Source organism: Athene cunicularia (assembly GCF_003259725.1).
Source record: "Athene cunicularia isolate RWA chromosome 4 unlocalized genomic scaffold, athCun1 chr4_part1, whole genome shotgun sequence".
Taxonomy (NCBI): Eukaryota; Metazoa; Chordata; class Aves; order Strigiformes; family Strigidae; genus Athene; species Athene cunicularia.
Genome location: NW_020799098.1, coordinates 2,266,860 through 2,338,948, shown reverse-complemented (window position 1 = coordinate 2,338,948; position 72,089 = coordinate 2,266,860). Strand labels below are relative to the sequence as shown.

General features: G+C 45.5%; 1 protein-coding gene across 1 annotated transcript; it reads right to left on the bottom strand.

Moving 5' to 3' along the window:
• Positions 1-34,174: 34,174 nt before the first annotated feature.
• DDRGK1 (DDRGK domain containing 1) lies at positions 34,175-67,822 on the bottom strand. Its single transcript, XM_026847063.1, has 8 exons — positions 67,615-67,822; positions 57,419-57,525; positions 55,358-55,459; positions 45,271-45,393; positions 43,076-43,114; positions 38,510-38,566; positions 37,060-37,108; positions 34,175-35,767 (listed from the first exon to the last, which is right to left on the bottom strand). Exons 1-8 carry the CDS (start codon positions 67,805-67,807, stop codon positions 35,595-35,597), a joined length of 843 nt encoding a protein of 280 aa, XP_026702864.1. The 5' UTR covers positions 67,808-67,822; the 3' UTR covers positions 34,175-35,594.
• Between the last annotated feature and the right edge of the window lie 4,267 nt (positions 67,823-72,089).

The window sequence follows — 72,089 nt, the reverse complement described above, 5'->3', positions numbered from 1 at the left end:
AGGAGCTGAAATGGAGGTCTTTGGGGTATCGTGCAAAGGGTGGGGTTCTGTGTCAAATCTTCCCTCCCCGAGTCCAAGGGAATTTGAAGCAGCGATGCTGAAGGAAGACTGAGAGAGACCATGCTGGTTTTGCTAGGAAAAGGGCTTTCTCCAAGTGAGAATCCAAGGGTGCAAGCCTGGAAAGATGGGCAAAACAGGCATGCTCCTGATTATCTCCTCTTCAAGTGCCACAAAAGATCTGCCTTCGGTGGAGAAACACTGGGGCTCTCACTGACAGCTTCGCTGCTGCTCTCATCCCCGCGGAAGTGAATGGAGAGATTTGTCCTAACCTCCATTCCCCTCCACAGCTCCCGGCATTTCGTTTTCTCCAAAGCAACACGCTGCCGCTAGAATCAGCTGAGATGAAACCGAGCTGGCTCCTACACACCTTGGGAGCTCAGGCAGGGTTGCTTCCCACACAGTGTCTTTCACCCAAATTAAACAGCTCTCAGCTGAGCTCTGCCATCCATCATGCCAACCCACAGGCAGAGCTCGGCTTTGGCAGCTCTCTACACCTTTGGGTTCATGTTTAGCAAGGAAAGAGTGGGGATCTTTTTTTTTTTTTTTTTTTTTTTTTTTTTTTTTTTTTTTTGTGAATGTGTTGCAAGGGGCACACAGTCAAGGAGGCTACAGGGCCATCCTTGAAATCACGCTGAAATCAGTGGGAGGCTGATAGTCGTTAAAGAGAATAAAGACCTGTGTATTGAGGGCTGTTTACAGACTGCCTGCTTTGATGTTCACTGTTCAGGGGGGCAAGCATAGATATAGAGTACCCGTTCCCTGAACATGTGTCATTGCACAAGGAGGGATCACTGGGTTTCCACAGTAAAAATTGCCTGTAGACCTTGCTACTGCCTCAAAGAAAATAACAGCTGATGTTACAAGGACTTTGTTTGCCTGGGATTGATGAAGGCACGCAGCTCTTTGTCGGTGATGTCTTGGTGTCGTTCAGCTGACCATGCCTTGGTGTCTACATCAGTGCCAGTGAGCAGCTCTCCAAGGTGCATTGGCTGTGTTGGTTGGAGCTTGGTTCAGCTGCCCGTGCCCATGTCTAATAGCACTGTAAGTGTCCTGGGGTATTTGAGGCGCCTACACAGAGCAGGTAGACATGGTGTAGGATCTCTGTTAACATCACTTATGGTGGCGGTCCTTGGCGGAGACAAAATACTGTCTGTTTTCTCCTGCAACTAAGGTACCAGCCCATATGAGTTGGCATCTGTGTTGATAAGTTTTTACGTCCATCTATTTGAGGTGGGAGACTGAGGGGGGAGCTTTGGCCATCTCAGCTGCCTGTGCCAGAGATGTCTGCACTGTTCGTGCCCACACTGACACTTGTTTCAGGTGGCAGTAGCCAGCTTTTGTATAAAACCCGCCACACAGAGGACTGATTGCTGGGGTGATTTTAGCAGTTCTCCCCTCTCGAACTCACCACATCTCTGGGTGGTAAATGAACGTCTTTCAGCTCTGCATTGCGTAGGCTTCACCCTTGGCTCACCAGATCAGCGACTTCAGCAAGGTAGAAATCTCTGGCTCTTTGCCACGGAAAAGCTTTTGGGAGAATTCATCATTAACTCACTTTCTAACTTGTTTTTCCTACCCCCTTTTGTGGGGGGTAGCCTTGGCTAACAGGTCCTCCAGCCCCTCGCTGTCTGCTTGCCGAGAACAGCCCAGGGGAGTGACCTTAGACTCAAATTGCATTAAGAAAGGTCCTCGTTAAACAAAGCTGTTCTCAGAGCCAGAGTTTACAGGCATCCTAGGCAACTGCCTTGGGCTTTTTCCAGTCCTCCAGGGAGACGCACAGTCCCCAGAAATCAATAACTTAGTTCTTTTGAAAGTCAGCAGGACTTTGGCTTGATCTAAGCCACTCTCTTCAGTGATTTCACTCTGCCGAAAGCTAACAACCGTCCCTAAATGAGAGCCCTGGACTCGAGCAGCCTGAAGAGGATCAGCCCTGACTCTCTGTCCCATCGCAAAGGGATGGCTTGTTTAATACTCACTGATCACGGCTGTGCCACCGTCCCTCTGGCCACCAGACTGCCTCGCTCCCCCCTACATGGAGCCAGGAAAGGGGAGCCAAAGCAGGTTTTGACTGAAAATACCGATTTTTTTTTTAAAGTGTAAACACCACTCTGAGGCTCTGCTGAAGCGGGAAGAATCAATCCCTTCTTTTTGCATAGGACTCAGCCCCCAAGACTCGTTTTGTTTTCAGATATTCTCCCTCATTCTCTTTAAAACCAGGATTTCTTTCTTGACTACATCACCCCAAAGGCTCCTTATTTACCATGCACCCCAATAAACACCCCAGCCCTTCCCCCTGTCTATCTTTTACCCTCCCCAAAACATCCAAAATAGCAAACACAGCTCATTTTTATATTAATTCATCTCCCAGCAAAACTTTCTACATATCTGGACTACAAGTCCCAGACTTCCCCCAGTCTTAGATTAACGGATTAGGAAGGCCTTGTTCCCCACCCTCATCCCCATCCCACATCTCTCCCAAAGGAAGATGCCATAAACCAGCAGCTGTCCTAGCACTCAGGGGAGGAAGGCTGAGGACGTCCAGCTATAATCCCTCCTCCCAGCTCAGCTCAATGCTGGGCCATGTAAAGCCCACCAAGGTTCCCTTCTAATGCTGGAGCACCACACAGCCAAAGTCAAGTCTATGTGCTCCTTCTCGTGGGCAGGAGCTGAGTTTTGAGCCCATCTTAACAAAGATGCCTAATGCCTATTCGTGTGATGAATGCATACATAATTGTACACAATATGCTTTATGAGTGAAGGCAGATGAGAGGCTGAGCCATGCATCAGCCAAAGAGCTCCACGTTCCACCAAGGGTCAATCCTGCATCCTGCTTGTGTGCCTGTGGTTCAAAGCGAACAAAGAAAAATTGAAGGAAGTTCAGGGAAGTGCCACATTTATAATGGCCTGAGAAACCTGATTCATGGCCAGAGATGTAAAGAGGTCAGTCGTTTTTTTGCAGGAGGAGGCTAAGAGGTGAGTGGGTCACAGAGTGACACCGATTCCACTGTGAAGACTTTTCTGGGGGTTCATAGCTCATCAGTGTAGCTGGGAAAAGGCACAGTAAAGGCAATGATGGGAAGATATAGCTGCCTGAATTCCCAGGTTCACCCGTTTTTCAACAGTGAGGGTGTTTTACCAGCTGGACAACTTACAATTGGATCCTCTCCCAGTCTTTAAACTGAGCCCATCTGTGTTTTTAAGGACTAAGTTTAACCCCAGAAATTATGATCCGGACAGAAAAAATTAAGTTGTTAACCACATTCTGAAAAGGTTCAGAGTAGATGCACATAACGACCCCTTGGAAAACATAATGAACCCATGCACCTTTCAGAAACAAACTCCAGGATGTTTTAAAATATGTTTGTGCTACGCCTAGCATGATGTAGCAACAGCTGAAGGTCATAGGCACTGTATAAATAGAAAGGAGATTTTATTGTGACATGTCCATCCGGAGCTGTTGCTCTTGGGTATGCCATCTGGGACAGGAGCAGGAGCCTGTGCATTCCTATTATAATAAAGAAAGAGAGATCCTTGTCCTTGCAAGGGGTGTAAGATGATATGGGGGAGGAGGGGGGTAGCGATGATGTTGTAACTTTGCTCCTAATTTTACCAGTTCTCAGAAAAAAATCAGACATGTGGTGATGACCTTTGGAATACAAAAATCCTCCTGTGGGGATTAAATCACATACCCAAGCAGAGAGAAGTATTGTTTTCACCCATAAAGAACATCTTCTAGCTGCTGGAGGGTGGCTTGACTGTGCTTCTAATTTAGGTACCTCAGTGTCCCCATCAGTAGAGGTGACAGGGGCTCTCTGATGTCCTGTAGCACGTGCTGGTAGGACTTTATACCTGGATCTGACAATGTCCCACCAAATACCTTTTCTGGAGATGGCCAAAACCCTGCTTCCTGCAATTTCTCTGTGCCAGCCGTCAGTTCTGTACACCCATTGTGTCTTCCTCATCTGTTTGGGTGATGAAGTCTTCAGGGTCTGGAGCAGTGGATGCTGCACCCTTGGTCCACGCCAGAACAGCTTCGGTAGGCTTGCCTGCAACAACCTGTGGATGTCCTGAAAGAAGAGAAGCATGGAGAGCCACGGGGGAGGAAATGCCAAAATCATTTAGTGTAAAAACCAGAAGGGATGAAACACTGCGATGCAAGAGCTTGACTCAAGGAACCTGGCTGAAGAGCCGGTGGAGGTCCTTGCTGATGCAGTGCCGTGCAATTGTTGCCGCTCCTGAAGCAACGAGTCGAGGCAGCCGTGGGGAGAAGACGAGACCTTCGCTTCCATCGCTTGGCGTCGAAGATAACTCATGGTATTTACTTAAGGAAAGCAATCTGAGAGGGACACAGGCTGTAAATCTTCAGGCGTCATTGCTGGCTGAGAGCCAGAGAGCCTCTCAGCTCTGTCTGTGCGAGGTCCCGGCTCATATAATGGCGGTATCTGATGAAGATCACACCCTGTCCCATGATGGGGTGAACCCCAGTGAGACCCAGGACTGGGTTAGGGACCAGAGAGCTCTGTGTGCTTGGTGAGGACCCTTTCTTTAGAGACTTGACCCTTGCTTGGGAGCAGATCCTCTGACGGCTGCTCAATGCTGCCTCCTCCTCCGTGATCCCACCCTCGGGAGGTCTGTTTTCACCATGAATACAGATCAATAGCAGCTCCCTGAGCCCTAACACATCCCTTTTGCAAGATACAGGTTGTCTGCCCCTCTTTGAGCAGAGAAGTGTGGATAACTCCCCAGACTACTATTGCCTGCTACTGCTGTCGGGAAGAAACTTGCTGATCCAGGTGGCATGCTAAGGAAGAGCTGGAGGTGAGGAATGTCATTGCCAGGGCAGGGTAATCAGGACCTGAAGCAGCACAGGTAGTGCTAGATGCACCCCCCCTGGGTCTTGATTCTCCCACTTCAGCACAGGCTTGCTGGGTTTATTTGTTAGTTGTCCCTAGGATTATTTTTAGCAGGTGATAAGGATGGGGTCTGCAAGTTTCATGAAGCACCTAGAGGCGACCTGTTGGAAACCCATAAGAATAAAAGAAGGAGAGTACCAGCTCTTCTCTGCATCATGTTGGAAACCCCTAAGAATAAAAGAAGGAGGGTGCCAGCTCTTCTCTGCATCATGGAGGGGTGACTGTTTCTTCCCCTCCTTGAAGGACAAGTCAGTGCGTGACATTATAACCACAGAGAGGAAAATCTTTGCTCTCCTGCTATGATTGCTGATATGGTATTGGATTGTGCGATGGGTCACACCTATTGATCACAGCAGGCTAGAAAAGAAACAACCCATAAATAACTCCTGACATCCCCAGCTGTGCCAGAAATCCTGAAAACAAAGGACTCTTGGGAAAGCTCTTGTTGGTATTTCTCTGCCCCTCTCCTCTGGAAAATGCTCGGGACAGGTTTGGTTTAAGCCAGATGACTGGGGCTCATTAAATGTTTTTGCAGGTGTTTTCTTAGCTGGGCTGAGTTATCTCATGCTTTAGACCAACCCTTCCTGGAAGAGCATAACCAGCCAGGTTGGAATGGGGCATTTCTACTGATTCTCGGCCCCATGCTGTTCCCATGCCTGCTCTTGCTAATACTGAAACTAGTATGTGGGCAGATGGTTCAGACAAGAAGGCAAAGATGACTCTCCTGTTCCTTCACCAAAGCTAGTCATTTCTTGTGCTGAATCTGGCCTTTGAATTCATGAAACTGCATGATTTTGGCAAAAAAGAACTGCGATAAATGCATGCCAGAGAGGCTAAGGCGGGATAATTTTTGGACTGTGCTTTCTTAAGGAAACTCAGCCCCAGATGGTTCCCGGGTGGAGAAGCAAAGCATAGTCCCTGCAGAGCACCAGGGACCCATCCAGAGCTTCTGCCAGGACACAGCGCTGGGAAGGATCAAGAGGCTGTAAGAGATGCTGTGGGGAGCAGCGGTACGTGTGATGCTGGGGGGGTGCAAACTACGGGAAATAGGCAGACAGATGTAGAGCGAGAGCAAGTGAGTCAGCCTCCCACCCAGCTCAGCTTGCTGCTGACCAGGGCCACGGCACGAGAGGCAGCAGCCACAATCCCCTCCATAAAGATCTTACTGATGCTCCACCGGATCCCACGTGCTCTTTGTGGACTGACCATGGTGAGGGACACGTGAGACGGGGAGACAGCCAGGCACCATGCCTCTCCTCCCCCCTGCCTCTTTCTTCCTCTCTCCCTCTCCCTTTTTCTTGTTTTTACAGGGCTGAAAAAAAAAAAAAAAGTTCCCCACATAACGATGATTCGGCCAACAGGTCAAGTCAAGCATGATAGATTTCATTTTCGAGCTGGGGTCAGGCGGTAAATTGCCTTAATGCTGCTGGCACGGAGATCACTGTGATGAGATGCTCTTGCAAATGAGGTCCCCCCGGCATCACCCAGCTGCTCAGACCTACCCTTTCCGCAGGAACAACGTATTGTTGTCGGGGGGCTGGGAGGCCTGGCCACAAGCAAAAGAGGCTTTGAGAGCAGCACCATGCTTGTAACTCATGGCCTGGGGGCATTTCCCAATTTATAAGGGGCCACAGCAACATAATTCCTTGATATATGAGTTGTCTCTGCTGCCAAAGGCTCCGCAATGTAATGTGGAGCACACTGGGTCCTGCATTTCCATGGCAGGAGGGAAAAGGCAGAAAATGACTTTGCAAGACCAAGAGAGGTCCAAAGGGAGCGAGGAGTTGCAGGTTCCTTCCAGGGAGTGGGGCTGGTGCTGAGAAAGCTCCAGGAGACACCCAGGCCCTGATATGAACCCAAGAAATAAATCCATCCCCTTGCAGGGAGATGGAAAGTCAGCCAGGGAGGGGAAGGTTTATTTAGAGAAACAACCGTGGGCTGTCTGCCCACATCAGGCTTTTAGCTGATGATCTGCACGTGCCATATTTGGGGGCGGCTGGGGGAAGGAGTCCACTATTATAAGCCTTACAGTATCTCTGCCGAATCCTGCTGAAGTCTGAGGGCCTGATGCAGCAGGATCCCACCTCCAGTGTCACCTTGTCTGACCTTGGCCAAATCAGAGACAATTCCATGACAGGTCATCCTCTCTTCTTCCAAGAGGACACCTTGGGAGCACCCAACACTGATGGGAAACACCAGCAGTTCCTGAAAAACTGGGTCCTTTGAAGGATTACCCAAGGTTTCAAACATGCCCAGAAATCCACATAAGCCCTGAGCATCTTCTGCCAGGGCAGGCAGGGAAAAGGTGGGAAAAGTCTGTGCTAAAGGGAGGGATGATCAGGAGAGGGTGGAGATGTGCAGATTCACCCACTCCTGAGGAGGTTGCAGTCTGAAACATTAATGATCCTTGGGATTAATGGTGATCTGGGCACAGAATCCATTCCCTTCACCTTATCCCTCCAGACATGGCCAGCACCTGACCGCGATGTGAATCAGCACGGGATAATCCATCTCTTTCCTTCTCCATTTCTGCCTCTGTTTAACATCCTCTGCTCCAGGGAAGGCTCTGTCCACAGTAATTAAGGTGGATAGATCTCCTGCCCAAAGGGCACTTCCCAGCTCCTTAACACAGGGAAGGACTCAAGAACATCTCTTCCTTGCCCTAGGGAAGGATGCAGAGAAAACAGTACTGTGTATCCCAGGGGATCCTGCTGCTGTGGGGTCCCAGGCATTCAAATACATGGATGGGGACATGTACGCAACATGCTCGGAGCTTTTGGTGTCCCAGGCTTAGCTGTGCTCCGGGATCAACCATATCTGTTTGCACTGGAGCAGTGGGGAAGCTTTAGTGCAAGCAAGCCTGTGCTTGCACAGGGAAAGGTCCTCTTTGTCCTCCTTATTGCAGGGTATGAGACCTTCCTCTGTGGGTTAGTTTTGTCCATCTTGTTGGAGCTCAAGTGTACTTTACCATCCCATCGAGTCGCAGCTCCTCTCAGCATCCCGCAAGTGTCTGCTAGCTGGGTTGGAGCGGGAAGGGCTGAGATGTGGGGGATGAGCGGCCATCAAAAATGAACACATGCTCAGCAGGGCTAAAAGATGCACTGCAGCAGGACTGCGAGCCGTGGGACCAGGAGCCCACCTGAGCACTGAACCGCCCCTGGACAACATAATTTTTGACACAACTCTGAAGACAATGGCCAATTCTTGCCCTTGTTCATCCCTCACCCATGCACACGCCTGGCACCTGCAAACCCCATCCCAGCTCATGCAGAAACAGGGAGTCCTGCTGTCAGAAGGATGGGGCAGGTCCAGTGCTGTGGATTCATGGCTCTGGGAGCTGCTCCTCCTTTCTCTTCTCAGCCTTGCAGCTCGAGGAGCTGGAGGAATGACACTGAAGGGCCTGTCAGGCTCTCTCTGAACCCAGCAAGATAGCCTTGAAAATACATTCGCTTCCAAAGCTAGCTTGCTACAACCTCTTCTTATATGAGAATAGAGATGCTTTTCCTACCTGGCATTTACCTGCAGGAAGTGACAAAAAATAAAGAAACCCCGCATTTGCAGTGTTTTCCCTGAAAATGCATGCTCTGGTGCAAAATCAGCCACGGAGCAGGCGGGGGTCATTCCTGCGTTCACCCCCTGGGCCCCACAGGCAGAAGCACCGTGGAAAAGCATTGCTCAGCACAGCCTTGCAACCTCCCTGCTCTGCCAGCTGCCTTGTACTACCTTCCCTTGTACTACCTTCCCCGCTCACGCTGGGCCGTTTGGCCAACGCTGCTGGTCCTCCATCCCTCTCCTCCTGCCTCCCTCCCCAAGGACTCGCTGTGATGTGCCCTGGGTAAACCTCCCAGGGACAACCTGGGGTGGAGGCGGGGGAGACCAGGGTCATTAGTGCACAGAGCAATGAAGCCAGAGGGCTTTTGCGCTTCAGCATTTAATTGAAATGGGTTTCCCATTCTCCCCCCTCCCCACCGTGCCCACCAGGTCATTCAGGCTCTGTCAAGGGCACCCGGCTAACGGTTCTCCTGGCCCGGTGCTGTGCACTCTGCATCCCTGATGAACCGCTCACATCTCTTTAATTAAATGTCAAGATATGCACGTTTGTTGGGGTTGGTTGTTGTTTTTTTGTTTTTTTTTTTTTTTTTAAGAGCCCTGTGCTCGGAAAGATTCATGGAGAGCTCAATTACTGTGTGGTGAGGAGGTGGTGATGTGGGGGGGGGGAGCTTTGCGTAGGAAAATTGCAGAGAAAACAGGGATCACAGCCACGCAGGATGGGGGCACTGCCTTAGTTTTGCCTTGGCTGTGCCCAGACCTGTGCTGCACTTCCCACCTCACCACAGCATGAAAGCTGATGAAAGCTGGGGTGTCTTCTGAATGGAGAACAAAACCCATCTCTGAGATTTTTCACACAATGAAACTGTTAAGCCCCTAGATGAGCTCAGAAAGCAGCACAATTAAAACTGATAAATGCTTCTGGCTTGCCTGCATCTGGTGGAAATACTTTGGGTTGTTTATTTGCAAGGATATAAAGAAAACCTGGCCACCTCCATGCTTGAGGTGCAGCTCCTGCATCTCCAAAGTGAGGGTCAGTCCTGGGGCGTCACCCCCAGGGGAAGCCAGACCCATCCTGCATCAGCACGGGATGCCCTAAAGGACCAAACCTGTTTCCATGCTGCCTGGCACGACCTGTCAGAGATTTGGGTAGATGCTACAAGCCTTTGTTGCTTCTCCTTACCAAGTCCTCTGAAGCCACCTCCTTTCCTCCGTGCCTTAAATATGCCCTGTAAAAGGTGCAGTGACTGATGTGGAGAGATGCCCGATGTGCTTTCTTGCAGATGAAGGGCTGGATGCCGAGCACTGATGCTCCCAAAGGAGGCATTCAGATGTTTCAGTACAATTTGTCTTCCCAAGGAGGCCTGGAGGTGAAGCAGGAGAGGAGGCAGAACAGCAGGAAGCAGCAGGAAGGGCACTTTCATCTCCTCCATCCTCCCATGGTCCAGTGCCAACCGTAAATGCACACGGCTCCTGCCCCAGGACACCACCTTGAGTCAACTTCACCTGCCCTCTGGCTTGTTGCTTCAGCTTCAGACCTGGCCAGAGTCAGCGCTGCACCTGAGAGAAGACTTTTTTAATCTTGATAAACATTCAAATCTCAACATAAACCCTGCAGTGATGACAGTGGGGTTTTGGAGTAGCCTTGGTAGGATGTGATGTATTTTTGTCAGCTTCTGGGGAGCCCACAACACAAGCCAACTTGGAAGAAAGAGAAATTTAGTGTTCCAAAAGAACCATAATTTCTCCCGGAAAGCACTTTAGCAGGTCTCCTCCGACGGCAATACGAACAGGCAAGTGACTCCATCCCCATACCGCCCCTCCATCTTCCTAGGCTACAGTGGGAGCTGGCACACTCCACATGCCCACAGACCAAAATTCAGGTGAGATGATCTCCACCAGATCCCACCCTGTCCACCCCAGCCCTCCAAGCATGGCCCAGTGATCCCAGTGTGAATTTGAAGATGGGAGATCCTGGACCATCTGTTGTGTACAGCAATGAGCATGTTCTTAACTGGATCACAGCTCCAGGGTCACAGTCGTGGTGCTTCCCACCCATCACCCTGCAATTCACTGTTTTGATGCCTGTAATGGAGTGATGCAGAAGGCAGGAGGATGGTGGAGTGGTCAGTCCCTGCACTGAAATAAGAAGAACGGTGTCTCTATTTGGACAGAAGGCCTATGGCACAAGGAAAAGGAGACTGGAGAGAAGTATGTCCAAGCTTTAGTGAAACCCTTCAAAATTTCTGTACTTTAAGATAAAAATTTCAGGTTTTAGGAACTGCTTGGGTAGGATGCCAGAAGGAGCTGGGAAGCTGACAGAACTCCCAGCACCGGTGAGTTGATCTCACCCCAGTGGAAAGCCTTGAGGTTCCCCAGCTCACCTTCACCTTCCCGAGATGCTCAACCACACATGGCCCTGATGAAGCTGCTTGTTCTCCTCGGTGTGTTCTGGGGGCCTTGGCTGTCTGGGAGGCATCACGATACGGTTCCTCTGGTGGGATCTCATTATGCGATGAGCTGAACATCTGGATTAAAATAGATCAAATAGTCACTAAATCCTAAATAAGCCTGAGAGCTCAGCAGCAGCCATATGCTTCCTACTGAGAAGCTCAAAAAAAAATCTCTCCTTGCCATTAACTCACACTACATCCAGTGTTTTATCATCCTCCAACCCAGCTCTGAGAGCAAACCTTCCTGCTCTTCCTCCCCAGCCATCCCTGCTCTGGCCATCCTCTGAACCAGTAGCTTGAGGCTGTTCTTAGGCAGGGATGTCTGAGGGCACACATCACCTCTGAGCTCTGTCAACTAGAAAATGGGTGGGCACTTACCCCACTGTGCAAAAGATGTGGTGGTAGTAATTAAAGGAATATTAATAATAGTCCAAGGGAGGCGGAGAAGAAAGAAACCCAGAGCTTTGTGTTTAGCATTCATGCTTGGCTCAGACAGGGGTTCAGCTGGCAAAAATCCTGAAGTAACACAGTAAATATTAATGTTTTGTTGCCTGTACCCTTTTGGGGTCAAGAGGAAGGTGGAGGTCTAGTGGCCTCCAAAGAGCAGCTTCTTCTTGGCTGGGGAACATGGAGGGTGGGCTGGACCCAAGAGGATGCGGGACCTGCAGAGAAGCTGCTCTTCGCTGGGTTGTCTCTGCATCGGCTTCTCCACACGGGAGAGGACAACCTGTGGCTGGTCTCAGCTCCACTGAGGCTGGGTGTAGCTGGCCCTGCCCATGCTGCGTGTGGGTGCAAGCATCACTCCAGGGAGGACTCAGGGATATAAATTTTCAACAGTGTTTTTATGGCCTGGTAACGCAGAAGATAACGTATGGCCATTGCTTTTAGGTCATGAGCCTGATTTAGCTTAGCAAGACAAAGGCTAAGGTCTTGTGAGGCCTTGGCGGACTTGTCCTGGCTGGAGCTTTTTTTAGCCAGTTTTAGCCGTAACATCGTATTGCCCAATGGTCAGATGAGCGCTGCTGGCTGTGACAAGCGCCCTGCCCAGCACTCAGGTGACAAGCATCAAGCTTTAGCTAAGCTTTTTGCAATTGCGTGGTTTCACCCTGAAAACATTCTACCAGTCAGCAAAGGTCTAAAATAAAATAAGGGATTGTTCTATAACCTGATCTGCCAACTGGTAAGACAGAAGTGCCAGCAGTGGGCTGCTTGATGAGGTATGCAAATGGCACCAGTGACCCCCAACAGCAACCCGGGCAACACTCCCACCTCAGCACCTCCAGCAAAAATCATGGGGTGCTGGTGACTTGCCATGACGACTCTGAGGAGGGGTGAGCACAGCACCAGAGGTGGTCAGAAGTCTATGTATAATAACCGTAATTGCATTATTAATGGGGGTTAGCAGTAATTGGATAATTCGGAAGCCACATGTTGGTCTCATTGCAACAAGGCTAACAAAAATGACTTGCTTTATTGCGATTTGATCGTTAATGAGACTAATGCTAAACTCCCCGCTCTGTGTATAATGTCTGCTCCGTTTTTGCCTGCTGCTAGATTTTGAGTGTAACACTTCAGAGATAATAATCTGGAAATGACATCGGCTGCTGTGCATGGAAAATCAGGACAGCCCATGACCTAGCTTGGCTGGAGAAATTCTCCCCCCTTCACTGCCTCTTTTACCCTACCAGGACCTGGTTTGAGGGAGAGGAGAATGGTGGTGGTTGAGCCATGTTGGATCAAGCATTATTTATTAATAACGAGATCAAATGGGAGCATGGAGATGTCCCACTGGTGTCCCCTTCCCTCCATCAGCCACGAGCACAGTGGCCCCAGGGCATGACCGAAGGTCAAGGATGCACATGGCAGCCCATGTGCAATAACTCATGGGGGCCAAACCCTGCTGGAGGAGGTCTAAGGGCCCACTTTAGACACACTGGTGCCTCTTGGCAGAGGGAAGAACCAGATATTCACCTCTGGGATGCACAGCCCGAAGGAACCAGCTCTCCGTTTACAGAGACATCTCCCCAGCCTGCCTCAGCTTCCTGTTTTTTTCTCAAAAAAGTGTTCCCTGCTGTGGAAGGGGCTGGTTGTGCTGTGATAGCATGGCATCCACATGTTCTTTTTTTCCTTCTGGGTGAGATCTCATGATTTTGCAGGCTGATCTCCCAATTCTTTCAGAGGGGAAATGAGAGGGCAGGAGAGGAAATGACATACCCCAGGAGGGGAACTGATAACCAAGGAGCACCCCCCAGGCTTTGTTTCAGCTGGCAAACTCCTTCCTCCCCCCTGCCTTTCTTTTTGCATCCTGGGAAAGGTCTGAATTTTGGGCCTGGGAAAGCACTGGGGGAAGGAGCAGGGTGGTGGGGGAAGGGATACTCTCCCTGCACCGCCTCCGGTCCTGTCTGCTTGTAGCAGATCCCTTCGCCGCGCAGGGTGATGGTGATGTGGAGCGACACTTGACTGTGCGGAGCGGGGAGATGGCAGCCCCCCCGCCAGCCGTTCCCCCTCCCACAGCGCCAGGGCTGAGCCAACATTGCCCAGGGAGCTGTTCCCACGGTGTCCATCAGAACCCAACTCTCCATGTCCAGCCCTCCAGCTTGGGGTGAGGCCCTTTGAGGGGTCCTGGAGATCTGGGCTGTGATGGAAGAAGTGGCAAATGGGGCCTGGTGTGGCAGAGCAAGAAAAAAGCCTCCAGTCGCTTGCTGGTGAAGAATCATCCCTTGGATGAGGCTGTTCGGTATTGGAGGGCAGGAGCATTTCTGGGACAGGGACTCGTCTGTCTTGGAGATTTGGGTGATGGGCTGGGGGAAATGTGCACAATAGCTGAGGGTGAAAGGGGCCTATTCAGCCTGGTTTCACCTCCTGGTGGCTCAAATGCAAGCAAGGCTGTCCCTTTCTCCATCCCCAGCTTCCCCTTCTCCATTCCCAGTCTTTCTCCATCCCCAGCCTCCTTTTTTCCATCCCCAGCTTCTCTTTCTCCATCCCCAGCCTCCTCTTCTCCATACCCAGCCTCCCACCTCCTTCTGCTTGCCCTGTGCTTGGGAAAATCTTGCTGTTGGCTGTCACATGCTGTGCTGCCACGGGCCTGGCTCTATAAAACCCATCCCTGCAGGCCACCGAGCTCTGTGCTATGGGGCTGAGCTCAGGACCAACACTCTGCTTCAAAGCCTGGAGCCAGGAGGAGAATGAGGGGAGGCTCCATGTCTCCCCTTCATACCCAAGTTCGGGGTGGGGGAAACCTGAAAACACCATCTGTAGAAAATAGACCTAATTTCTTACCCCTGGATCAAGAAGACACAGGGTAAGGGACATGACCTAGTTTTTGATGGCAGCATTTAATATTTCCCCTGCAAGGCAAGCCAGCCCAGCTTTCTCTCCCTCCTGCTTCTCAGCCAAGGAGCCAGGCTGGGCTGGCCCGCTGCCTTCCTAGGGCTTAAGAGCTCATCGGCATGGGATGGAGAGGAAAATGTGACTGTGCAGCCTCATCAGGCGCCCAGATGTGCTGCTGATTCATCCGCTAATTGCGTAAGCCCCGGGAGCGGGATGCGCTCACAGCCACTCGCTCCAGCAGGAGCTTCACCGGGAAGCATCTGTTTCCTACTTGTTGTGCACCAGCATGGGGGCTGCGTGGAGGGCCCACCCTCCTTAGTGGGAGCAAGAAGGACCACCCGTTGCTCAGGCTACAACATGGCCCATGGCAGAGGGCTCAGGATGGGGTACAGCACCTAAAAACCACAGCAGCAAGAGGTGAAGGACCTGGAAAAGACAACGCTGTCATGATACGGCTGGTGGGAACCAGGTGAGCAGGTCCAGACCACTCAGGAAAGGCAACCAAAGGTGTCCAAACCAGTCCTCCCATCTCCCTGTTCAAAACCCAGAGGGGTATTTTGCCAACTGGAGTGATCCAGTGGCCCTCATGAAGGGACGAGGGACAAATCTCTATGGGATGCTTCATGCACTTGTTCACGTAATCATGTGGATATAATGTGATTATTCCTTCCTAGATGTTTAGCATCACAAAGGGAAGAGCTGCCACCAAGCTGAGCCCTTGGAGCCACAGCTGTGAGGCTGGTCTGGGGGAAAAAGGGTCAGAAACTGGGGTAGAGAGGCTGCAGCATGGTTGATGGCATTACAAATATCCTGTGTCAGCCCACTGCTGTCCCCCCAGCTCCTGACCGTGCCTGTGTCAGGAGTAAATCAGACTGCCAAGTGCATGTGAGAGGTCCTGTGTTTCCTTGCCACAGTCCAGGCATCACAAAGATCAAAGAAGCTTTTTAAAATTTTCTTTAAAGGACTCACTTGCCTGGGCCTGAGATCTTGAGCTCCCCTCGGTTCACTCCATGCCTTGTCAAACAGGGAGACACCGCACATGGGGAGACTTGGGCAGCTCCTGGCACAGTGTTTCCAGATGTGGGGATCAACCTGAACCACCGTGATGTTGTGCGAAGGCTTACCAACCCATCCGTTCCCCCAAGTCCATGAAAAGGAGTGTGGGGCACTGTTAATTTAACTGGCATTGCCTGGATGTGAAATATTCTCCCAGCAGGAAATAGGTTGGGCCCCTTTTGGGGTAGATGCAAAGCCCAGATACTGCTTGTGCTCCAGGGCACATGAAAATTAATTTGCTTTCCAGTAAGGACACAGGCATCAACAAAAAAGACCAGGATAGTCTTCTGCTAGGGCTACAAATTCATCTTGTGAAGAGGTTTCAGCAAGACCCCAAAATTCCTGCTCTGGCTTAGCAAGAGGAAATCTTAAGCAATAGCTGTGATTTCTGTAGGTGGGGATTTCAGCAGAAAAGTTGTGTGTGCGCATCTGTTGAGTGTGTTTGCACGTATATAAGGCAACAGTGGTTTTAGAGGACAACATCACACAAAATAAGAACAGCATACGTTACTCTTTATAAAAATATCACTAGCAAGATGAGAATATTGGAGTGCTATATATTAGAAAACAGCCGTGACCTTGTAAAGGACTTCACCGCTGTCCCCTCTGCACACATTCTCACACTCAGCCTGAGCTGACACGAACCTCTGTTTGCAATTTTGGGCTTTTGGACTTTGTAGGCTGGTGTTTCTGAGGATGAGCAAAACCTTGGACAACCCTTTGAGGAGGCAACCTGGCCATGTCCTGGACAGCAGGTTCCAAATTAGAGACACCATGCAGGGAAGAAGCCACGCAAATGTTGAATCTGGACGTTGCAAGAGGGAAAAAAAAGCCCTTCACTGTTGGAGGTGATGGGTGCGCAGGTGGAGAAGGGGGTGCTGGAGCCGGCTGCGTCCTGCTGGGGTGCTGGAGGGAGGGAGGAGGTTTTTTCTTAGGCAAGGGGAGTGAAGGAAATTGCTCAGTGAGTCATCCAGGACCCAGAGCGGTGTCTGGCTAAGCTGGGGGTTTAGCACGATTATAAGCGGCTTTAGGAGCAGCGTACGCGGGAGTAGCACACACAAAAAAGTCAGGAAGGAAAAACAAACAGTGTCAGTGGTTATATAAGGGATCAGAGAGTCGCTGAGGTGTCAGCCGGCTGCCACGTGCTTCCTGAGGTCTTCCATCGCCCCAGTAACGCACGGATGGTCTTTTGGGTCATCCTTATCACATCTCATCAAGAATTTTGGGGAAATATTTGGAGAGGAGTGAAAGAAGGTTCAAAGATATGTGATAGCTCCTGTTGGAGGGATGACAGAGGAGGATTTGAATGAAGCTACAAAATTAAGAGTGTCTGGAGAGTAGACAAGGGACAACTCCTTAATGGCCCCTCTATCAGAACACCAGGGCTGGGGATCAAATGAACCACCAAGTGACCCAAGTGTAGGGCAGGTTCGAACAGAAAAGGCAGCTGCTCCCCATCACACCTACATTTAAACGAGGGAATTATTGCTGCAGGGTGTTGCAAATACAAAACGTTTACATGGATCCCAAAACCTCAGCACCTGTTCATCCCCAAAAGGCTCTTCCAGCCGAAGATCCCACCTCTCCCTTAGGAATTCTTTCAATTTGAAGTTGTTGGAGGCTGGGAGGGAATTGCCCCACGTTGGCTTGATTTGTTGTTTATTTTCCTCTTCCCTGCTCTGAGGCAGGATGTTGTGCTATACAGACCATTAGCTGGATGCTCCATAGGGTGGATGGTCTACAGGATGAACAGGCCATCTGTCTGTCCCAGTTTGTCCACTCTTGTGTTGTAGGACGCACATGGTCACATATCTAGCTGCTGTATTGAGATTTAAGCCCTTTTTCGGGTAAAGGTCCCCCAAGATCTTCTCCACTCCAGTGTCCAGGAGAGCCACACACCCAGGTAATCCTCAGCTGCTCTTCCCAGCCAAGAGCATTATCCATGGATCTCCTGGATTTAGAGGAGGAATAGAGAGAGAGTCCTGGGAGAGGACTGGCTCAAGGTCATCCCAGAGACTGGGTGCAGGGCTTGGGGCAGCACGGTCCCTCCCTAGCAATGCACCCATGAGGCACCAGGTCCTTCAAGGCTGGAGCCTGGAGAGAAGTGGCAGGTCAACCCAAGCACAGCCACAGCAAATACCGATGCGATGTTAAAGTTCACTGAAGGGAGCCAGAACAACATGTGCTGCAGCCTGTCTCGCAGAGACCCGCTCCAAGAAAGACGCCCTGAGCCTGCCCTCTGTGCTTACTGCTTTTTTTTTTTTTTCTTCCCTATTTCTATTTAAAAGATTAATTCCTCTGGCTGGAAAGTTTGTGCAAGCCTCAGCCACGGCTGTTGCATCACACCGCTGTTTCATTTGGCCAGCAAAGCAGAACAGCAACAAGCATCCTGACTTCATCTGGATTGCTTGCCTCGCAGTGACACCCATAAATAGAAGTGGGTTGGAGAGAGGTGGGGAGATCTGTGTGGAAACCCATCACAGCTGGACCAGAAAACACCTCTGATTTCCTTGTGCCGGGTCCACCCCTGGCCTGCAAGTGCTGCCTCTCATTCAGAGAGTAGGTTAATTATAGAGAGGTGTGATAAATACAAGCTGAGATATGTTTTCTTTGCCCTCTGGCTCACAAATCTTCCTTCCTGAAAGGGAAACACATGATCCCATGAGTTCAGCAGGTCTGGCACCAAGAAATCAGGCAGCCAGCACCTTTTATAGGAGGGGGAGAGCACAGACTTGACCGTCCACGGTCAGTAGAGAGCCTGCAGGGCCATGAGGATAGAAAATCGATTGCAATGTTTTAGATGTAAGAGGTTACCTTAGTTTCCCCTTCGGGCCCATCACAGCAGAGGGAAGGTTGTCCTGGGAAGGTCTCTTCACCATGTCAGGGTAAGCATTTGTCACATCCTGATGTGCTCTGCTCTGTGTCTCAGTTTGCCCTGCTCCGGGATAGGGCAGAGATACGCAGTGTGTGCTGAAAAATCTGCAAACACAGCTTGGATGGAAAGTGATGGAGTTTGCTCCACAAGAAGAAGAAAAATAAATCCTTGGGAGGAGATGTTTGCTTTCCACATGGAGTTTCAGTTTGCCATTAAAGCAGAGCCAAAAAAGCCTCTTTCAGGCCATGAAGAAAGATTTCCACTTCAGCTAAACAGAAAGGTTTGTGTCCTAAAGCTTCCTAAGACCTCCTGTTACTGTTGATGTCCTCTAACATCTCCTTCCAGGGGCCATCCAGCCATGCCCAGGGGCCCAGGGAGACCAGGAACCAGCAGAACAAATTGCCCTTTAACAATGGGGTAAACATAATAACGAGACAATAATCCCTTAAAGATGCTAAAAGACCTGCTCGGCTAATTATGTTCTGCAGGTGGCCACTTTGCCTTCAGTGGCTGCTCCTGTCTTGTCGTATAGTGATTCCCAACTTCTACCCTTTGCTCACGTTAACGTCCTCACACTGCTGTTTTCCTCCCGTGGAGAAGATGAGTTGTAGCCACGCTGCTGTCACGTCTGCTCTCAGCTTGGGAGCTCCTTTTTGGAAGCAGACTGATAAACTGTCTGCTCGTTGGGTGGAGGGAACAGACACAGGGCTTTCTTCAGCATATTTTTTTTTTTTCCTGGAAAAGCTGGAAATACAGTCCTCATCCAAAGCTATAAAACTCCTGACTGAGATACCCGTTCCCATCCACTCCCAGGCGGCACCATCTCCTAGAAAAAATGGGATGATACAATCAAAAAAAACACTGTTGATCCACTTTTGGCTAAGTATCAGCTTCAGCTTATTTGAAAAGGGTGGATCTCCGCCTCCTCTGCACAGTCCCAGGCCTCTTTAAGACATCCAGATTTGTTTCCTTTCCAAGCCACCAGCTGCTTTGGAGTGTCCTGTGAAATCTGGTCTCATTCCTCATCCCCTTTTGCTGCTCTGTTACAAGATCCCATTTTCACGTGGAGGTTTCTCATGACCTTCTGGATGCTCACATGCATGTTCTTGGCCTTAATGTCTGGTGGGGATGAGTCAAATGTCTCCTGCCTTTTGTTTCCTGGATGGAGGAAGGATCGGGAGCAGGAATCCGGTCCTGCTTGGGAGAACACAGACTTATCCTTAGAGAAAAGAGGACTCTCAGAGGAGCAGGTCAGGTAGTGGCAAATAGCGCTTGGATGGTGAGAGGCGCTGGGGGAGAGGGCCCAGGCAGGCATGTTGAGGAACAGACACTCCTGTGGCTGGTTTCATCCCTCCTGGAGCCTGTTGAAGAGGGATTTTATTAATGCTAAGAGCAGCTTGGCTGCGTGCATGTGGAGCTGGCACCCATCTGCTAACACCTGGCCTCAGATGAAATCATCGTCCTGCCACAGGAGGCGGGGGGAGGCTGATTCACTTTGTCACGAGTCCTAATTAGGCACAACATGCTGTCTGATTAGCGCTCGTGTTTGGGAGAAAACACTCGGCTGGTTAGTGGCCTGTGGAGGAACGGTGGATGGAAGCAGAGGAAAGTCCCCATCCCTCCTTGCCAGTGGGGCCAAATCCACCCTGGATGGCATGACTGAACCTGGGTATCACCAGGCATGGACCATCACATCTGCTGGGACATCTGACACTTGTCCTGGCCTTATTCTCATGCCTTTCATGTGCAACCTCACTCATCTACTTTTCTTCCCATCCCATCCCATCCCATCCCACTGCAGCCAGGAGGGGTTCAAGGAGCTCCTTTTTTTCATGCCCTGGGTGTTGCTGGACCCTGGTTCCCTGACACAAACTGAAGAGTGAAGTTTTCAGGGGTTGTTTAGCTGCCTGCAGACAGACAGTGTTTTGATTTGGGTTGGTTTCAGCCCAGTTCCTTGAGGAAACAAGGTTTTACTCTCCATGGCATTGCTGCCCAGCCACAGCCAGGGTTGGGTGCCCTGAGCACAGCCTTTCCCTGGGGTCTTGGCTAGTGATGAGGGAGAAAACCTGAGGCTCCAAGTGATGGGCGATCACTGTCTTCCAACAGGCGCCTTGGCCTATTCTTCACAGTTACAATCATTGCAGAACAAGGTTTCCCAGAAAAACAATTTAGAATGAAAACCAAAACAGTTTTCATAAAAGAAATGTGAGACTATGGGGTTTTGTCCAACAGCATCAACCCATCCTGAATTAATTTTAGTCAATACCCTCTGCAGCTTTATTTTAAAAATTTTGATCTTGAAGGGGGGTGTGGTGGGTGCAGAAGGGTGGATTTTTAATTTTTTTTTTTTTTTTTTTTTCTGAATGAAAAGCTTCCCTGCAATATTCAGCAGGCATTGCAGCTGGCTCTGTTCATTCATATCCCCCACCGGCTTCTAAAACATGCAGATGCGAAACGCCCATCTCAATTCGGCAGAGATGGGAAGCGCTGCAGCCCGCTCGGACGACCGCATCCTGCGGCCGGTGAAATACTCGGGGGGTTCACTGTGACCCCAATCTGCCCTCGCTTCCTCTTAATTATAGCAGCATCACCAGCTGGTAGCACGCTCCCGGCCACGTGGGCTGCTCCGTTCCCAGATGCACGGGGAAAACCGCAGCCGCCCCGGGTACCTCAGACTGCAAATAGCCGCTGCTGGAGGGAGCAGAGCATCATACCCTGGCAGGCAGGACACGGGGAGACAGGCAGACCACCGGTTTCTATGACAACCAGTTCAGGTGTCACTGATGGAGGGGATGCAGGTGGGGATGCCTCCTGGGGCAGGGGACCAGAGGATGGGGATGTTGCATTGCCATGGATTTGCATTTTGCTGTGCAGAGGGGGGGTGGGCAGCAGCTCTTGCGCTTGAAATCTCCTCTGGCAAATGTCAAAGCGAAGCTGGGAATAGTCTTACACAGCTTGTTTTGTTTGGCTAATCTCAGCAAGTGAGCTCACGTCTCCTGCAAACCTAAGGACATTGTGTGACAGCAGCCAGCAGGGCTGGGCGGACGGAGCCGGACGGGCATGGAGAGGTTGTGCTACCAGTGTCCTTCACACTGGGAAGACCCTCCTGCCTCCTGGGACTTGGTGGGACCACATGGCCTTTCCCCAGCGTCGGCTCCAGCTCGCCGAGCCACGCAGCCTCGAGGAGCCTCCAGCTCCCGCTGGGACTGCGGATCTTAATAAACTGCCTGAATCTGGGCCAAAGTGTTTTCCTAGCTGCTAACAAACCCAGACACTCTCCCGGGAAGGTGGAGAGGGAGGAAAAGTGAAGCAGAGACAATTTCAGGTCACAGCACAGCTTTCATTCTGAATGCACCTGGTTTCTCTTTCCTTGGATCTGCCTGGCCAGCAGATCCAGACGCTGAAGGATCCATCCTCTACCCGAGGGACCTCTTAGGCTCTGAGGGGGCACAGGTCATTCCCATTCTGCATAGTCATCATTTTTTTCAGGGTCCTTGTCCCCTGCATGTTAAAGAATAAAGTTTCTATTTAAAGCTATGAGCTGTTGGCAGAGCAAAGAGCCGTGGGAGTCCAGCTGCAACTACTCCAGTGTAAGGTTTGTTGCTCATATCACAGAACATCTGGGTTGGAAAAGACCTGGAAGATCACCTAGTCCAACACTTAAACATATCAGGTCTGTATGCATCTCAAGAACATGCTGATTTCAACACCCAGAGCTGGAGTGGAGGGATCTCCTTTCCAGCAGCCAGTGTTAAGTCTTGCAGAAGAAAAACTCCTTGTGCTCCCATCTTCTGTCCTGGGCTCAGTACAGATCCCATCGAGCTCAAGATCTGATGTTCCCTGTTGAGCTGCAGAAAACTTTGCCTATTGGTTGGGAAAGCAAAAGCACTCCTTGCATGAGTAAAGACCTCTGAAAGGTCTATCTGCCTTGGTTGCATGTTTCTGCCATGTCCAAGATCATTGCCTGGACTAGACCGGGGTCTGGGCTTGGAAGGAAGGTTTGAGAAGTGGAAGTTGATTCTTATGGTCTACAAGGGAGGAAGCCCTTGGTCATTGCTATAGATGATGCCTTAGTATGTGAAAAGTGGAGTGACCCACCACATTCTCATACAGAACCGTACAAGACTTTTAGGTGTGCATTTCAGTGTCGGGATTTTTTCCTTTTCTGCTCTTCCACACAAAGAGGAGACCCAACAGGCTAAGGGAACTCTTCAGAGACACTTCCAGTGTCTAAGTTTCTCTTTGGTCTGAAAGTCTGGAGTTATCTCCTGGGTGGGTTTTAAGGACAGGATCACGTTCCTTGGAAGTCACTGGGCTGACCTGAATGTTGTTCATGCAGTTTATCATAGCTTAGAAATGAAGCTCAGCCATCAGTCATTTCTTACACTGCTTTGGACAGCAGGGTGGACTATCACTTTTCCTGGTATAAGCAATCTCCTAGCAGAGGATAGCAACATACTTTGCAAACATTTCCAGTGCTTTCTGCTGTCTGCATAAGCAGTTTACTTTGTATTCTAGCTTTATTCTATTCTATTCTATTTATATTTACCCAAAATATCTTGGTATGCTGGTGAGTGGCAGTTCTCTAGGATGACTGCGTATGTGAATAAACTTCTGCTAACTTAGTGTGAATCCCTTCTGCCAGTCAGGCAAATAATTATGGCATGGAAAATTAGGAAAGGAAAAAAGAACAAAGGCATGCAGCATCTCTGGGGAATGACTAAACAGGCCATGAGACCTGATTTATGCCAAGTGCCTGCCGTTTCATGAGGTCTCTGAGATGCAACATGCTCCTCTGGTTGGACAGAGATGTGGGAACTGGCTTCAGTTCTCAGTTCATCCATTCCCCAAGATAGAAGATGACATGGTGTTTTTCCAGTGGGTTCCGTGGGTGATGAGGACCAGTTTTCCAAAGGGCTGTGCCTGACAGGCACCCTTCTATTTCAGCTCAGCCCCAGGCTCCCACTCCCTGCCCAGGCTTCACTGGAGGGAGGAGTGCTGGTCTCCAGCTCAGCCATAGCCATGCCCATGCCCATCCATGGACCCTTTGGCCCCCACCTGAGGGTTGACTTCACAGCTTGGCCTTGGACCTATCTCATCACCACCAACTTGTGTGATGATCTGGCCTTTTGGTTGAGCATGGCTGTCATCCATGGGCCTTTCCTGCTCACCTTGACCGGGCCCTGTGGAGCTGGACACCAGCTGGCGAGGTCCTTGCACTGTGAAATCCGTGCCCTGACTCTGTGCCATCCCACTTGGCTCCTGGCTCTCCATCCCCTGGGGATGCAGCCTGGGAGAGTGTACATCACACACTGTTGAGCTGATAAAAGCTGCAGCCCATCAGAACTGTTAAAACGATAAAATTAAATAAGGTGGGATCTGCCCCATACTTGAGCAGGAGACTTCCAAAGAAAAAGTGGGTGTAAGCCTTCGAGAGAAGAAACCCAAAACTATAGAAGAGGAGGAGCCATCTGGCAGGTAGCTAAGGATCCCGATGGCCCAACGATGTGTGTTTTTCTGTAGAGCCGTATCTGCTGCGTCAGTCCATAGCTGGGACTTGAAACCACAGCAGTTCATCAGCCAGAGTCAGGGCTGGAACAACACAAGAGAAATGTCTGGTTATGCTGCGTCAGGTCCTAGCAGGGTGACACCAGCATGGTCAGCACCTCTTGCTGGAGCCACAGGCCCAAAGGGAAAGATCTAGCAACTAGAGAGCAGCTCTGGGACAGGACCAGCTTCACTCCTGCTCTCTGTGGGAAGGAGAAGGATGAATCAGCTCCAGGGTTCAGCTTATGGGTCTACAAACAACGTGGAGAACAAGCTATGGCTTATTCTCACCAGTGCTGAGGGGACTAATGCTTGCGAAGGAGTTTTGAAAGCATCAGATGGAGCGGCCAAATGTAAAGTATTAAGACAAGCAATGGAGCCTTGAAACTTTACTACCAATCCCTTTCCAATCACCTCCTTTGCCCTCCTTGAACAACTCTTTGAGCTATGCCTTGACTCTAAGGAATGACAGCATGTTTGTGCCCAAAAACCCTTCCCTGTAGCTTTTCAGAGCAGGTCTGAGCTGGGTCCCGGGAGCTCCGCTGCATGACCTGAAGTGGCATTAGCCACAGATGGAGGGACAGGTCCCCAGCGGCAACTCAACGTTACATGGTGCCTAATTGCGAAAAATCCAGCGTGCAAATAAACGGCAACAACCGTAATGATTTTCCTGCTGTAGGAGCTAGATTTTGTTAACATGCATATTAGCGCATGCTAATTAGCTCCCACTGCTGCTCCTGCCACAAGCCTGAAGATGGATTATACCACATGTGCTAAGCGGCTTAGTTTGGGTGGTAGCACGCTGGAAATCAGGGAGTGGAGAGGGAGCAGCCAGCGTTCTAGACACTGAAGATCAACTGTTTATGAGCAGCAGGAAGGGAGCTAAGCTCACGAATGTTTCTCTGCTCTGGCTGCTCCCTGCCAATGGCCGTTAGACTTGGTTGACGCTGTTGTAAACATTTTGCTGCCAATTCTGCCTTTTCCCCTCCTTGGTACATCCAGGATCGGTGCAAGTTTTGCAGTAGCTTTTCCCTCCTGATAAAAGAGGAGAGTGAAAGAAAACTCAGTAACCTTGGCTAATTCAGCAGCAAAACCCTGGCTGTCACCTCAATTACTTTTCTGCGATGCTGGGCGAAGAGCAAAGTGGCAGGCAGCCTCTTTCCATGTTTCCCCAGACCAAAGAAGCTGGGAGAAGGGCTGTTTGCTGGGAAGCAATGGCCTTCCCTAACCTTGTGGTCGCCCTCCAAGCTCTGGGGGATGCTTCGCTCTCGTTGCCATAGAAATGCTGCGCGGGGGGGATGCGAGATCGGCTGCTGCCATCTCCTGGAGGAGGCGTGGATCGCGTGGGGTGTTTTAGGAAGAGCATAGGCAAGGCTCAGCCCAAATCCAGGCGTGCCAGACCCAGGTACATTGATACCGTGCCCTTTGGACCCCAGCAGCACTCACCTGTTGCCACCTCTTATGGCCAGAAGCTTGCAGAGCATCACCCAAAACCAGCGGACTCTGCCAAACAAACCATTAACGATTCGAATGGCCGTGACCCCAAATCATACCCGAACTGCCTGTGTAGTGTTTTGGCCGCAGGTTTGTCCTTAGTTAGCTTCACCCTAGGGAGATTTGGGCAGGCCTTCTGTTGGATTGGGCTCTCTGGGAGAATGCTGAAGGGTTGGTGAGGTCAGCCCAAGGATGGAGAACAGCTGGGAGGTGACTGCTCTTGGAAGACAAAGGCCTGAACCAGTTGGTCCCGTCCTTAATGCACTAATGGAAGTGGGAGCAAGGAAATACGTGCCGTAGTACAGGGTGATGGGTAAATGGAGCAGATGGGAGGGGATGGGTGTGAGGTTTAGCTGCGCGCGTGGAGGCAACACAGACAATGAGCGTGGGACGTGTTAGAAGCTGCAGCTGATCCATGTTTCTCAGTGTTACGACCAAGAGCTGTAGCTTTTCTGCAGATTGCAATTTACTGCCATCTTTCCTGTAAGCAGGCAGCCCACGGAGATCAGCGACCGTAGCCCCCAGGGCAGAGCGGCTGCTGCTTCCATCCGGATGGAAACCTCGGGCTGTGGATGGCTCCTTTGCTGGGAAGGTGAGGTGGGTTACGGGCTGGCAGGGACCCAGCATGCGTCCCACTGTGGGGTGGCTGATGGGAGGAGCAGCCTGGATTCCTGTAGCTGATTGTTACGGGGACAAAATGACCAGAGCTGAAACACTGGACCGTTTGTCCTAATGGCCAAAATAATTGTGTAATGAAATGATTTTAAATGAGGGAAACCTGGCTCTCTGCTGGGTTGTCATTACCCAGGGAAAGGTTCTCAGGAGCTCCTATGCCCCCTTTGGGATCTCCTTGTCCCACCCTGGGGCTGACTTTGCACTGGAGTAGATGAGAGATGCTTGGATCATCCCTACTGCCAGCTCAGCTTCAGCTTCAGCAGCACCTCTTGCAGTCCCTTCTGCAGCGGTGGCCCTGTCACAGCCTCTCTCCTTGGTTGGAGCCTTCCCTCTGCGAATCCCACCGCTCCCCCCAGCCCACCCAACTCCTGCCCTCCCCAAAGAGCTCACACAAAGCGTGAGGACCTCACACACAACAGCCCAGAGCAGCATCTTCCTAGCAGGAGGACAGAGAAAGAACATAAGTCACGCAAACATTCCCCAGCTCTTCCAGCATGGGAGACTGTCCAAAGTTACCAGCAGAACCAGGGCACCCGTGTCCTTCACCGTGCGGCACAAACGTGACTGCGGTACCCGCACTCCCGATTCCACATTCCCTTGCCAGGCTGAAAGGAGGCCGTCATGCTGCTCTGTCCCCTGACCTTAATTTGGCGCTGGCAGAAGTTTTCCTCTGAGACAAACAAGAAATCTCTGTCATCTGCAGTGACCCCGGAGGTTGTTTTAGGAGATGGCCTGGAGGTGTTTTAGGAGATGTCAATCCCTCCTATAGTTCACGTCTGATTCGTCTCTGAGCATACAGCGTGCTCCTCTCTGTAACCATTTTGATCCTGCTTTTAGGTCATCTTAAGTAAATTTCAGGCTGCTAAAATGATCTGAAAGAAAGACCAAGGGGAATTGTGCCTCTCTGCTGCCAGACTGCATCCCACAGCACAGGTCTGCAGAGGACCTGTGGATTTTAGAGACAAACTGGGTAAATTGCTATGCTGAAGATGCTCAAAGATCAGGTTTTAGCTGTAAAAGTCCTGTAGTGCCTGTTCTCTGTCCTTCAGAGCAGGTGGTCATGGATCTTGGCTACCTCTGCATCCATCCTTTGCCTGAGGAAGTCCCTGAATGCACCTGGTCCCCTATTTACGTGGGCACAAGTGTCAAGGAGAGATTGTCCACCTCAGCATCAGCTGGCTGGGAGAACAATGTGCAGCTGAGCTGGGTGTCCATGGCCCAGGGAGGAGGTTTGGATCCCATCCTCTGTGCACTTCAATTGTCCATCTCTCTCTGTGGGATGCGTCAGGAGACCAGGTCACAGGCCCAGGTGGGTCCAGGCTTTTAAAGGTTGGAGCATGACTCTTGTCCCTGCAGCAGAATGGGAATCTGAGCCCCCCTGCACCATCAGATCATCTACCAGCTGCCAAGCTCAGATGCTACCTGGGAAACAGAGGGTTCCCACCACCAGTTTCTCTACTGGATCACTTTTGCTGTAGACCTTACACCCCTCCCACAGCACCCCACTGCTCTGGGGACCCACCCCATGGCTGCCCAAGGGAAAGAAAAATCACGCAGAGCTCAGGCTGATGTGCTTCAGGGGCTGAGCTATCTCCAGGCACAGCAGCCCCTGGAGGCACTGGGGCTGAGTGAGGTCCAGCGTCCCCACGGTGGGTGGACAGGACTCCTCTGGTCACAAGGAGGCTGCCCCAGAGCAGAGACAGAGACTGGGAAGCAGTTCAGGCTTTTCCATTGCCACCAATAAGACAATTTCAGTGCCCTGAAATGACTTGTGGCACCTGGCCAAGATGTTCCACAGCCCACTGCGTCACGAGTTATGTAATTTAATTAATTTTCCTCTCTGGATTGATGAGTTTTGGGGGGCTTACCTCCACAGCTGAGAAACCGTGCAGTCAGTGCCTTGGGAGAAGGCGAGGATTCACACCCGGCTGCACAGCACGAACCCGTCCGGCACCTTCGGCTTTTGAACTGTGCTCACTTTCACCCTGTGGTTCGCCAGCTGCAGCTGCGATTTCCACCCCTCCCCGAGGAATACCAGCACTGGGGTTTCAGCAGGGCGGATGGGAATTAAAACACACAATGAAGGCAAAACCCTCTGTAAGAGAGAAAATGCCTCATTCCTGTAGGTGATACAAGAAAAAGAGGAAGAAAACGTCCCCATGTCCAGAGTTACCTGCCAAAATACGTAGGATAGTTGTGACTATCATGCATATTCGTGACAGTCACCAGATTTTTATGAAGGCGAGAAGGACAGCAGTGAAGCCAGTAAGGATGCCAAGGAAGCCACTTCTATCAGCAAGTATAAAAAGCTGAAATCCTTCGGGTGCAAGAGAATGACTTGCACTGCCAAAGGAGAAAAGGTAGAGAAGAACAAAAGGCGGAATAAACACAGTAGGCAATGCAAACCAGGACAGCTTCAAGTGCCTGAATGAAGGAGAAAAGGTCCCAGAGAGATCTTCTGCTTGCTCCTGGGGTCCCTCCTTTCCAAAATACTGCGGTGCTGTTGCCCAGCACTTTGCAGAACACCTGAGCTGGGTGGTCTGTGCTTTGCACAGGGCTGGGGAGGTGTCCTGCCTCCCGAGCCCCCACTGAACACTTTATTCTGAACGTATTGATTTCTCTAGCCTGCATCCATCCCATCTCAGTGTGCTCACTCACCACCCCGCCGTGGTTTCTGCAGTTCCCTCGCTCTCTCTTTCACGCAAGGCTCTGGCAGTTCTACTCATGCCGTTTTCTGCCCAGGCTCTCCTCATTCCCTCCAAGCCTCCTAGCCATCACCTCTGCGGTTGCTCATAGCAGGCAGCACTTCAGTCTCTATTTGGATCTCTCCCACTGACAGACCAATGGTGTTTTCTTAAAGACTCCTGCCACACAGATCCTCCACCTGGCACTGGTGTGGATGTCTGGTCCTTCCTCTTTTGTCTCTGCATTAGCTGGGCTGTGATTTCTCATCTTTTCCTGTGCAACCTCTTGTTCCTTTATGGCCTCTGGTGTCTGTCTATCATCTCTTCCAGCAGGGCCTGCTGCTCACTTCATCTTCTCAATCTTGTTTCTCCTTCCCCAGCTTCTCCCCTTTTTCCTTCCCGCAAATACATACGTCTGGGTTCACTGTTCTTCAGACTTTACGCGCAGCAGATACCCGCAGCTTCTGTGCATCTGCATCTTCTCCTATCTTCCACCATGAACTCAAAACCTGTCTCGCAGAGTTCTTCAGTGTCCTATTTCCTCAAAACCTCATTAACATTGTCTTCACTTCAATTTTCAGCCTGAAGCTCCCATTCCATGGATCTTTTATTCTGTAAACCTCTATCATTTGAGACCTGTTCGGTGTTAACATGCCACCCTGGCTAATAGCTTTTGTCTGGATAGAAAATGATGGGAACTCTTCATTTCCCAGGGATTCAGGGATATCCACCAGTCCCCGGAAACTTGTTGGACCTCTGGAATAGTCAAAGAGATAATTGCACATACATAACACGTATACATACACTTAACATACGGGATATTTCCAGGTCACTCACATATGGGAGCTGCGAGGCTGCAGCCTGCAGAAATGACTGGCAGAGATCACTTGCATATGCAAACCATAAGGGCAGGGAACATTTCAGACTTCCTGTGCATATGTGGCCACCTGTACAGACACCCTCAGCACACACATAAGATGCATCAAGCTCCGTGCTTGGTTTTCCTGGGGGATTCCCTGCGTTTGGTACCTCTGATCCACAGAAATAGCACCCAAATCCAGCTCCCTTTGCTTTTTCTACTCTTCTCTGTCCCTGCAGTGAAATACTAGAAGTTCTCACCTAAAGGCAAATCAAACATTCCTGGAATTTCCCAACATACCAGATCATTGATGGGCTCCCAAAAGCTTCCACCTTCTGCTCCTTAGATGTTGGGGCAAACTGGGTTTCATCAGGTGGAAATGGCTGAGCAGGACTTCAGCGGAGGATATTGGAGGTATTAGATGATTCTTCAAACCACCATGAGCTGCCAGTGAAGGTTCTGGAGGGAAAGCCAAGAGCAGGATGAACTCAGAAGTCGATCTTTCTACTGCAGTGCGAACACTGCCATCCAAGACCTGCACAAGATCCCACCCGTGGCGGGGACAGTTCTGGTCACTCCAATGTGTACATCATAACTTCACTCTTAAATCTCACACTTCTAGTTCATCTGTCCAGCTGCACAGCAAAATCCGTTGACTTGGAGAAGACACGTTCCTGCTGGACCCAATTAATAAGGCACCTGATTGGATTTTTGGGCCAGATCCCCAGACTAGCAGCATTGAGCTCAGCCTAGCTGGCTTCCAAGTAATGATCCGTCTCTAAAACTGGCTCTTCCCTGGAGCTCCTCTTCTTAGGGGCTGGTTTTCTTTGCAGCCTCCCCCTGTCGACGGGGCAGGCCAGACCAGTCGTTCAACAATTTTGGATGCAGTCAGCAGAAGCTTGTTTGTCCTGCTGTTATGTGCAAGCTCAGCACTTCTGAGAACATCAAACAGCTGTGCAGGCACTTTCAGGAGATAAGCTACATCAGGGGGGTTTCACCTGGCGTCAGAAAGGGAAGTGCAGCTCTTTGACTCAAAAGGGAAATTATTTGGTTTACTGGTCAACAAATAAATCTGGAGCTGTTCCTCTATCTCAGCACCAAACCAGCCTGCCCCGTAATGAGAAGCCTTCTGAAGGGTGGAGGTGGCAAATCTGGGCTGGGGCACCACTGCTGTGGGGTCTGCGCCCGGGTCGGCCGAGGACCCTCCAGAAAATGGTTCCCAAAAAGCAGCTGAGTTGATGCCACTTTTTGTTTCACTGTTTGAACAGATACGAATGACTTGTCCTCAGGGACAGAAAACATCACATTTGATGAATACAGATGTACCCACAGAGATCATAAAATGTTCCTTCGTCTTTAGGGCAGGAAGATTTTTTTTTCCTCCTTTGTTTTACTTGACTTTTAATTTTTTCATATCAGAGAAGGTGAAAAGAATTAAGGTCTCATTCCTACAGTGCTTTGGGCACAAAACTTCCCCAGATATCAGCTCTTTTGCAGGGATCCCTGCATTCAAGTCGCAGATTGGCACCAACGCTCTGAATTTGCTTCTAGGGTTAAAAAAAAGAAGATTTAAATACTTTAAAAAATATAAATCTGTGAATTCAGAACATGGCTGTTCCTGTGCAGAGGGGAATATTGCAGCTTCGTGATTCACTGCCATCTTGTGATATTTAGCATTTTCATAAAATGATCAACACACAATATCCATTAAAAAAGAACCCCAAACAACAACAACAACAACAACAATCTGTTCCTAGTATCCATAGTTAGAGAGAAAACCTGGAAACCATGAGGCTGATGGGCTCTAAAACTCATATCACAAACAAAGAAAATTAAAAGTTGTGACATTTGTTGCTTTTACAGTTTTGCAACCTGTAAATGCTCCGCGTAGACAATATTCTTTCATTGAAAAAGAAGCTGGAGTTTTCCTTGATTAGATCTCCCCTTGTGTAATATGAAGACAAGGTTTTCAGTCTAATTGTTTTGGCCTTTGCCTTCCGGTGGAATGGCAAAATTAGGACAAGCTCGCTCAAATGAGCTAGTAATTATGATTACTATTCCTTCCATGTACGAGCAGAGTACCTGGGAGCTCTTGTGCTAGTTCAGAGGAAAAACACGGTGATAGATACTGCATAATGCATGGGCAAAGTTTAACGGAAAATAGGGATTTTTAATTTATTTTAAAGCCAAATGGATGTTCCAGCTTTTAAAAAAATGATAAAAGTGTTTTGGACAAAGAAGCAAAACATCGAAACCGTCCTGCCTCTAGCACAGAGGAGTAGCAGGAGTAAGTGTCCTTGCCCAAAGCTAATTTTGAGAAGGGATTTGCATACAGATCATCCCCAAGTGAAGTGCCCGGGTAGAGCTTCGCTGAGCACCATACCCTGGTTCTTAGTCGTGAGCTATAAACAGCCAACACTCACTTGCAAAAATATCTGTGAGAAACTTTGGTTTGCGTCTACATTTTTAAAACGGGAGACGCTCCAAGAAGAGCTTTTAAATTTTTATGAACCCTAAATCTACAGTGCATCCCAGTATTTCACTATTTTACTGTATTTGCTATTTTACCAGTATTTTCCTGCCCTGTATTTACCTGCTGACTGTGCCGGGTGTGAAGGGCCCACGCTGACAGATGCACGTGGTGGTTTTGTGCCCGACTCTGTAAAATGTTCCATCAGCACGTGGGGTGGATCGGTGCTCCGGACGAGCCAGGGAAATCTTGTACCATCCTGCAGGACCGTGGATCCCTGCAAGGGAGGGTCAGGGGCAGTTCTAAATGCCAGGGAAGGCCGAGGGGAGAGCACCCCAGGTGCTGATGGACCATTCCACCTCTCCGTCAGCATCCTCAGCCTCCATCCTCACCCAGGACAGAAGGGACACCCCCCGTCTCAGGGGCATCCCCTAATTTAGTGCCAGCAGGGATAACTGCCTTCCTGTGAGCTGTCTCTTCTCATGCTGAAATATTCATCTTCTCATAGGAAATGTTACAACAATTTATGAATTCTGTCAATGAAACAATTTTTGGAGCACAGCCCTTCATTTCTTCCCCCTCCACTTCCACAGAAAACCCCATGAACACGGATTTAAGAAGCAGCATAGATTTGAATTGCTTCATTATAAACCAACTGAACAGCCTGAAGTAATGGTATTCAAGGTTTTCAATTGCCTCCTCGGACTTTTTAAGTGGATTCCTAGAAAATATCATTCTTTAATAGAAAAATCAGTTACAATTTAATAGTAGTGGCTGTTCCCCAGAGCAAGGGGCTGAATGGGACCTGCGGGTCAGAGCACTGACACCCCTTTGTCCTTACCTCGTGCTGGCAATCTGGAAAAACTGAACAAGTAAAACAGTTTCCTCAAGGCAGAGCACAGTTTGCTTCCACAGAAATTTTCAGATAAACCAGAAGCCTATGTATGCTTTTTGTGAGCTAGATTTTTCCCTGGCTCCTCTAAGTGGCCAGCCTCTCAAGCCACATAGAGTGAGGATCACAAAGCACCCCAAAGCGAGTGAAACGGGTTTCCCTGAATGCTGACATGATGCACTGGGGTGCGAAGCACAGGAATGAAGCAGTGGGAGAGGATGGCAACAGACCAGCTGCTGGCACAGCCACGTGGCCACGTCTTCTCCTGGCTGATGCTACATCTGAGACTACAACGTGGTCAAGCCAGGTTGGACGGGGCTTTGGGCAACCTGGGCTAGTGGAAGGTGTCCCTGCCAGTGGCAGAGGGGTGGGACTGGATGATCTAAAGATCTTAAAAGATCTTTAAAAATCTAAAGACCTTAAAAGGCCCCTTCCAACCAAAACTAGTCTGTGACTTTATAGCATCAGCTTTTCCAAAGCCCATCACCAGACCTGGGCTCATTCCCACACGACAACTCCCCAACCTTAGGAACAGCACGGCCAGGGTCAGGTCCAAAACGCACCATTGGGGGTCCCTGGTAGGGAATTGTGGGTAAAAGCCAAGCACAGACTCCCAGACGCTAGCATTGGGTATAAGCTCAGTACTAGGCGGGACCCACAGGTTAAGTCTGGCCTCCCACAATGACAGACAACACACAGAGGGATCTGCAAAACTTGTTTGGTGACCCATCTCCCACACGAAAGGGCTGGCTTGGGCCACCTTGTCTGCTTCACTTCATAAACACTCCTGCAGAGGAGCTCCAGCAAGCGGCACCTCTGAGGCGCCTGTTTTTGTTAACAGACCATGAATTTGGCTCATAATAAATACTCTGCTATCACCTTCTCCTGCCTGGCACCTCCTTTAAACAGCACTTTATAACCAGTCTTCCTGCCACCCGTCAGTGAATCACAAACAACCCTTTGGGCTTTGGTGCAGCCCTGTGAAACTCCACTAACAAAACAGTCTGAATTATTTTGACATTACAAGACACAAATCTCATCCGAGCTGACAGAGAGGCATGCAAAAGGGGAGTGCACACACTGGCCCAGGCTGCAGTGGCAGGAGGGCTTTGCTGATGCAGAGTATGAGCAGAGTAGAAGTAAGTTTGCCCTGTGCAGAGCACAGGTTGGTATTTGTTATGTCCACAGAAACTGAGTGATTTCTGTGGATTTAACAGAATACTTCTGGTCTTTGGCACACTGGAGGCTGCGGCACTGCTGGCTGCCTCCTTTATGTCATAAACCACACTGAAAAAAACATCTCTAATACAAATCTCTGCAGTTCTTTCAATATTGTTTATTTTATTACAAGAATAGTTGCGGACGGAACAAAAAAAGTCATGGCAAAATCAAATTGTGAATAATTAAGAGACTTTACCAGCCTCAAATCTCTAGCAATCTCTGTGCACCACGGTAACGACGAACCGACCTCTCACACCAACACGCTGTAACTCAGCACTCCACAGAGTATCACATTCAGCAGTGGTGCAGAGATTGAAAGGGAAATATGCTTCCTCCCATTGTTTTATTGCTATCTCATCTCACTGATAACGCAGCTTTTAGTCTATTCAAGTTATCTCTAAGTTTGGCAGAGACAAAACCAACCCTTGCCCTCCCCAATTACTGCATATCCACACAGATTCTGTTGATTTCAGAAAGGAGAATTAACAAAACATCAGCTAGGCTATTAAAAAATCAATCTTCTTATGCAGGAAGTATACTGACCCCTACAAGCAATATATTAATAATCATTTACTTGCAACATTAATTGCATGACTCATAGTGCCTGAATTTTTTATTTAAAAAAACCCCAAACATCCAGAACAGAAAGGCCATGGGGCGGGGGTGGTGTCTGAGGCCTTCAGACACACTGTGCTGGCTCTTACTTCAAAGGATGAATCATCAGAATCTGGTTGGTATCAGTAGAATTGGCCTGCACAATAAATGAGGCGAGTTAGCCTTTCCCTGGAGGTATTTCTGTCTCTTGGCTACAGAAAAATAACGCAGCTTTGCTGCGAGCGAATTTTTCATATTATATAAACCAAGCAAAACATATTTATATAGCAAAGGTTTATCTGAAATAACCTCTGGAAGTTCTCACAACATAACAAGCACTCTTTCTAGAGTTTCAGTATATATTTCAGTAAGAACAAAGACACACTTGCAGGATATATTTTTTCTCTCTCTTTCCAATGTTGACACAGAAGACAAAATCTGCAAGCCTCGCCCCTACACACCTATTATTCTGGGCTGTCTATGTCATTGCCACAAAATTATACAGGTCCCTAAGTGCAGAGCAAGTCTGGAGAATCCCAAATACAACGAAAACCAAATATATTTGATACAGACATCAGAATCTGGAAACAATAAAAAGTGTGGGTATAGTTGCGTTAGACTGACTGCCAAGATAAAGTAACCATGTGAAAATCACTGATATTCCTGGAGTACAAGTGCATCAGACTGTTTTAGGCCCAAGTTCTTGGCTAACCTCTGTTGTACAAAAGAGCATCCTATTTGATACCAGCTCTAACATAATCAAAAGCAAAACTTCTGATCAAGTCTTACATTTGATGCTTAAAAAGAGCATCCTATCTTCAAGCACCGTGAATGGACTAGAGGGGTTCTCATTTCGTTTTTAATTACGTGGCTTGTTCATTAAAAGGTTAAACTCCTGCTGTGTTTTTCTCAGGCCACAGTTTCACGCCACAGTTGGGGTGACAGCTCGGCTGTCAGGCTGGAGGTTGATCAGGGAGTTGCTGGCTTGGGCCAGCTCTGCGATGGAGACTCGGCCTCGCTGTTTGATATACCGAGCCACGGCAGCCATCTCCTCTGGAGTGATGTAGATGAACTTTCCTCTGTCATCAATCACACCTACAGGGGAAAAGAAAGGACCTTCAAGTCAGCATTTTGGCTCCTCTCACTTCCCGACAGACATCAATCACTTCTTTTGGAAGGGATGTTCAAACTGCTGAGGCTGCATTTCCTATCTAGGGCAGGCAGAACAACGTGCTGGCAGTCAGGCTTTTATCTCCTCTCTACCGTTGGGTCTTTGAGCAGGGCTATGACAATAACCCAGTGCCTTGGTAAGAGTAATTTTGCTCAAAGACAGACATTCTTTCCATTGTGCGCAGCTAGCTGGGAGTACCACAGCAGCTTCTTCAGGTACGTGGGTTTGGAGGTGATGTTGTGGGCCCAGGCGGCTGGTGGAGAAAGGCAGAGCTACAGGAGAGTCCAGGAGGTGACTCAGAGGCCCTGCGGGGTCCAGCTCAGCCATTCCAGCTTACTCTCTAAAAGGGAATGAAGCTCAATTTCTGTATTTCAGTTGCTCCATCGAGAGCGAGATTAGATCTCTCTGTTCTTAGGCATGACAGGATCAAAGGCAAGGCAGAGAGCCTCGCTGGCAAGCATTTTAGGCCACAGACACAGCCAGGACAGTGACACATCCTTACGCTTTAATTCAGAGCACTTTTAGGTCATTTCACTGGGTATCCACCAAGATGGTTGTTTCCCAGCCATGATCACAGTATCAGGTCAATAAATGTTTGCACTGGCACCTCTCCCTACTTCATCCTTGGGAAGAAAAAGACTGCCCAACAATAAAACAGACTCGTTAGACAGGGAGCTACCCACACGCTCGGTCTCTGCTTACATTCCAACTTTGATTGTGTGGGTACGAGGCTAGAAACAAGCACTTCACTTCCTACAGCATCCTGGAGTGCTCTGGGATGTTTGCTTCTCCCACACATGCCATACATACCCCAGTCCTGGCTTTAGCCACAGCAACAGCCTTGAAAACCACCTCAAAACATCCAAGTGATTCTTTCAAATTCAGGTTTTGGAAGTTTCAGCGTTTGCAACTGGCTGCTCAGCAACCCCTGAGGGCCTTCAGCAGGGCTCAGTCAATGGGCAGGTGCTGGTTCCTGAACTGTTGGGGACATTCACCCCCAACCTCTCTGCAGCAATCACATCCCATAGTGCTTTAAACGGGTTTCACAGCAGCCAAAGCAGGGATAATAAAAATAATCTATTTATCAAGTCCTACTAGGATCCTTTACAGTTTAAAACAGAAATCACACTGGAAGCCTCTTCACCCCAGTAAAGGCATTTGCTGCACCAACTATTCACCAGCTACAATAAAGTCCCCTTTGTGTTTTGGCTGTCACCTGTTAGAGTGCCATCTGCCATCAGGTCCTGGATTCTGTTAATTGCATCCTGTTCAGAAGAGAAAAAGGAATAAACAAACTGATCAAGAGGGAGGCAAAAATGTTTCACATGTTCAGATAAACTACAGATGGAGGCTTACATTTAATTCCTCCATGTTAAAGACTTGACTGAAGGATTTACATCAGTATTTCCACACAGACAGATGCAATAAGCCCTTTGAGCCTAAAGGATGAAGCAAGCTTCTGCATTTTTGGGTGTTCAAGTAACCTCCCTACCCCCAAGAGACTTTTCTTGCTAAATTACCTGGTTGTTTCCAGGAATGGGGGGTGGTTACAGAAATCTTCCCAGGGAAAGGCTGTATAGTGCCAATGCACCACGCAAGTTCTGGGAAGTACACTGAGGTATTTCTCCAAGAACCTGGCTACAGTCAATACATTCCAGAGTTTTTTATATTTTTCCTTTCTCCATTTAACAGGAAACCTCTTTTACCAATCCAAAGCAATAACTTGTTGAATGTATTGCTGGATTAACACTGTAATTACTCCAAGCATGCAGTTCCACTACACCTTAAACTGGTATCTAAGCCTTGGCTTCCACAGTTCTGCCTCTCTCTTTCTCTCTCTCTTTCTTGTATTTAGGTGACAGCAGAATCAAATTATAGTTTAGGTTTCAACCAGATAAATGCTTAAATGAAGGTCTGGTTTAAGAGAGGGGCAGGGGCACAGCAGCCTGGACTAACAGCAGTGTAAGCTGCTGTGAAGGGGCACCCCTAAAATCAGATTAGGTACAGAACAACAGAAATCTATGTCAAATGTGCTCAAATTAAAATAAACCAAACCACAACTGTTCTTCAGGTCAAAACATAAAATGTTTAGAGAAGAGAAAAAGGACAGAGAGGGGGGGAAAAAAAAAAGTGCAGATATTGCACTATGAGCTCACTTTGACAGGCTTACATGGTGCCAAGAGAGACAATTTTCTTTAGTAATGCACTAGAAGATAAAAATTCTTAAATGTTCTAGGAACACACAAGCAATTGGAACAAAACACCTCATCTGTTGATTGTCTGCAAACATAACATTGTCCAGTTATTCAGGCTGTGACTGAATTGGCTTCTAGCTCTACTTTTGATTCCGAAGTACCCTGAACTGCTCTATTACTAGATTTGCAAACACTGTAAGATCCCTTAGCTGACAGGCAGCTGTGCAAGAGGCAGACTGAGCACTTGTCACTAAAACAATCTCATAAGCCCAAAATCCTTCACTGGCTGGCTGGTACTTTGATGAATGGCCACGTTTTTAGGGCTGATTTTGCTGAACTTCCCCCAAAACCCAAGCATTTTCGGTAATGTTGAGACACTTGCACAGATGTTAGTTACCCTTATTAACCCACTTTCTCTCCTGTCCTTCTAAAGTCATTGCTTATATTTGCACCCCAAAAGTTAGTACTTACCTGTGTTCTTAAACCCAAATGTGAAGCCAAGTCCTCCAGCTGGATTACCTTTGTTTTCTATGGAAACAAACAAGAGTTACATGCAGTTGATGAATTAAAGTATTAGCCTGTTTATATTTCAAATAAAAAAAATTTGCATTTAATAGACAAAGCAGAACCTGTCATTTGAAACACTCCGATTTAAGTGACCAGTCTGCTCTGTGGAAACGCTGTGGATTGGATGCTCTGACCCACTTCAGTGAAGACTCAGACACATTTGCCAGTGTTCAACCTGAACCTTTCCTTACGTTAAGAGGACAGGATGAGCACAAGCACAATACACAGCCAGGGATGTGTTCTCCCTGCCACCTGAGTTTCTCAACTGCTACCTTTAATTTCCAGTATGCTTTAGGCACGGTCCTTTTTTGTTCGAGAGATGTTTCATTTTAAAATGATCACTGGTCTCTATCAGCACATACACAGAAACCTGGACAAGACTGGCAGCATTAAGTGCTTTAGTCTGTTTTATTAATGTCATGTGTATTAACGCCATAATAATCTTCCTAAGCAAGTGAACACCTTATTAAAATTGTCAGTGCTGGAAGCATACTGCTAGTGCACTCCTGCACAGGCAGCACAATGAGCTCTGAGAACAAAGGCAGAAGCAGGAACTGCAAATTTTCATTTTGCTTTTGAAAGAGATTCTTACTGCAGCCTTTCTCAGCCAGGATGCAGTCACCACTGCTCACATCTGGTTTTATGCTTCTCTGTAGCTCCAGAGAATTACAGAAAACACCTGGTGCACTCGTCTGGAGCTGCTTGGTTCCTGTTTTCTTATCTGCAAAAGTTTTAGAAGCTTATCTGTTCAGATGCAGTAAAAGGATGCACTGTTTATAAGGAATTTAGAAAACATAAAACTTTTGAAAACTGTTCCATTAAGATTCTGGACAACATTCCTAAGAGCCACATATGTACGGCTAAGAGAGCTCCATTTACATTATCAGATATAATATTTCACATGATAAATGCATTTGTTTCTGATCTTGAAAGTCCATTGGAAGGACACTGAAGAAATAAAGAGAGGCTGAAATAGATGAAACTTTTTCATTAAGTAATCAGACAAAAAAAAAAAAAAAGCCACACACAGACTTAGTAGTTGTGAAGTTCGATGCAGCCAAGCTAGAGAACTGAATACCATGGACTGAACGCATGGAACTGGAACCAGTCCATGGAATTCAGTTCTCAGAGCTGGGAACTGCCAAGATTCGTCACATCTTCTTTTAAAAGGATTGGGGTGGGGGGGGAAGCGCAAAGCCACATAAACAAGAAAAACAGGATTTAAACCTTCACTTAAAGATATGCACCCTCAGTGACCAAGTTTAGTGGAAGCTTTCCAAGATAGATCCTGCTGTGAATAAGAGCCCAGAGGGTGGGGTGGAATTAGGATGCATTTCCCACACACACTCCTAAATATAATGACATTGTGAGGTCCCAAGCGAACAAAACACTTTACCACATGCTTCATGTTTTAAGAGACAGGCTTAACTTTCACAGAGCAACATATACACATCCATGTTTTACTGAACTCATTTAATTTTAGGTGTGATTCTGCTGCTGTCCTCAGCAAGGGATGAAACAGAGCAAGAGCTCTCAGGATTGAGATGAGTAGGATCTTTTTTCCTTATCTTGTAAGCATCGTTCTTCTTAAAGAAAAAACAGGAAGGGGTAAAGCCTCTGAGTCCTTTGCTATCCCTTTCAAATGTAGTTTGTCGTTTCAATTCGCTGCCTGTAATTCAGATGCATTCAATGATACACTGTCAAGCTGGGTGAGAACAGTTTGATGGACAAAGTTGCAGGCTCCTATTTCCCTGGGCCAGCAGAGCTAGTGCTCCACAGCGAGGGAACAGCCCAGCCACTCTTTAACCTCTACCCACTTCATTATTAATTGTTTGAAGTGCTCAGAGAGCCCACAGAGCTGGTGTGTAAGGTGTGTCACGCAGCTACAAGCGCTGCTGAGTAAAACCGTAAGGCTCCCACATCCAGAATTGGTTATTCTGCCCCTCAGAGCAGAGCAGGCTAGTCTGTAACTTGAGGACCGGCCAGAGTAAGCAGCGAACACAGAGGATGGCTCCTGCAGCAGAGACGGTGTCACAGCCCAAGGTGTGAGGTGGTGATACAGCAGCAGGCTGAGGTTGAGGGGCTGCTGTGAAAGCCCCGAAGGGAGACACTCAGCTTTTGGTGCTTTTAAGAAAAATGCCATTTAAAACAATCCCACGAGGCAGAGCTGTAGAAAAAGAGGCTGAATTTTATTTCAAACACCCTTAGGAATGAAGCATGGGGTGAGCTATCTCCAGTCGGTTATACCAGTATTCAGCAGAAGAGCTAAATTAAATTTTATTTTTAAAAAATGCCGCTTCTCTTGTAATTTATACGTTTTTTCAGACAGCTTAGCACTGATATATTCTTGATATAAATCAACAGTTTCTGTGAACAGAAGAGATGAGGGCAATACATAATCTATATATTAAGCATACTTTCAAGATTAAAAAAAACCAAACCAACTTAAAACTTGTAAAAGAAAGCAGTGTCCCAGTTCTGCAACTCATCTCTACATAGGAAATCAGGTGTTGAAGAGCTTCTGAATTAGGTTTTCAGCCTGTGCTTAATTTCTCTGACGTCAAGTAGAAGTGACTAATATAAAACTGTACATATGTGCTTAAACACTGAACTGAGAGTTTGTGACTAATCTGTTCCATCCATCACAACCACCACGGCAACGTGCAGAATCGGACCCTACAGCGTTATCCCTTGGAAACCTTCCCAATTTTAGTGGAAGATCCCAAGGGACACTGAAATATCCTATTGTTCTACCTACTGTTATTGATAAACAAGCTGCCCTAGGATAAAGAACAGCACGTTTTCCTTAACTGATGGTTTGGCTGTATCCTGAAAGCCTTAGATGGGAACAGGTGAACTGGGATCACACCGAACCATGCGGCCCATTTCCACAGACAGCAACTGAAACAGAGGGTGGACTTCACAGACATTGGCCATTTCAAAGTTCCCCCCTCTTCCAAAGAAATCTCTCTGGCTTCTGTGGAAAACAGAATATTGAAATGGCTGCAAGATGAAATGTGCCATCTGATGGTTCATCTTCACCCCATGGTTTTACTTAGGCTCTTTAAACATGTCACCCGTGGCTTTTCCAATCTATTCTTGGCTGTCTCATCTGCTTTTGGTGGTGCTTCTGATCAGAGCTGACTAGTTGATGCTGGGGACTTGGTTACTGAACAGGCTCTATTTTCATTTGGGCTTCAGCAATGAAGATGTGTCCTAACTCTGAGTGCTACTAGCTTAGATGTTTCCAAATTACCCCCAGAGATCATGCTGAGCGGGAAGCACTTGACAGCTGCAAACCCAGCAGCCTTCTCTCACCGGGGCCCGACGGCAACGGGACACAGCACCAAAAATGCCAGTGGCACAGAAGGCAGAGGGCAGCCCAGAGAAAGGCGCTGGCACCCCAACTCCGTCACCACTCTGGAACGATCCAGCCGTTGTTTTGTGGCAATCACTCAAATTGACTCCTTGCAGAGAGTTACCCATCAGACAGATCTGTAAACCTGGGGTTTTGCTGGGATAACGGGCAAGCAAATCTGGCCCAGAGTCCAAGATTCTGGATTAACAAAATGATTAGGATTCCACTAAGTACACAAGTGATTTGCTTACTAATGAAGCCTTTCACACACATGCCGTAGGTTGTCAGATAACAGTCCAGTTTCCAGCAAAGGAGGAAAGGGATTCATTAGGACAAAAGATTTGCATAACATTGTTAGAGCAAGAGTAGAAAAATGCATTTGACCTTTGATATACCAATAACGGAGAAAGAAGCATTTGTCCTCACAGATCAAGAATGGAAATCCTCATGAACACACCACAGGTTTTAAATAACCAACTGTACAATATGATGAAAGGGAGACTAACACACCTTGTTAAAAACAAGTGAACTACTTCTTCAATCCAAACATTAAGACAACATTGCAAATTGCACAGATAAAAAACAAGAAAAGAATTCACATGAAAAGTTGGATTGACCTTTACGATGCCAGCGTTTCAGACACAAACACATCCTGCACGGCAGGCCACATGCTGGTACAGCAATTCTCATTCATGCTGAGCTGAGATGCAGAGATTGTTTTCTAAATCAGTAGCTGATGTTCACAAACAAAAAGCCTGAATGCCCCAAATCCCAATCAACAGCAAACAGTGCTGTTCACAAACAGGGTGAGCCACCAGGCTCAGAGTTTATAGCATCTATCCTTAGGAAAGAAGGTTAAGAATCAAAATCCCGCCCCAAAAAAGCCAAAACACGGCTATAATTACAAACCATTTTAACAATGATGGACATGGTCATGCACAGTTCAGTAAATAATGCAGACTTAAGGTATCACTTTTGTTACTTGTTAACTATTTAAGTAAATCAAAGAGGAAATAAAGATTTCCCTCCTTTCTGCAACTCAGCTCTTAGACAAAGGTATTTTACACAAACTAACAAGTATGGAAGGAGGAGAAGGACCAATGGTAGCTTACCTTAACATATTCGAGAAATTCCATTAGAAAGCTGTGAGACTGGATACAGCAAGGAAAAAAATTGTTATTTTAAACTCACGAACATTAAACGCATTGCAAACTTGCAGACTACAAATATTATAAATGTGTTTATCTTGCAGACTTCTGAAGTTCTAAAAATTAAGGGAGATTTTGAACTGGGAAAAAAAAAATCTAGATTTAATCTTAACTAGGAATTTATGATGGGTATTTTTTAAGACAGAATGGTTCAAGTACGATTTGTGTTGAAGTGTTTTCTGAAAGGAATCTTTGACCTTCTTATTCTTCACATCATACTTACCCTGAAATAACCACATCTGGGTGAGTGTGCATTGTGTATTGGGTTACACGTAGAGACTGAGGACATTTTGTACAGAGGTGAAGCACAGAGTGATTCAGAAGACAGCTCATGCAGATGGTCAAGTGGAGCACACAGCTGCGCCACACATGTGGAAGCTCAAGCTGTTTTCAAAGCTACACACCTGAAATCCGGCATTTCAATACAAGCAGCTCAATTTTCAAAGGCAATGCAAACAATGTGCATTTAAGTTAACAGGAGATCAAGTTACTTTGCAAGCCTGGAAATCAATCAGCCTTAATTAACTGCTTAACTCTGGACTCAGGACCTTCTTTTCAGCATGAGTTTCAGCACACTGGCCTCCACAGCACAAGGCAGTCAGCTGTTGTAACAGGGCACTGAAATGCTCAAGTGCATTGTCCACCACAAGGCAGAAGGGAGGCTTGCTTTTTCTGCAAGGCTGGTGCCTCCAAATAACTATGTACCTGTGATTGTTTCTGAAGATGACTTCCAAATCGCCTACTATTACAGTTCTAACTCCCCACCCCTACCAAAGATTTTATGTAGAGATCCAGGTATCACCAACTGCCTGCCAAGCCCTTTTGAGTGAGGAGCACGTTTCTCTGTTTCCAAATATAGAGATTAATTTCTCTGAGAGAGGCAGCTGTAGGAACAGAGAAATAAACACATTCTGGCTTTAAAGGGTGTCTAAAGTGGAGCGATTTAACATTTAGGTATAATGTTATCTTCTAACAGGACAGGCACACATTTTTGAAGGAATTTTCAATAGGAAGTATGCATTTCACTGTTCTCCGCATCACCAGATACCACAGCCCTTGGTGCTAATCCCGAAATGATGGAGGAATTTATCTTAAAGGGAAGGTGTCCATAGTGAGAACTTGTGACCAGTGTCAAGTGGTATTGACTGATTACTAGCTCCTCAGCCCAAAGCCACTTTCAGTCACACGAAAGGCAAATCTATTCGGCAGGGCCCCTTCAGCAGAGGAGCAAAAACACACATGGCCCTGACAAAATATACTTGTCATGAAATGCATTGGACAGCTCAAATTTGGCAGCTACAACCCAAGAGCAATTTCAGCATTTGATAGAAATTAAAATGAGTCTAACAGGTTTTCAGCAGACAGAATAAGAACACCGCCTCCCACAACAGTGGAACTTTTTCAAGTTTGCTGTGATATTATGTGAAGTATCGCACTTCAACCACCATCCCCAGCAGCACGTCTGCAGGCAGCCACAGAAGCCCGATAGAATATTAAGCATGAAGTTGAAATACTATGAAACATAGCAATTATTTGCAACACTGAATTAAGTTTTCCAACGTACAACCCACAAGCACCTAGGTTGTGTCTTGTGAATTCTCTTAACAGAAGCCTTTTAAAACAAAAGCTTGGTTTTTCATTTGATTTCACAGCAGCTCCATTGGTCTAGAAAATAAAACCAAAACCAAGCAATTCCTTCCAAGATATGTGGGCACTACCAAACTCAATATTTAGCCTTACTTTCATTTGGCCAACTATATATGGGTAGTGTAGAGCTGCCAACAGTGAAAGATTATCTGAAATCCAGAATGAGTTTTATTTCAGTCCTTGGACAAAGGGAGGAGAGAACTCATTTCCAGCGATATGCATTTGCCTTAGCACTCTAAGCAAACTCGTAGGAGTCTGGTATGAGGAACTGTAGCATTCCCCAGGAAATATTCCAGGTTAACTTGTGCCATGTACACAATTTAGCTTTTACAAGCAAAAACATTTGGCTGACTTCTACTTTCAAGTTCATTTTCCACAAAACAGAATGCAGTAAAGGCAACCTGAGTCTAACAAAGATAAAGGAAACTGCAGTAACAGTCTAACATACATACCTCTTCCTCTGTCATTGATTCTTCAACCCCTTCCTCTTCAACTACAAAACTCTCCTTCAGCTTCAGGTACTCTTCATACTCTCTCTTCTCCTCTTCTTCCTTTGCCTTCCTTTTTTCCTCTTCCTGGACAGAAAAGGGGACAAGTGGTCAGTTTGCTCCTCCCCAAATCGGGTTTAGTTTTAACTAAAGTAGCACCTTCTTTATCTGTAGCTTGGTTTTACTTGGACAGTCAGCAGATAAAAAGTTTCTAAAATAAGACTAAGTTCTCCTTTGATAGCATCATTCATTTCACAAGCCACCCTTAAGGTAGTAACCATCTCACATGGTAGTGTAAGCTCTCACACAATACACCTAGGCTGGTTCTTAACACAATCTGACACAGGGGAGAAAACCACTCTTATATAGCAACCTGCTTTCTTAATTTGCATGAAGATGTTTCTTCTGCAGATCCCATGACAGGAAGTCCCTGCCCCTAACTGTACTTTGATGCAACATCCACATTTTCAGTATCTGGCCCCAATTTTGCTCTGACATGCGCTAGTGTAGATTGGGAGCAATCACAAAAAATAGTGGAGTTACGCTGGTGTCCATCTGTGTGTGAGATGCAGCTGGACTGTAAAAGAGTTTCAAATAAAATCTCTTATGGTATACAAGCAAACCATGTCTACATGGAATGTAAAGAACTGTATAAAGTATTTCAGGCCTAAGAGACAAGGTGTGATTTTATTAAAGAAAAAAGTTTTTTTACGTATTTGATTGTTAACCAAAACTATAGACCCTGCTTTTAGATATTTTCAATAAAACTACTTTCAGTTACCTGCCCTGAAAGAAATGTTAAAGTCTTAATAGAAAAATTAATGCCAACCCAAAAAACTCACAGGCTGACATCAGTGACATGGTGATGCATACCAGTTAATGTAGAATAGTCGCACATTCACACAGTAAAACTGTGATTGAAAGATTTGGAATGTGATAAGATTACTTTAAAAAATGCTTCAAATAAGAACAGGTTTTTACTGGGAGCTCATAAAGTTGCAGCTTTCCGTGATTTGCTCTTAAAATTTGTTTTGCTCTTCTCCAAAACACTTTACACATGTAACTTCACACAGAAGAAAAACGTTTCCTTATGGAATTGTTTCTTCCACAGAGAAATTATGTTTGTACAGCACCTGGTACAATGAGATCCCAGTTTGACTGGCCTCTGGTTGCTATCACATTGCAAAGGCTTGATTAAAACTTAGAAAGATGAGTTCTCCAGTGACAATCTCTGGGTATTCATTTACTATTAGCACAGGAATAGATTTCTTAAAGAACAATGATATTGATTTCTAAATGCTTGCCATGCTACATCATTGACACTAATATGGTAATTGCTTCCTTAAACGGCTGGAAAGCAAACACTTGTTCCAGTAACACAGGAAGAGACAGGAACTCGTCATTAAGTATACTGAAAAATATACAGACTAGAAAAGATTTTATGTAAGGCCAAAACTAGCAAGATACAAGAAATGGGAATGGGAGGGTTGCCCTTCAATAAAAATCAAAGGATATTTGATCCCAGTAGTATTTAACCAAACTCCCAGAAAATCATGAGGAGGAATACTACCAACAGGCAAGTATGAGAAAAAGAGGACTGAAAGGATCTTGTTGTATGTGCAAAGTCAAAACTATTTTTTTAACTGCTATCTCGTGAAATAAAACCTACAGATCTGAGGAAGCTCTTGAGACAAAACAAGACCATTTTCTGGGTCATTCATCCTGTAATGATTATTAGCAAAAGCCCAACAGTAGATTTTTTTTTCCCTTATAATTGCGACAGGTGCCAAGAACAACATCACCATATGTCATTTGGAAGCGACAGCAATTGTTCTTTTCTTGTAAGTGCATTAAATTTAATCTTGAGCCTGGAAATACAAGAACAAGGTTCTTCCCCTGGTCTATTACAGAGATTGTAATTCAAGAGGATTTGAAATGAGGAAAAAAAAAAAAAAATCACAAAACCTGAAAATCGCTTTAGCAAATTTCTAGATGGTTCTACCAAAAAAAACACCAAAAAACCAAAAACCAGAAGACAGCATTGCATTTACAACTGATAGCAACAATAACTAAACAACACGTTCCTGTTTCTGGAAAGTCTAACAACAAATGAACAAGGCTCATTCCTGGCTTCCTTACCTACTTGAAGAAAGTACCTTCAATTTTATTAGTGTACCAGCATGTTCCTGTCAGTACTGCCATTTCCAACACACGCAGAAGAGCATCTCTGCCATGAGACTGGCAAAGCACTCAGCTGCCAGTCCCTCTTTTGCAGTCTTCCTAAAAGCTAATATGAGTTTTTCAGATCCTAAATTTTGATGCTACAATCAGCAGAGCATTTCCAGGTGGTCTGAACCACTGCTTTGGTAGCTGAAACATGTCAGCCCTCAAAGCCTCATGTTTCCTGGTGGCTGTAGCCTCCTCCATAACACTTATTCCAGAAGCTTTTTCATCGAATAACTCAAAATCCCAGTCACTTCCTTCACAGTCTCAAGTGCTTTACTACCTAAATTCACCTACGAATCAATCTGTAGAAAAAAAAGGATTTAGCCAAACTGTAAATTGGTTCAAGGCCAAAAGGAGAGATGACTTTGCATAACCACCCTAGGAGAGCAGACAGCAACAGCACTGGGAGTGAGGGGAACCCTAGAGAAGTCAGGATGTCTGTTAACACTTACTCTCAGCTATTTTTTTTCACCATCACGTTAGCACTCATCTTCCACATGCCCAAGTCATGCAGCAGTTGCGTGGAAAGTGCACGGTCAAATTTAGGCAGGTTGCATTCCCACAAAACCCAGCCTGTCTGTACGCATAACCCCCCCACAGAAACACTCTCAGCACCCAGGGTCTGCTAATGAAACAGAGCCCAGCACTTGCTTTGTGCAAGTCATACCGGGGACACTCTGCTCAAATATAAATTTAAAAAAACCACCTCTTTGCTAGTCAGGCTTCTTTGCCCCTCCCCGTTCCGATTTCATTAACTGCTGTGGAGTTAAGTGGTAAAGCATGTGGCTCAGAGGAGAGATAATAGCTGGGCCACCTCCCTTCAAACCATGGGTGGGGTGATGGGGAAATCCCAGCATCATGGAAATTTGGTAACTGCTGATGCTCACCTTCAGCTGCTTGGTTTTATTTATTTTTTTTTTTTTAAAGCAGGTTTGCTTCTCTCCTTACCCACCTAAATGTTACCCAAATGGGGGCTTGCTGCAGTGTAAAGATTTCTTTTTGATCAGTTTACTATACTGCAGGTGAAGAACAAATTTTCCCACTTTGATCATGTCTTTATTGGGAAAAAAAAAAGATAAATTTAATCACTCAAACCTTTCTTCTCTGTCTCTTTTCCGATAAAATGTCCACGCTATCACTCTACCTCTGCATCCTTGTTATGAGTCGCATGTGTCACCTTGCATAGCAGAAATCCAAGAGCTTCCAGAGCTCGCTGCAGCCTGCGGGTCTCCAGCACTCTGGGAGACACTTTCCAACACCCTTACCCCTTCCTACACCTGACCTGGTCAGCACCGACTTCCCACTGCACCAGTCTTTCCGCTGCTCTCCAGGCTCTCTCCATCCCACCTGCCCACTGAGGACCTGGATTTGCTCTGAGGTTCCTTTCAGATCATTCCTTCCTGTTTGCCTCTTACCTTGATCACAATGATTATATCCATGACATCAATCCCATTAATTGTTCCCACTGCACAAGAGCTCAATCTTTTACCAAGTGAAACCAATAGCAACTTAAACTTTTTTAGACTTATAGCTGAAAACAGACCTTGACTCTTGGGATCACAAATTTCTCTGGAGTCCTGGATGCTGCTTGAGTAACTGCACTATTCTGGCTGGCTGATAGATTACAGCCGAAGAGGGTTTATCACGTATTACCATTTTTAGCAAAGGGTGAGGACCCTTACAGTACTGTCCAGCAGGAACACACCAAACCACCGTTTCTAGCTTTCCATGCAGTAACCCATTTAAGGTTGACACTGAGACTAAGCAATATTGGCCTATAGAGCAAGTAGCTTTTCTGAGAGCTTTGCCTAAGCGGCTTTCCCAGAGAGGAAACTGCTAGTTGTGTGCTGTGCCAACTCTCCTCCAAATCAGATAAAGGACCAACTTGCTGACAAACAAATCATTTATAGACAGCTTATTCAACTGCTAAGTTGGAAGAGATTTCATTGCTAGTGAGGAAGGTAGAACAGGTCCTGGACTCTCTTCAACCACCACCTGCTACAAGTTGGTTCCTTGTTTCAGGCTGTTTCCTTAACATGCAGAATGAGGAAGAGCATTTTGGTTCCTATGCCAATTGCTTTGAGGTTCATGGACCAAAGAAACCCTCCTTGTATAACATCCAGTTTTTGTGCTGTTGATAGAGGTTCTGCAGAAAGCAGGAAGGGACTTTACAAGTAAATAATTTGGCATAGAGCAGACGGATCTCTAGGATTTCCCCCCCACACACATTGTTGAGACACAAAATAAAAAAACACCTTTAGTAAGACAGAGTAAGTGTTCTTACCAGTCTTCATCCCTTCAAAATCAGAGTTGTCTGCAAGCTTTTCAACTTGTACTTCCTTAGGAGAAATTAACTTTCGGGAAAGTATACACACTTGAAAACTGATGCTTAAACTGAAACTACGTAGTAGTCTCCATCAGCCTCCAGAAATGCACTGTTTATGTATGAATAGTGGATATAAACGCCAAACAAATAATGAAAAGCTCTGCTGCTGAGAAGCACACAAATCTTGATGTTCGCATAATGCTACACAGAACAAAATAAATCAACATTTTAAAACTTGGTGCTTATTCTGATATGATCTAACATCAAATCAAAGAGCCACAACTTTAAGGTCTTAGTTCTCAAAATCTTCAGCAGGACCCTTGGGATCACTAGCCGATCCTTCATTTCTAGAGCTCTGAAGATCCAGACTATTTTTTTTGGCTTTTTTAGGCACTTAAATGCCAAAGTGAAAGACTACGTGAAATTGCCCTCGTTGGGAAACTTTGGGCACAGCTATGCTTGAGCAATACAGATCTCATTTTAATGTAACGGTGGACATACACCAGTCCCCACTCCTGCTGTGGCCTTTTGTTTCACAACAGTTAAAAGCTTGCTTGGTGGAAGATTGGTACCTTCTCTGCTGTACCAAGCTGTGTTTCCAGAGCAGTCCACTCTGCAGTGGATTTATAGCAACACACCCTGTTCAACTCTGCATTGTAGTATAGAAGAGTGATAGCTGTGAGCCCTGCATCTGCACAAGCAGTTTCCTTAGCACGGCAAAGCTAGGCTGAGGGAGTAAAAAAAAAAAAAAAAAAAAAAAAAAAAAAAGAAGCTGTTGTGCGAGCAATCTGCAAGGCTTTGTATGAAGACAGTTTTGCAACATCAGAGGAAGTTCGCTCTCATTGATAAGGTGTCGGTTGGTAAACCATCTCACCACTAAAAAACTCCAAGAGTGAAAGGGAAATCCCCAGGGTAAAGCAGAGCTGAAGCAAATGCCAATTATACAGAAGCTTCCTCACATGCATTAGCCAATCAGGTCAGCAGAACACTGGAAAGGAAACTTGAATTTAAAAATATATTATCTGGTTTGCAACACTGGAACCAAGGGGTAACCACATTTTATTTATATGTGCATACAAATATATTTAAATAGAACCAGGGGGTTATTTTTCTTCAAGAAAATGCAAGGTGTTAGCCCTTATAATTCCCTTGAAGGTACAGGTCCCACTTTTTGTACAGCGCTGCATAGTTGCCCAAAAATAATTGGAGAGAAACATCCATTTGCTTATAAAACAAAGTGGGGTTTTATCTGACTCAAGAATTATTTCCACCTGACTTCATATCTCAAACTACTTGAGTGTGTGTGTGGAGGGGGTATGTGTGAAAAAGGGTTAACAGTCCTGGTGACTTTATCAAAAATCAACACTGGGGAATTTCTAGAAGATCTGCACGCTGCAACATGATTTGATATCCTCCTGATCTATTTGGCTTCTCTCATCATCTGACAAACTTTTAAGATGATATTTAATGGCACAGGAATCACCTATTGCTGTTGCCTAGGTCTCAGCTATTAGTTTAAGGCTGTAGCAGAAACTCTGAAATGAAACTCTCCTTCACACAAAGCCAATCTCAATGTTCATAGAAGTCAACACAATTTTTGTAGCACTTTTTGGGAGAGAGATTGAAAAAAACGTTCAATTGAAATTTAGCTAACAAAGCTGGTTGTGCTTGTCTGGAGACTTGCCACTGCCACTACACCTGCTGAAATACTCTTGATATATTGGAAAAGGAAAGGAAAAAAAATTAAGCTGACAACCCTAACATTTCTCAGACAATTTCTATCATTTCTTCAGTGATAAAGCTCTAGATTTCTTGTGCCTTATGGGATGATATAAACTACAAAAACCTCAGTAGTCAAACTGCCTTCAAAAATCATACAGTGAGCTACCCTCTGGTTTTTATCTCTTGACTGTCAATCCCTATTTGAGCTACTGTTAGTAGTTTTGCCTTTCCATCTCCTGCCCTATATGGGGGAATAGTATCATCCCACTGTAGCCCACAAGGGCTTACTCATGACAAAACGTTACTTGTGGAAATGAAGAACCTCTTCTCTAGAGGAACATATAAATGACTATGACTATATAAATGACTATATAAATATACTATGCATTCTATAAAAAACACAATAAATCCAATGATCCCTTTATTGCTTATAGGGGCCTAGAAGAGAGAGGCAGCATCTTTTACATCACACAATCAATCTGTAACAAGATTTGAAAGATGTTATGATCATAAAGACAGGCTGTGCTTACATGCACAGTAATCAAGTATCTGTTCATTCAATTTGTTTCCTATCACCCAGTCAAGACTAAAACACTGAAGTCTTGTTATTAGCATGCTCCCTGTAATACTGCTTTCTTTGCTGACTGAAGCAGGAACTTGAGCAACACAGCCTATACCCGTACAAGTCTTGAATTGTTCTATTTCCTGTTAAAGACTTGAAGACAGACACTTAAAATTACTAGAAAACAGTTGAGGATAGACATTAAATACTGTCAGACAAATGCACTTTGATCCACGCTCAAAATGATCAGCGGTTACTGGATTATCAACTTGTCTTAGACACAAGCAAAAAAATAAAATATTGAAAACACTTTCCCCCGAGTAGCAGAATAATGTTCGTGATGTAGCCTGGCGGGTTATCTTGCTGCCCTGATAAAGACTGCTGGGAAAAACAAACCAACCAACCAACCAAAAATAAGTTAAAATTACAGAATTTAAGTAGCCAAGGAAAGTATTGGCTAAAGTGAATAGCAAGCTAGATTCAGGCACCTGAACAATTTTCAAAACACTAGTAAGTACTCCTTTGAATCACTGAACAGAAAATTTAAAAAATATAAAACACCCGAAGGTTTTTATTCCTCTTTTTTACTGAGCCTTGCAAAACAGAGGTGGAATTGTTTTAGTGCAATCTTTACTACGAATACTGAAAATAAAAACAAGTAAGATTTTCCCCATTCAACCAAAAGAAATTACTCAGCTCTAAATTAAACAGAAGTAGATTTAAAAAAAAAAAAAAAAAAGAAAAGATAAACTCGTTAATAAGCACTTACTGTGTGAGGAGACCTTCTAGTTAGAACTTCACCCTTATTTTCTACTCAGCTTTTCAACCATGGTCCTGATTAGCCAGCTGCACTGCTAAACCCCAGGTCAAAGCCGTAGGCAATTAATGGGATAACATCTTTGTCCTGGGCTACAGCTTCTTTGGAACAGGTTGGCCAAGCTCAACTGCAATTTGCTTAGCAGTTCACCTGCCGTGCTGGCTACCACTCTGGAAAGAATTAAAATTCTGTTTGTTAGCCTCCTCTAAAGGCAGTGACATTGAAACAATGCTAGAGTCCAGCCAGCGTGCCCTCCTAATTCCTCTCAGAGTACTGGAGATATTTGTTTCATTTCAACCAACTCTTCAGGGTTTCAAGGATAGTAAAGTCCCGGGACTTTAGGGGAAAAAAAAAAAAAAGGGAACTGGGTGGAGACAAAACACTTAAAAGAATACAGCACTGGAGGGAAACTTGCCATCTGAGTTATGTGTTATATCAAGCCCCATGGCGAGCAGGATGAGCAACAGACAGGTGCTTTAGAGGCAGTCAGAGCTCATCTTGCCTCCTTCCAAGCTGGAGGTATGAGGGGGAGAGATTGGCAATACTTAGGAGAAAAGCAGAGTGGTTGCTGGGACCTCAAGGCAGAAGCAGGTGCTACTGCAGTGCATAAGCAGGGGAAGAGGGATTGACACAGATTCAGAGAAATCTGGGTCTGATAGTTCTGCTGTTAAGAAACACCTTGGTTAAGCACGGGAGTGGCTTGGACTAGCTGAGATCAGATATTTAACCTCAGGGTTCACACTTTGACCAGGTGCTGCTAAATTTGAACATCTTTCTCAGAAGGGCAACTGTGGAATAATTGGTCCCCTGGAAGTTTGTTCAAGTTGCTTTACAAGTCAAAGTCTCAGACTATGCTACGTATCCTAATGTTGTAATACTGACATTCTCCTCATCCATTTCAATGTCTGAAATTCAGAAGCCTTCTACTGATGAAAAGGAAATAAGAGAGAATTCAGAAAATAAAGGATTTTGGGGTGGACAACCCCAGAGGTAAATGTAGATTCTACAAAAGATCTCACGGATACAATCTGCATGTGTGATGTATGGAAAAAAATGTTTTAAATTGCTTTATCTTGCCTATCTGTCCCCAACAGAGGTAAGAAAAAATTGTCTTTTCCCCTTTTAAAATATTATCAGCTTACTTTAAAATGTTACTCCGCTTACACAACCTGTGCGTAGAACAAATTAAAATAAATCTGCTCACTACAAACCAGACACATACATTTCCATGCACATTTAAGTATCCTCAAAAGTTCACACTGAAAGCTGCGGGCTACGCTCCCCTGGGACAGCAATTATTCAGCACAGGATTGTGCAGAACATCTCGGTCCTTGCCTCCAGAAGCAAATTGCAAAGCTACCACACAACCTGCTCGAGCACCAGAGAGCACAAAGCTCGTTCCTAGTTCTTAGCCAGTAGCACCGACGCCCAGAATCCACAAAGGAGTTCTGAAAGAAATTTGCCTCCCTCACTGATGAAAAGTATTCAACAAAAGCATTTCAACTGCACAGTACCTGTTTTTCTGGGTCACTCCTGCTAACACACACCTTCGTATGCATAGTTTAGAAATCTTTAATTGTGAAGCGCATGTAAATGTGTATAATTAGAATAAAATAATGTAATTTTACACGACAGTTGCAAAATTGGTTGCTGCTGTCTTTCACTTTCTGCCCTGCTGGTTACAGCTGTCAGGCAGGCAGCACTAACCAGCAAAATGGCACTGGAGCCCCCTGAGATTGCAAAATCTCCTTCATTAAGAGACACTCAGATCTGGGCTGGTCAAGTTCTCGAGCAACCTCCTTTAACTGGACACAGTTTGTGCAGAAGGATAGGCCAGATGGTCTCCAGAGGTCCCTTCTAACCTAGATTATTTTATGATTCTGGGATAATCAAACTTCTCCTGTCAGACACCAAGCAAGCAACCCCCAAAATTTCTTTTGCAACTAGGTACAGCTCCTTCCTTCATATACCTGCACTTAAACTGCTCCCAGAGGAATTAATTCCAACTTTATCAGCTGTGTTTGTCAACATAACAAACTGACCAAACAATCTGTCACTACGGCATCCACCAGTAGCAGATCCACTACCAGGAGATCAGGTTTCATTTTGCCCTAGACTCGACCGTGGGTGGGTGCCTGCTGCTACGTGCCTGTATTCATGTTCGGAGCAGTTTTCACTTCTGCCAAGCACTTGGAGGAACAAAGCTGGGATCTACAGTTGAAATAACTGAGTACTGTTGTAATTCAAACAACATGGAGCAATGGAAAAACGAATTTTAAAATGTATACAATAGCAATGAAAAGCAAAGGGAGTTCTGCTGATCACAGAACTTAGGTAGAAGCAATCTCAGTGACAAATTTGGTTCAAAATTTCCTTCTATAAATACAACCAATCCCACCTGTCGTTCCTCCTCAAGACGTATTCTCTCCTCTTCTTTCCGCCTTTCCTCCTCTCTTTTTGACTCAAGCTTTTTCCGTTCTTCTCGCTCTGCTTCTTCAGCCTAAAAAAAAAAAAATGCAAGCCAAGCCTTATTCTTTCTGAATGTACATTTTTTAATTTCATATCGTGGTACCATAGGAGGGTTTCTTACTATCTTCCTAGATGCACATTCAGACAGAAACAGTAAAGAGAATAAGAAAAAAAAGTCATTATCATTTAACTCTCCCCTACCCCATAATCTTCAGCATTAAAAGAAGTTTGATAACTTCATATTATGATAAACTTGAAATTACCCTTCTCACTTGCATTACCTCTATCTCAATAAGGGTTTTAAGCTTGGTAAATGCATATGAGTTTATTACTATAGTAATATTAAGCAATATTATGTCATGGCATTCCATTTCTCCTCACTTAAAATTTAGTTAGAAGGGACTCTAAGGACAGAGAACAAAAGGAAAAGGAAATATAAACTCTGTAAAACCAAGTACATTCAAATTTATCACTAACCCAGGCAGAATCTCTTAAAGAAAAAGCTGTACCAGTCTCTCAAACAATTTTATTATTTGTTTTTAAATCAAATCTAGCAAAGAGATTGTTGCAAAATGGGGAAAAAAAATAAAAAAGGCATTTAGTGTATTGTTTAGAGTTTTAAGTTGTTCTTGAGTTTCTTCAGTATAATTAAATTTGAAAATATATTAAGAGAACAAGCAAAAGACATTCAAATGGAGGATTTGTGGCTTTGACTGTTTCAGAGAAAAGATCTAACCAAGGAATTTATCTGTCTACATGGGAAAATAAAAATCAGCATGTTTTAAAATGAAACAAAGGATTCCTCACTCCACCAACTGATGCTCATCTAACTTCATTCGACTTTGCTCAATTTTTTCCACAAAAAGAGGCTAATTAAATAGAATAAATATGGAAAGTAATGACAAAATAGTTAAAACAGAGTGAGAAAAGGACCGTAATGGAAGTTTATATATTATATAATAATCAAGTTTATTACCAACCACCCTATCTATAGGGCATACCACCACGGTGTAAAGCAGAAACTAGATTGAAACCTCAGGTGACACTAAAATTCTCAAAATGGGATTTCATTTGGACCCTCTACGCATTAGAAATGTTAGCAGTTTCATAAACCCTGTCTTGTTGTAATATGTGTGAAGTTCACTGTGCACTCGACCCTCTGTTATGCAAAGGCTGTTTATCTGCTTCTTGCAACCTCATGTTCCAAGTTACAGAACAACACAGTTTGCAAAAAAATAGAACAACTAAAAGGAATTAATGCATAACCTGCTGCCATCCATGAGTACACTTGAGACAGTAAGTTTCAAAGAGCCTGCTGCTTCTCTGGAATAACAGCAACATGCTGGGCAAAACTGAAGAAAAGCAACCGTATTTACAGAAGTACTTTTGCACACAGATTTAAGAAAGAACAATTGAAAAGCCACAGTGTGTTCACTCTGCACACTTTGTCTCTGTTTAATGGCCAAATTTCAACCAAAATCTGACTGCATCGCAAATTTCAGTGGATTACAGGGTCTGATCTTCATCTCCCCCAGTCTATAAAAACAATAAACAAGACTAAACATAGATAAACGTGTACAAAGTTTTTGCACTGGGAGCACATGAAGCATTACTCAGAACTGCCCACGGTTTTGGTCGCAGACCCAGTGTTACAACAACGCTATGTGGGCTTGAATGCATTTTTAAGGGGAGACAGTACTGATATGAAGCTGCAAGCTAGTGGAAACATCCAATAAAGAGCATTCAAGAATTTAAATCCTCTCTCTGCCCTACGAGAATGCCAGAGAACCTAATGGAAAGAAAATGAGACACTATTTTGCCTGACTCTCTTGGGATCTGACATATAAATCTGAATTTACATTTTTAAAACACATAACTTGCAGTGATGACGCTGCCTTTGCCTTTCTGGGGTCTCTGTCATCACCAGTTCTTTGCTGAGTACTGCTATTCAGCTCTGCTCTGGGCTCTATACGTGGCAGGAAATGCTTACCTCTCTCTGTGCTTTTCTGGCTTGTTTCTCTTCTAATTTCCTCTGCTTCTTTGCTCCAATTTTCCCGGACACCTGAAATTCTGGCACCTCCTCAGCATCATCTTCCTCTGCAACATTGCATAAATAACAAATTTTAAATCGTCTGTTACAAGTCCTTTTGAGAAACTTCTCTGCTTCCTAGGAAAGCAGCAGCAGATGAAAAGGAGACACACATACATTTCAGACAAGACCTATTAGATGGAAAAAGGAAAAAAAAAAAAAAAAAAATCACACTGGACTGCCAAAGCCACAGAGTAGAAGTAACAAGGCAAACACGCACTCCAGTGAAGTCAGAAGTAAAAATTTACTTGATCTTTTGAAGGAAGGCTTTTCATAAGCATTTCCTGCTTTCCACAATTAAAAGATATACTTTCTTTGATACATAAAATGTGCTAATGGTTGTCATCATATAACTGCTTAACACCCAACCTGCAGAGACTTTCTTCCCAGTTACCTTTAAATTTATCACAAGACATCCATCCAGAAGTGCGATTCGGGGGCCTGCCACTCATCCATTAGTTCTATCCTGATATAATTAACCTTTGGAGGGGGGAAAAAAAAAAAAAAAAAAGTCCCTGCAATGCAAATTGTGGGCTTGACTGCAACAAAACTACATGTAAATAGTTCCCTGTTGTATGACAATTGGTTGTTTATAAAAATGATTTCTGCAACTGTGAAATATGAAAGCGTCATGCTCAAATGGCGTGCAAATGCATTATATATCTGTTCACCCAGGGGCTAAGTAAGTCTAAAGAGCTTTTAAAGACTGCCATTTTCTCCCCACCCAATGTCTCATGAACATTTGGCCACTTTATTAGCTAATCTAAATTAGTCCTTGATCCTACAAATTAAGTACCACGGATTGACCTCAACACTCAAAGAGAAATCATTAGCTCACTTCATAAAACACTTCACAATATCTAGGGATTCATGCACCTGAATCAGAAAGCAGGAACAAACTGAAAGATCTTTATCACATGGATCCTTTTTCGGGTAAGATAACGTGTACTTTGAGCATCCACAGTGCTGTTATGCTTGATGCTGACTTCAGATCCACACACTTGAAGTCTGCTGGGTAATCTGAAGAACAGCACTACCAGCTCTTGCTATTTTTCTGAAATACCGTGTTTATTTAGGGAGGGAGAAGAGCAAAAGTGTGCCGGGCAAGTTCTTCCTCAGTTAAGTTTTAGTCCTCATCGCTGGGGGGGAAAAACCACCACAAACAATTCCCCACTCACACAAATGCTGAGCCCTTGGTTTCCAAGGCCGGGCTAACAAAAAGAAAAATCCTATCTCTGTTTTAATAACCAGTTTCAGGAGAGCTGGCAGCAGCTGTACCTGGAGCTGACTGTAACGTGGAAAATGCCAGAAGGGGTTTGATAGGGCTGGTGCCAGGGTATTTCCTGTAGTGAGCTCTCTCCAGAGCGCCTGGTCCCCCTTCTTGGAAAACCAAAAAGCTGCTGTTAAAGGAGCACATGGATGAATGAGGCTCACCCTTCTTTTATACGTAGAAGTAGGTTTGAAACACTCTTGTTTTACTAATTCCAATACACAGTATGGTACTATGGTTAAGCCACTGAGACACATCATCAGAAACAAATGTAATTGAGAGCTGTGTAGGTGGCTCTCAAATAATTTAGCTGTTTTCAGGATATGGGAGTTAATATGAGGCAGGCTTGCTTGAATTTGGCTTCAGAGAATTACTGGTATCTGATTACTGAGATGATCAAAAGGGTTCCCCCTTCCTACACCACAAACAGAGAGCAACAGGGGACACTCAGACTTGACACAGTTGCTTCTACAATTTTGCTGAAGCTTAAAATAACTTTATTTATGTTTTAAATACCGGGCCAAGGGGAGTTCCAAACACAGCAGGTTAGCAACCCAGCATCAGCAACTATTAGTCCAAAATTAGCAGTACAATACTGGCATTATTCTCTAGAAAATTATTTTTGGAAAACACCACAAGTATAAAACACCATCTATGACACTATTCAACCTGAGGCTCTGAAAGCTTCTCAGATTTCATCTATATTAAGAGTACCTGAGCCAGAGGTTAGATAGAAGTTGAGAAAGGTTTTTAAAGCCTTTTTCCAGTCCCAGATCAAACATGCCTTTGTTCAGCAGCATTTGCTTTTCTCCCGTTTGAAGCATCTGATGTGATCCCTTAAGTACCACTTCCTCCAAGCTTTTTCTAGTGCAGGGAGTTACATGCAACAAAAGACAAGAGACAGCGATGCAGAGGCGGCCCACGATTCGGCAGAGCTTTAAAAGTCAACAGTGCACTAAACCTGGGTGCAATTACTATGTGCTAAATAACCCTGAACATGCTGAAAAGCATATAAGCACATGGTAAAAAGCTTTGAGGAATCAATTGGTTATTATAGCACCAAAAGCAGAGTGGATGCTGCACACAAGCCAGCGAGATTTATTTTTATTTTTTTTAACATAAATAAGCTATCGTTTCAGCAGCTTTTAACAATCACTTTTCACATACTCATAGCTGCCAACACTACCAGACCTGACAAGGGGGTCAGTCCGTGGGAACATGCACTCCATCTACCCCCGTGTTTCAGATGTGATGCAAGACGTTCAGTGAGTTGTGCTCACTTCTTGTGAAAGCAGTTTATCATCACCCTAAGCACTACGGTTGGCCAGCCTGCAAACATACTCAGTTGGAAAACCTGACAACATCAGATGTTATTGTATAGTTGAAGCTGAAAATGTAATTTTTGGTTGAAGGCTGATCTTCTGTAGTGCTCTCTACAGTTTATCTGAGGTCATAATGGCTGTAGGGTTGTGGCAGGAAAGGGAGAGACAGCGCTCCAAGCTTGACACAAGCAGTTTGTCAGTAGTGACTTTCCCCAGCTGCTCACACGAAAGTCCTGTTCCCACTTCAGGATATGGGGCTGATAAAGAATACCAACCCCAAGGCACACAGGCTCCTCTTCACCTGAACTGCCTGGGTGAGACACGACGGGACTGCTTTCGACCACAGTCACTACTCTATCAACATATTTTGGCCCATCTTTACAGTCCAGCATAACTATACCAACATTTCCAGAGTTTGCGAGGCATTTCCACCAGTTTCCAGCTCTAAAAGACAGAACGCAGAAACAGTCTGACTTACAGTAATGCTTTCATGCCACTTTACATAGTCTGCTTTACACAAACACGGGTTTTTACAAAGAAAGTTTCAGGGAACCTTAGCTTTTCCTTAATGTTTTGAACCTCTTGAGAGGCAGGACAACAGGAAAACAGTTATTAGTCACACAGGTGGTTGAAACTCCTGAAATTTGCAGAGTACTTAAAAAAAAAAATACTTCCCAATACCATTAGAAAGTGTGCTGGACTGTGTTTTCTATCGGGATGAGAATTTACCAGTCACTGTGTATAGAATATGCAGAAACTGCAGATGAAACATCCTATGTTTTAGTTGTCCTTGTCATCTACCTCAAACGGCCTGTCTTGCTTCCTGATAAGTTTTGGAAGTGGAGCAAATAGATTCCCATTCACGGAAAAGGATGCAGGCTGCACATGTGGCTGCTCACAAAAAATCCCCTGGGCACAGCAAGCTACTTTATTTACTATTTATGCAGCACCTAACAAGAAAAAAAAAGTAAGAGAAAGGGGGAGAAGGTGCCAGGCAAAACAAACAGTTCATCCTGAAGGCAGAAGACATATGCGTGTTATTAACATTGAACAGATGTATGACACCAGCCACTGGAAAGGAATCGGTTCACCATATGGAAAGGTGTGGGCATTCATGAGTAACGCAGCCCTGAGGTGGTACAGTCATAACAATTTTTAATAATTTTTTAAAAAAATTTGGTAGCTGTGCAGTTTAGGAACCGAATGAGACATTGGTTTATTAATTTGAAGCCACAAAACCAGCCTATGCTTAGGACAGAAAAAGGACAGCAAACAAAGGATATTAGCCCATTTGAGCAGAAGTTAAACAACTTGAAGTTTTTTCTCAAATAAAGCCATATGGCATAACTGAGAAACCACACACCTACCTCTTCCACACACCATCTGCGCTTGAAATGTCTCAAGGGCAGACACACATTGTGGATACTTTGGTAACACTAAAGTCACTTTCTATATGAATAGTAGCAAGTCAAAATTAACTTTTGATTCACTAGTTAGGGTATTAGTAGTCAAAGTTTCACTGTACTAGAAAGGTTTTCCTACTGATTAAGCATTAAAATTATTTCAACTGCTCCATTGGTTAATATAGCTCTCTTACCAGCTGTTTCACAAGAACAGCATGGGACCACATCAGTGTTTCTAAGTTTACACATTTTCCAGATCTTTTGGCACACCAGAGTATGGGAAGATGCAACGTTACACAAGGTGCTTAAAAAAAGTGCTTTTTATATTGACAAATTTCAGCACATTCTTCACTTTAAGCTACACACAGTAGCCATCATTGAACGAGGATAAAAAAAAATTACAATTATTTTTTATATTTTTTCCCCCAAAACTAGCAAAAAACACTCACACAAGATTTGTTTACATGCAAGACTTGAATGCTGGACTTAGCTGCTACACAAAGCAATAATGGACATTTTAAAATGCCCAAATATGATATTTTTCTAAACTCCTAGGAACTTTTTTTTGTCTTGTGCTTTCTGCCTCAATTGTGACACTTATAAAGGAAAACACAAGATTCTGATCTCCAAGTCTGGCCCAGCAAAAGAAGAGACAAATTTATGATTTATGTTGGAACTGTTAACTTCTTGTTATTATTATTTATTTTACAAGCTAGAGAACTCAGACTGTCAAAAACCGTTCACTTAATCACTATTGACTCTGTGTAAGTAAAGTAAATTTAACAAAATGTTCACTGCACTGGATATTCTTAAACCTGTGCTCAGATGTACAGGGCTAGAAGCTCAGAGAAAAGGCATGCAGGTGTTGGGATATTTAACCTTTTGGAGTTATATGCTGCTGCCAAAGTAGGGAGCCTGTAGTTTGTTCCAGTCACAAATAAAAGCCATTGACAAAAGCAGATTATTTCTCTGATGCAGTGCTTTCTGTTTGTTAAGAAAAAAATCAAAACGTAATAATCCACACAGAATCCCTTTTTTTAGCAACACTTTTTGCAACAAGTCTGAGAGGCCGTTTGTTTTGTAGGATGTTGAAGTGATCACCCTTCAAAATTAAACTTTTGAAAGTATTCCCTGGAAATCTACTGGTCTGCTTAGGCCCTCCTGGCACATCTTTCTCTTTTGCCTCGTTTCTTTCTCTAGCTCAGCTCGGCACACAACACCCACCACAGCCTTTCCACCCAGAGGGTTGCCCAGTGGTCTTTGTTTTGCTTGGTGGTTTGGAGATCACTATCATTTCTTAGAGAAGTCTGTTTCTTTGTAACTACCCTCAGTCATGGCATGGCAACACCCACCAGTTTCAGCCAACAAAAATGCCAACCCCTCAAATCAACAGCAGCAAGTTTTGGTCAGAGACACCACTCCAAGTGACAGAAAACCTGGACTGCTAAACCTGTGTCCTCCTCACCAACCAACTGAACAACTCTGGAAAAGGCACGTTGCCTGTGCACGCCTCTGTCTCCCCACACTCTTCGTAAAGTGTGCCGAGGCAAGCAGGTTTTCTCACTACATGTTTGTACAAAGTCACTGTCGGAAAGAACGTCTAACAGTCCTTCAAGCAAACAGACATTAGCCTCAGATCACGATCCTCATTATTTTTACCTCAGTGGGATCAAGGCGACCCAACCATACTTGCTGTTATAAATTCATCTCTGCAAGTTTCTCATCACTCGATAGGAAATTACAGTACTAAAACTTTTATGCAAACACCAGATTGGTTGTGTGACTTTCTGCTCCAAGCTGCAAAAAAATGTCAAGAGAGTGTCACTTATTTCACTGCGAAGCGCTTTGCAGGGTTCAAGACACAATGAGCAGGTTTGGAAGCACAAGCTTGATTCGAGAATTGGATGACTTTTTCTTCACATGACCAGCAATCAAGTAAAAGCTCTTGATAAAATATCTTTACATGTACCCAAAGGTGATCAAAGTCCAAGTGGATACACTCAGAGCATCACTCAGGCAAAAACAAGAGCCAGAGACACCCTCCTCAGTCAATAAATAAATGGGGTCTGAAAGTGGAAAATGGCTGATGCTATTTATTCACACTACCCCATGCCCCAAACAACCCTCAAGCTGACTCAAATTCAACCCCTTTCCCCCCACTTCTTCCCACTGCTTAGCTTGGCCTCTCCTGCCCTAAATGATTAATGCATGAAATCCACACACATTTATGCCTTGCAGTGCTTTTATTTTCATCTTGGCTGTAGCCAGCCCCACAAAGCCACTGCTGCCTGGGTTCAATTTAAATCAAGATACAACAGAGCTAATTAAGTCTGCTAGCTGGGATATCAGAACCAGCCTAACCACATGAATACAGAACTCTCCTTCCAGACTCATATTCTGCAGGGAAAGGCATAGGCACCCTGGTACAATGTGCAGAGCAGATGTCCTCTGAGGCACACAAACTTTAGGAACAGTGGCCTAGATCGCACTGGGCTGCGTGAAAGGCAGCAGCGTTACGACTAGAATGAAGTTGGGCAATATAAGCCAACTAAACTAATTTTTCTAAAGCCAGCCTGGAAGTCACACTGGTGGAACACAGCTCAGGGGTTTCAGTCATTTTGAGAATTACTTTGTCACCAGTGAAAAATATCTCCCCAGCAATCTTTGGCCATCAGAGGATATTAATAGATGTTGATATTCTCATAACAGATGACCTCCTTTGACTACTCAACTAACCACTGAAAAACATTACTCAGGCAAACCGAGCCAGTGTAGGCACCCGGCTAGCGGGCCTGCCCCCACAGCGCAGTGCAGCCCACATGGAGCCCGTGAATAAGGAACCTACATGAGCCGTGTGGGCTGCAATTCTGGTAGGAAAGTCGAGGCATTTAGCATTTCAACATATGTCTTACCCCACCTCACCAAGGTAAAGGAAGAACTATAACCTGGTTTAACTCCACTGGCAATGGGTGTAGATTTGAGTATTCAAAACAATCACTAGCACACAAAAACTATTCTTGTCTGTATTAAATGACTCTTTATCCAGACTTGTAAGTAAATACGATTAAGATTTCAACTACAGAAGGGATAATTAAAAGTTATCAAGGTTCTGATCATAGAATCACAGCATGGTTTGGGTTTGGAGAGTCCTTAAAGGTCGTCCTGTCCTACCCCCTGCCCCAGGCAGGGCCACCTTCCACTAGCCCAGGTTGCCCAAAGCCCCGTCCAACCTGGCCTTGAACCCTTCCAGGGAGGGGGCAGCCACAGCTTCTCTGGGCAACCTGTGCCAGGGCCTCACCCCCCTCACAGGGAACAATTTCTGCCTTAGATCTGATCTAAATCTCCCCTCTGTCAGTTTAAAACCATTAGCCCTTGTCCTATCACTACATGCCCTTGTAAAAGGTCTCTCTCCAGCCTTCCTGTCAGCCCCCTTTAGGCACTAGAAGGCTGCTGTAAGGAGATCCCAGTGTCATATTTTTTTGGTTGTATATTTTTGTATTTTTTTAATTTGAGTACTGGCACAACACAAGAACTTAGCAAAGGCAGGACAAACCGTGAGCCACTATTTTACCTCTGAAGCTCTCTTTCTCATTCTGGAATTGAAATCTGATTGTTAGATGGAAAATAGAAAACCCTCATGCTAACCACAACTCCAAAGCCTGTCAGTGTTACTTTAAGACCATTTCCTAGAGTCAGCAGAACTGGTTCCCAACAGGCAGAATATTTTGGTGATAAGAGCAGTTCCTACCTGACTCCAGTTCTACGTCTGTAACAGTAACACAGATATGGCCAGGGCATCCTCATGCCCCTCCTGAGTTCAGTGATAGAAATCTTGCACTGATGGGCTAGTGTTGTGCCCGCACTGACCTGCAGCAGAAGTCAGTGACACAGAGTAGGATCAGGTAGCTTTACCCAAAGCTAAACACAGGCCCAGAGTGGAAATTCCACACACAGAACAGAAACTTACTAGTAAAACATTTCAACAAATTTAACAACATTTTAACAATTAAAAAAACCCACTTCAGTTGCAGATGTTCAGAGCCTTCTAAAGCAACAAGAACATTTACAAGTCAAGACTGAAGAAACCAGATTGGCTGGTTTTCAGTGTTTCTGTCTACACTGCCAAGTAACTTTGCTCTTCAGTCCTGGATGCCCCCAGCTGGTCCTGCACTGCCTGGGACTGCACATCACTGCATGCACTCTGGGTTCTCTCTCCATGTGAGACAACTAATATTTGTAACACAAATCTCTGCTGTGGGGATTGCTATTTCAACAGGTTCAGACAGAGGCAGTAATTAAGCAAAACTGCTCTATATTGCAATGACACAGAGAAAATGCAGATGGCCTCCCAAAAAGAAGGCAAATCCAAGAGGTGATGCCAGGCCTATGCCACATGTCCAGAGTGGACAGCACAACATCTAACACATCCTTTTCTAAGGGGATAAGCGCCCCCCCCCCAAAAACCCTAAACTAACACAGGTAGCTCAGGGCCAGGCTAAGGGCTTTGCAGCACAGACACAGACAGTCCATGACAGAGGGGGGCTAATCCCAAATAATAATGGCCACTAGTCACTACACACCTCAACGCTGAGGAACCAGGGGCAGAAGCTTCTCCCCACAGCTACAGTGAACTCTGTGCTTAGTCTCCAAAGGCTTTGGTGTTACTGTTGTGCAGCAGTGCTTTGACACTTGGAAAGACCATCCCAGAATATGAATAAAAACCCACACAGAAACACAAAACAGAAGCAAAGAGCAAGAAGTTGGTTTAATTTGAAAAAGAAATTGAAAAAACTAAATAAAACAGGGATGTCATTTCAAAGAACACTTCATGCAAGAGCTGCAGCACTTGCATCTGGTGTACAGTAAGCTGCAAAAGAATTATTTATAAAGCCCAATGACACAGATTCTTCTATTGCTAAAATGACAAAGATCAGCCATTTGCTTTGACAGCTTCACTGTCGGCCGTCGGCATTCAAACTTTTGAAGTCTGGAGTTTAAGGGAAAAGATTTTTGGATTCCATTTTCTTTCCAGGATGTTATCACATGAAAAGAAAAAATCAAAGTTGAAAAGTTCAGACCTGTCAATTTTCCATTTGTGAAACTGCTGAACACAATTAGCTTGAATAGCACGTTTACCTGCCAACATGAGGGCAAGACCCTTTCTACAAACTGTGAGACAAGAAAAGCTGAAGAAAATGCAACTAGCCCCTAATGAAGGCATCACATAAATGTGTGCTCACTGTTTCTCACCTACTGCAGACCAAACAGACACCCTGATCCCCACCGTAAACTCCAGTGAAATGAAGCCTGCTTTTATTTGAGCAGAAACTCTGAAGACTTAACCTACAATCTGAAAGTAGAAGGAATCCAATTAGGTGAATCATGGTGACATTCTCTTTAGCAATAAAGATAATAACGTGTGAAGTTTCACCAGAAAAGGGAGTGAGGCTTACAGGGTGTACAAAGATGTTTTTTATCACCATATTCTTGTCTACAACCACACCACAGAAGTATAGCTATTAACTGTAGATTCAGCACAGGAACAGGGGACTCGTCAACAACTTGCTGGCAGTAAGACAAAATGCTGCAGTCTGTGGTGATCTCCAGCTAATTGGCTTGATTCTGATCACCACCTGGGTGGCTTCTTGGAAAGAAAACTCCAGATTTTGCAGAGATTACATTAGGGATTAATGCTTCCCACTGATTTGCAAGAAACCAATACTTTGCTACAGCTCATTATTCTAGTGCAAGGTGCGGATTCTGTTTACCCAAATTTAACCTGCATGGCTAAGCAGGAAACACAAAAGGCAGTTTCTAGGAAGCAAGTGAAGAATATGTTGTGATGCACTGTTGGCACAACAAACTGCCCGAATTCACCACAGAAGGAGGTAAACTCTTCAGTTAAAGGTAAGTGGTATTTAGAGATAAGTGATGACGTACAAAGAAGAGTTGGGCAGTTAAACAGGATATGGTCAAGCGGTAAATAATTCACAATCAGCAAAACTGAAATCTTCAAGGACCAACTGCACCCCTTCACCAACCTTAATGTCTGCTGTTAAGGTCTCTTTCAATGGTTGCAAGATGAACTGAACCAAAAGTTACCTTCCACCCAGTCTTCAGCCTGCTGCGCTCTCCTCTGGGCCATCATTCGGTTTCCCATGTTCCTCCGGCGCCTCGGCATCCCATCTGCCCTCTCCTCAGCCTGGGGCCGAGGCCTGGCCACTGCTGCTGCCGCCACATTTTGCTGGTGTTCCTCATCAGCTGCAAAAGGGAAATACGATGAGAGATTTGCCATCTCTGTTTGCTGCAGGTGTCCTTTTGCCAGTCAACTTTTGCAATCAGAAGCGCAATACCGAATGAGCCTCCCTGTTCTCACGTGTTGTTTTGTTTTTTTCCTGCATGGCAGGAGATATGTGCAAGTTGCTTTCCCATGATTAAGCGGGTTCATGCACTGGAACCTTCTTATTTGTGCACAGTGCTCTGTACAACAGGAATTTTATCCTGACAACAGTCTCTTTTGCAACAGCTTATAGATCATTGCAAAGAAAAAGCTATAGCCATGTGCTGCTTATGTCATTTGATCTGACAGTGCCCAAACAAAAAACCCTCCCCAAAAATCACCACACCGCAAAACAAAGACACTCCCGCCCCACAAGTGCTCAAAAAAGATTTTTATTTAACCTAAAGTGCTAATCTGTTTTTCCTCTCTGCCAGGAAACAACTCCCTTTATCTGGCAGGACCAGCAGTCTAAACATTTCTGAGTTACCAAAAGGCAAGGACCCAGAAGTATTTTTTTTTTTCCTTCTAAAGCATTCAGATTTTTTCTAATTTTTATTTTACTTGTGTAACTTAGTAGTAGATTCACCTGAGTTCAAACCTGAGAGCATGCATGTTTCAGAGTGGAATATGTAAATTGTTATACCTGAAACAAAACCTGAACAGCAAACAAGGATTACAAATTACAGCCCCAAAACATACAGGATAACTTCATTCTACCACGCCGATTTAAACTGCAGGTCTCTCACCAAAGACAGGCAGGGGAAGACAGAATACCAAAGGTCACTGCAGCTCTCACTGCCATCCTCTCAGCGTATGCTTCAGTTACTAATTAAGATCTGACAAATGAGGAATATCATAACAGAGAAGCAGCTGGGAGACATCATGGGAGCAAGTGACTGACCAGCAGGCTCATTTCAGAAGTTTTTTAAAGAAAACCTTCCGCCAGGTTTTTCTTTGAGACTGCCATGATCCTGTTGCTATCAAATATGGTAGTCATGCCGAAACAATCAGATAATGGTAAAATATCATCGTCCTTGATACCTGCTTTGCATATTCCGTTGATAAGTATAACTGATGTTTGTGTACACTGTTACTTGCTCAATCCTGCAAAGTATTAACTACTATGCCTTAATTTAGGTAAATATTCAAATGGTCTCAAGGAAAGTTGCAGATAGAACTACACATTTACTTAAACTTGGGACAGATTTTTTTGTGCTTTGACTGATTATATGGTGTCCCAGCAGGAACATAAAATGTTTTCCACACTCTGTCAAGTCTCCAGCATCTTCTGATCCAAACAATGCCTTCCTAAAAAAACTACTATTAGCATATCTATGATCAGAAAATAAGATTCATTATGACTACATCTACATGATGATCAAAGGTGTGCTTGCAGCTCATCTCAGTACATCTCAGCTCTCTTCAAAGCGGCTAACTTTGGTACCGACAGTGCTGTAGCTGCAGCAGCGCTGAGCTCAGCACAGGCTGCAAAGCAGAGTAACCTGGGCAAGTGTTTGGCCACCAAAGCCATTAGCAGTTCAGGATTGCTGCAACAAAGGTGTTAGCAGTCCCCCAGCAAACTCCAGCACTGACATTTTGAATTGAGTCACTGCGCTATCACACTGCTGTCACTGTCTGGTTCTCATCTGTGAGCCTTTTATCTGTGGACCAAACCAAGTCTATAATAAATTACAGAGTGCAGGCTCCAGGGATCTGATCATTTTGCTTCAAGGCTCGCTCAGTCTTATTTATAGCATGATAATGCTTCTTTTGAATGCTACAGAATGTGCTATAGGACAGCAATATACTGCAAAGGCCAAGCAGCAGCTCACTTATCAGGACACTATTAAATGGCAGAAATAATGCCTGTGAAAAGCCTTTTTATACAAATGCAGTATTTCTCATAAATTCTTGAGATAGACTGCAATTCAAACCTTAGCAGCCTTTCATCTGAAAGCTTCAGTGTCTATCTCAGTAACTTCCAAAGGTGGTCCTGCTCAGGCTATCAGCTGTGCAGTTCCTGTGCTCATTCATTCTGGGGCTTGTTTTTTGGCTGCCGTTGTCCTGCGAAACAGAGACTGTTTTGCATTTTGTGAAAGAGGAATCTATAAGCCACATATTCATTTCAAACCAAGGTGCTTAACCCTCACAGAGGAACCAAGCTATCCTGTTTTCTCAATTTAATTCTCTACAGGAGACATAGTAATTCCTCAAAGTTGACCAGTGTTAACAGGGCTCAGAAAGCAGTAAAAACCCCATCAAACCTGACCCGTATCACGGTCAGACACACAAGGCAATGTTGGACAATACTTGTCAGATCTCCAGAACATACAGACAAACAACTGAGGACATCCAGACACTATGGACTGTCATTTAGTAGCAAAAAAGCTCTAATACAGCTTTTTTTTTTTCCTCCCCCCTTCCCCTATAGTTTCTGTTTGCAAGGCATTCAGCTGGACAATCATTTGATAAAACTGAATGTTTGCCCTTGCATTTCTTATGATCCTTCATGAGGGAGAGGAAGAAAGAATAATTTACTCTGCCTGTAACACACTTATACCTGGCTGCTTCTTCAGGGGTCAACGATTTGTCTACGTGGCTCGAGGCACATCATTTGTTGAAGTATCTAGAAAGTCAGACATGCTCTCCCTTCCTCTGAACTGGAAGTACAGATTGAGTAGAGCCGCACACGGAGGGGTGTGACTGATGATTTCAAAGAATAGGGAGGACCCACTTAAAAACCCTCTTGCTCTTATTCTTGGAACTAGATTGACCATCAGATTTGAGGTCAGGAATAATTTTCACTAGGGTCTGGACCTGTGGGTTTTTTACCTCCTCCTGCAGCACAGGGCGTGGTTTGGCCACTGCACTTATCGGAAGACATCTCTTCATTTTCCTGTAGCTGCAGAGGTCTCAGACACAAGTGGCACCGCAGGCTAGCCAGTGCATGCAGAGATTAGTCACACAAGGACTAATTAGACTTGATAAAGAGCCACTGAGTGAAACTTTATGACCAATACCTAAGACATGTGATCCGTGAGCTGCTCGACGGTTTGCAGAACGGCAGGCCAGAATAAATTAATTAAAGCCCTCAAGTTAACAACCAATACAAACAAAAAATTTAAACAGATGTCTGAAACATGGACATGGCTTTAGTTTGTATTTTAAGCTGCATGTTCTCCAGTTTCCAACTCAGCCTTTCAGAATCCAGGCAATACTTCTTTTCCGGGGACAGCAGCTTTACTGCCATGCTGAGACAGCAGCTCTGCCTTTGCGTTTTCAGAAACATCAGCACAGCACAGAGACAGCAACGGAGATTATTTTGTCTGACTTGTCAGTCAGTGCAGAGCAGCAACTCTGAAACTCTGGCTGTACTATCTGAGCTTCTTCCCAAAGGGAAACAGAGTAGAACTCTGTTCTGAAAAGAGAGCTCTTTCCTGAACTGGATGTAAAGCACCACTGTTATATCATTACAGAGAATACTATGAAATCTTTCAGAGCTCAGACTTCTTACGTCTAATTTTACATGCCCCAGGTAGAAATCTGCTCCTTTACAAAGCTTTGCAAATTTCCACCTGCTCAGAGCAAAGATATTTTATCTTGAGAAGCAATCCTTTGCCTATCACAGCATTTTATCTCGAGTTACATCAGATAAGCAAGTCCATCAGGGTAACACCTGGGCTGGCAAGTTTTGAGGCAGTCCAACAAGACACAGCGACCAGTTTGTGAGCTCCCTTGTTCTGCACCGACGCAGAGAGAGCTCCACCTGCTGCACCCTCACACCTTAGTGGTACTTCCCACTGCACTGACAGAGTCCAGCATCTTCCACCTTCACGCTAACCTAACCTAACCTGCGAAATTCAACAAGAAGGTGATTCAAAATTCAACAGGTGGAAGTATGCTCGGATCCCCTGGGGAGGTGCTTTTGCCTAGTACAGCTTATCACATCAGGGCTCGTTCACAAACAGACACGCCAACCACATATAAAAGCCAGCGACACTATGTTTTCTTTTCTATTCTCAGCAGAACAAGTCCAGACATGATCTTGCTGGAAACACTGTGCTGCTCCAAATGACCTTTTAAAGGAAATACAAATTTACAGGATTTACCTCTTGTGATCCTTAGCTCCCTTCCTGATCTAAGGCAGACAAGTTTTGAACGTTTTTAAAAGGACAATTCCCATAGTGTGAGTGTAAAGAGAAGCTGTTGCCCCTATCCTCAGACATTAAAAAGAAAAGGTTAGAGGTACCAACCCATCAAGAGTCCCTAGTTTCAAGTCCCTGCCATCAGACAACAC

Bases quoted from the DNA above. Each gene is read 5' to 3' on its own strand.
- DDRGK1 (XM_026847063.1), bottom strand. From the start codon at position 67,807: ATGGCAAATCTCTCATCGTATTTCCCTTTTGCAGCTGATGAGGAACAC. The intron at 57,526-67,614 runs GTAACTTTTGGT...GCAATGTTGCAG, and splicing joins GGCTGAAGACTGGGTGGAAG to AGGAAGATGATGCTGAGGAG. The intron at 37,109-38,509 runs GTAAGTACTAAC...TCTTCTGAACAG, and splicing joins ATTTGGGTTTAAGAACACAG to GATGCAATTAACAGAATCCA.